This window comes from Typha latifolia, chromosome 14, assembly GCF_019914945.1.
Source record: "Typha latifolia isolate L0001 chromosome 14, TyphaL0001v2, whole genome shotgun sequence".
Lineage (NCBI taxonomy): Eukaryota > Viridiplantae > Streptophyta > Magnoliopsida > Poales > Typhaceae > Typha > Typha latifolia.
In genome coordinates, this window is record NC_133099.1 from 5,755,692 (window position 1) to 5,819,312 (window position 63,621).

The 63,621-nt window shown below is 36.5% G+C and overlaps 2 protein-coding genes across 5 annotated transcripts; both read right to left on the bottom strand.

Moving 5' to 3' along the window:
* Positions 1-3,526: 3,526 nt before the first annotated feature.
* LOC140801476 (auxin response factor 11) lies at positions 3,527-18,156 on the bottom strand. The gene is made up of 14 exons (XM_073156631.1): positions 16,958-18,156; positions 16,733-16,845; positions 15,921-16,019; positions 15,774-15,830; positions 12,032-12,184; positions 11,862-11,946; positions 11,577-11,667; positions 10,556-10,720; positions 10,365-10,484; positions 8,919-8,994; positions 8,683-8,818; positions 5,416-7,010; positions 5,124-5,314; positions 3,527-3,933 (listed from the first exon to the last, which is right to left on the bottom strand). Exons 1-14 carry the CDS (start codon positions 17,046-17,048, stop codon positions 3,822-3,824), a joined length of 3,084 nt encoding a protein of 1,027 aa, XP_073012732.1. The 5' UTR covers positions 17,049-18,156; the 3' UTR covers positions 3,527-3,821.
* A 12,144-nt stretch (positions 18,157-30,300) lies between these two features.
* Positions 30,301-43,224, bottom strand: LOC140801241 (tetratricopeptide repeat domain-containing protein PYG7, chloroplastic). 4 transcript variants are annotated; one of them, XM_073156253.1, is made up of 6 exons: positions 42,876-43,224; positions 42,719-42,784; positions 39,841-39,892; positions 38,545-38,834; positions 37,692-37,838; positions 30,301-30,750 (listed from the first exon to the last, which is right to left on the bottom strand). In XM_073156253.1, the coding sequence occupies exons 1-6, from the start codon at positions 43,005-43,007 to the stop codon at positions 30,469-30,471; spliced, it is 969 nt and encodes a 322-aa protein (XP_073012354.1). In that variant the 5' UTR covers positions 43,008-43,224; the 3' UTR covers positions 30,301-30,468. The 4 variants fall into 4 exon arrangements, with proteins under 4 accessions (XP_073012354.1, XP_073012355.1, XP_073012356.1 ...); XM_073156254.1 differs by having other exon boundaries at positions 38,545-38,827; positions 39,841-39,896; positions 42,876-43,200; XM_073156255.1 differs by having other exon boundaries at positions 39,841-39,896; positions 42,876-43,200.
* Positions 43,225-63,621: the final 20,397 nt, after the last annotated feature.

A 63,621-nucleotide genomic window follows, 5' to 3' on the forward strand; every position in this document is an offset into this window, starting at 1 on the left:
TTTGAAGACTCATTATTTCTCCACCAATTTTTAGAATCAGATCCATCTGTGGCCTTGTCAAACTTCTTTGATGGAGAGGTTCAGTTGCCTTGAAACTTATCATCAGAATCCCTCTTCCTTTTTTATAAAAGGGTCTAACTTGATTGAATTTCCTTCGGTTCATGCTTTTTGTCTTCACCACGATTAGTAGAATTTCTCTTCTTGGTATTTGTTATAAGATTAATTCAAATTATCTGCGCATATCATACGAACATAAGATTTCAAACAACCAACAGGATTATAAGTATACGACACACAAAATATACATCTCATTTGGTAATTAAAATGCAAATAACAAATACAAATATTGTCAGTAAACTACGAAACCAAAATAATAATTTACAAGTTTGACAATAAGCTGCAAAACCAAAATAATAAGGATGAATTTTATCAATAAAACTACGAAATTAAAATTATAACTAGCATTTTGGTAATTTAATTATGAAAGTAACATTACAACTATTCATATCTTTTCACATTTACTAATAATCCCTAAATGCAAATATAACTGTACAAACTAGTGGTCCTAGTATTATTAACTGAAAACAAAATGAAAACCTAACTAAATTGTCCCACAAAATCTTCTAAATAAATGGTCCCACAAAATCAAGAGGGCTTTCTCAATAAATGGTCTCACAAAATCAAGAGGGCTTTCTCAATAAATAGTCTCAGAAAATAAAAAGGGCTTTCTTAATACCTTATAAATTGGAAAATTCTTCATTGCAGAATACGGATAAAATCAACGAACTCTGACAAAAATCTAAGAAGAAAAAAAATTAAATAATAACCTCAAAACATTGTAAAATAACTTAACAATGCTACTAAATGTCAACATTAACAACCATATATATACATTGGTAATGCTAAATAATAAAATAATATCGAGAAAACGAAGTGCAAGATCTCGCTTGCTTACCGGTGATGAAGAACAGCTTTTGATAAAACTTTAGACAAAATTTCAAGGAAGGAAATGATCGATGAACTGAAAACCGTAGCGTATAGAAAAACATTAGCTATGATGGATATTTCCAAACAAAACCCTATTCTATTTTTCAAATATGAAGGAACAAAATAAACAAATGACTGTTTTATTTAAAGTCATTAATTAAGGTCTCTTCAATTGGGTAGCCATACTTAAGTGAATTTTTGGTGCAAAAAACTCAGAAAAAAAAAAGAATTTATTTCAAAGCTTTATTTGCAACTTGGGCCGCTTTGTTTATCATTTTGGCAATATACAAGCTAACGTTTGTAAAATATAGTTTATCAGTTTTATATTACCTGATGTTGGCAATGTCCAATCTTGGTCAATGTTTGCTATTGATGCTAATTTACCGTATGCTGGAAAATGTACAAACTTGCCCAATACTGGTATTGATGCTGTAGTTAATAAATAAGCTGTAAATTGCTACAGTCCAATAACAATGATGCCTTATATGCCTTATATAACATAACTACATTGTACTAACATTGCAACAACCCTAATTCAATAGACCGTGTAACTATCTAAAAAAATGCAGTGTAGCAACATTGCTCTAAGCAACATTCCTCTGCATAACTCTAAAAAATGCAATATTGCTATTAACGTTGCAACACAACATAAACAACATAAATGTCTCAAAGTTACACATTGAAAAAAATAAATTAAACCCTAGGCACAATTTACAAAATATTTACTTAAGTAGATAAAAATACGAAATAATTAGAGGATTAAGCAAAGATGAATACTAAGATTTTTATGTAAAGAAAACTCAAATAAGTAAAAAAAAATTACGAATCTAAACTCGAATCAAACCATTGAGATTGATCTTTAGTCTTGTTGACCCTTAAGATGAATACTTTCATATGATGAAGATGATCAAAACCTCCATTGGCAGAAATCAATATTTCTTCAATAAAATCTCTTCAAAGTAATGACCAATGGCCTTTAGGGTTAAGACATACTAACCCTTAAGTACATATTCAAGATAAGTCCAAATACTAGTCAGATCAGATCTCACAGACTCCCAGATTTTGCAAAAATTTTGCAACTCTGTTCGAACGCAAGTATGCCCAGTTTGAATGCTTGACTTGAAGTTTTTGTATCTTCGAATGCTTTCCAAGGTTTCGAACATCCAAATATACTCCTATGTATCTTTCCTTGAACGGATGTCAGGGCACGTTCCAACGACCAAAAGTATGCATATGTATCTTTGAACGACTATCAGGGTGCAGTGGGTTAGAACGCCCTTCAAACAACATGACTTATTTTCTTTAAAATTTAAAATCTTCAAACTAAAAATCTTAACAGCATTTGTGTATATGCTCATTTACATAGATAACACACCACATTCTAAGACCAGGTGAAGAACATTCGTGGTTACAAATATTTGGTGGTGATGAAGGTGTTGAAGAAGATGAAGTCCTTAGTCTCTTCAAAGTTGTTTCCTTTCAGGCATGCTTGAATGTGAAAGAAAACTTTTATAAAAAACATCAATCTAAAGCCCATGATAACCTAAAAGAAAACTTATGGCTCAATTAGATAATGATAAGATAGTTAAAGGGGCTCATATTATATGAATTATCATTAGTTCAAATCCCAGCGGTTACTCATAGCACAACTAGAACCATTTAAAATGGGGCAAAAGTTACGAACATCACCCTACATTTTGATTATATTATAAATAAAGCTCTATCTTTTTAAAGTCATACCCACTCATTTGATAGATATATATAATTATAGAACTAAATAGAGCCTTCAAGATTACTTAAGAGAAACTAAACTTCCAATGCCCCAAAATTTTCAATTAGGATGAAAAAGAAAAGAAGAGAAAGGGAGCTTGAGACTTACTGGAAGACGCTTGCCTGCACTCCTGTATCGGTTACATCTTCTCTAGTGCATCAGAACAAGTTCACACCCCGAGATATATATATATATATATATATATATGAAAGCTCACTTGAAACTCCTCCTCAAAGAGTCTTTGATATGTATATATATTTATATATATGAACGCTCACTTTTCAAATGGACAGGGTGGACCAAGAAATTTTGATTTGATTCGGGGCTCATGTTATAAATACTTATAAAACCTTCTGAATTTCTTTTTAGAGACTTTTACCTTAACTTTAATAATCTACTTTGTTAACAAAGGTTGTACATAAGTAATAAAGTGTACTTTGGAATACGATAAAGTGGATGGAGATATTATATTTCGATTGAATCAATAAAATTTGTATGTATTATTCTCAAATAAATTGTTGGATAAGATAGCATTTTATCTTTCGTATAAAGTACTAGACTGCTATATCCTAACCTTCCATATTATCTATGAAAAATGCCACTAGCTCAATCACCAAAATAACCTTGTTCAGCTAAACGTTATTAAAACGCCTTTGGTGCAAAGTGACAATTTCATCTCCAAAGGGACCAAGGATTGATATGTCCTGCCGTGGGTGTTATCATAGCATTTTGATACGTGTGAGAAGGGACTCATAGATGCATTACAAATTTGAAGAAATTAACAACCAAAATGCTCTATTTACTTGCGAACTATGGGATTAGTATCATATAAAAGATAACGAGATTATAACAAGATACAATCCTAACATATTGAAACGTGCCTCTTGACTACAAACGCTGTTGCTATTAATACATTGATCAAAGAATGGAAAAGTTCAACCGCGAGACCTATAAACATGCTGATTCACTTTCTACACAGCAAATCGACAGCTTTACACAGTGCTCCAACTTTCTTGGATTCTCTTCATGATGCATGGAGATCCAAGCTTCAGTAGATGAGATCTTATTGAACTGGTTGAACCAAACTATCCATGAGCTGCACTCCCTCTTGGCTCATATGTTGTACTTCAGAAGGTGATAAAATTCTAATGCATTTGACACAATTGATGAACTCCCTACAAGCACAAAGATAATTCATTTGTGAGTGAAACTTCAGGATGCTGGTAATTCAGGGCAAAGTTGGGTAGATGAAATGAACACATGAACTAGAAGCACCATCATATAAAAGGAGAAGATGTTCGATGCAATCCACCTAGGTCTCTAGATTTTGCCTACAGATTTTGCCTATAAGATTATCTACAAGTTTGATTAATAAAGAATTGCAATTGAATGCTAAAAGTTGTTCTATAAAGTCTTGTTTGCATTGAGTTTAGAAACCCTCTCTGAACTGGTTCAGGGACTCCTAAACTTGTTCAATAACCAAATACTTTTTATTCTTTTCATATCTAATTAAATAAACTTTTCAAAAAATCAAAATTAAGAAATAAGATCAACTGATCAAGTTAGGAGCTTAGCTTCAAGCCAAACAAAGCCTAAGAGTACCACCATAAAAGTTGGCATTCAATAACTCATCACGGTTCTCATAGAAAAAAAAATATTTAATTCTCTTTTCAGTGCATTAATCGATAAGATTTGTGATCCAGTTCACTCAACAAAATAATTAGCCAAAGCTGCATGATACCATGCGCACTCCATAGCCTGTGTAGGTTAGGAAATTAAACTTCTTGCTGGAATGGCAGGATTCAGATTGAACCAATCAAAACAATTACTATGTCATACTAAATCATAATACATTTTGCTTCATGAAAATATGTTTTATGATATACTTAATAATAGGTTCAAATATGAGCAGTTGTGATTGAATAAAGGGTAAACTGTGTCACACCATCTTTTTTCTTCTCACTCTTCCTGTCTCTATTTCTAACAATTTGCTTATTTGTTTTTCTTTTTTCGGTGCCAAATATACCTTTACGCTGATGAGTGTTATGAACTTTAAAGAAGTAAACTAAGGGGTCCCTTTCTCAACTGTATCGCTTTGTGAGTTTCTAGCACACAACCTAGTGGTTTACATCTATGCAACACAGATTATTGGGGAAAGAAAAATTAAAAGAATATCAGAAATTTATACAGAGAAACTGTAAGATGATTAAAATATTCAAAATCCAAGTCTAATTTCTAGCAGCAAGTAATCATGCAAATGATTTGAGGATGCAAAGAAGCAAGGATGCACCACATGACTAAACTAGATATGATGCTAATGTATGCATGTCTATGCAAGACAAAGGGAAGAAAAGGTGGGACTTACTCCCATGGATCATCTCCAACAAGAAGAACATCATTTTCATAATCCACATAAACAAGTTTCCATTCTGAACTGCTAGGATCATCCAGCTTCCCCTCTAGTCCAAACATGCAAGCAATCCCAGATTTCAGTTCCTGATAGTCTCTGTAGCGTGTAACATCTACAGATCTTCCAACGGATCCTAGCTTTTGAACCTATTTACCATAGACAAAGTCAGGTACAGTAAAAGTTTCAGAACTGATCTACTGTTGGTAGTTCAGAACAAAGTTGCACTAATATGAAAATAGGAGCACACCTTGGTGTATGTCCGCAAAGGATGTTGGCACACTTGTTTCCTAGGACCTCTGCTTAAACTATATTCAGTCACATCCATACTGCCGGATGATGTACCCCTAGAGCCGTCAGGAATCTCTTGCAGAGAGAAGACTTGAGAGTCTGCGAAGCTTGTTGAGGTAACCTGAGACTGCAAGTCCTGTGAAAAGAAGCTGCCAATAGTACTTTGTGAAGGAACATGAAACTTGGAAATTCCTGCAGTATCAAAGCCCTCCATAATTGTAGGAGGAACGAATGGACCAACTAATGTGCTTCCATTGTTACCCTCAAAGTGGAGATCACTGAAATTCTCGCTATTGTTGTCGCTTTCCTCAGATAAGACCTTTCTTTCACATGATATAGGAAAGCTTTGCAAGACAGCCTCTTCTTGCTGAACTTCTAAATTTGGCACCTCAGATGATAGGAAGCTTAGTGGATTTAGATCTGGGCTACCAAAGAATTCCTGAGCAGAATTAGGGAGACACTGTGGAGCTTGTGAAATTGAATGAGAGGAAGACTGAAAATTCTCTATAGGATAAGTTTGCGGATGTACAATGGAAGATAAATCTGCAGAGGAACTGCTAGCATTCTCTGATGCGGAGAGAAATAGGGCATCTGGCCTACCATCAGTTACAAACTGGGGTATGCTATTAGAAGATTGATAATATGAAGGCTGGAGCATCCAGTCAAAATTATCCAGGAACTGAGAAAAGCACCCCTGATTTGGCAGTGAGTTGATAGAGCTACAAATATCTGGTGACTGAGTTGACTCTAGCTTTGGTGATAGCATACGAATCGGCTCAAAGTGCTGCTCAATAAGCTGGGGATCATTATTCCCCTTATGTTGCATCTCTCGGGTTTCAATAATTTGAGTAAGAAGGTTCACATGGTTAAGTGAGACAGATGAATATTCACCATCTTTATGTCCTAAATCTTCTGTTGGAGACTGATCAGATGGTACTGTCTTTATATCATGATACTGTTCATCCTGATTTTCCAAGGAAATAGGAGCTAATTCCAACTTCTCACAAGCTCTTTTATTTGATAATGCACTTTTGCTTCCTGAAAGGGTGGCTCTGTGCTCATCAATTTCATATAGACAAGTTTGATTTGGATGAGATACTTCGCTATATGGCTCCAGTTTTTTTGCATGCATCCCTGATGAACAAACTAAATCAACACCCTGGGTCGCTAGGCAACGCTGTGGATCCCAATTTTCTAATTGAGCATCTTGCTGAGGTAGCATCTGCTGCTGCACCAGATCTTGTTGATGTTTCTGCTGCATCACTGCTTTCATAAGCACACCTGCCTGTTCTACTGGGTGTATAGTTGTACCAAATGATGGCAGAGTAGGGTAAGACCTAGGGATATAAGTACTCTTAATGTTTTGGAAAATATTAGCATATACTGATTGAGGATAGCCAAGCTGACCACAGGAGTTAGAATTACGAGGCTGATTTAGAAACCTCATAACTAGTTCTGACCCAACACCAGGGCTAAAGCGATGAAATTCACTGTTCCCATTTTCTTGAATGTTTGATGATTTAATATTTGCAAATCCGATTTCGACACCTGGCACTGCACCATGAATTTAGTCAAGTTGTGGTCTCACAAACCAATGCTATTAAGAAGATTTTACTTGATGTTTGTTATGGCCATACAAGAGTAAGGCAGTAAATTGCTTTAAAGCTTAAACATGTGAAGTTGTGTACTTAATTGGGAAATCACAAACTGATGAAGCAATGAACTTACTACAGTAAAATAACAAGAAAATATAGAGTAAGACCTAATAAAATAAATATATTATAACTATTGATATAGGTCGTCCATCGTAAGACGGCAATACCTATGCTACCAAGCAGGTGAATATTCCTATCCTCCCAGATATCGAATGTAATTTGTTTCAACACATAATGAATGATAAACTTAGATAATATCAACTAAGGATTTATGTGTCATTGGCAGGGGTTGGGTGGTGGCCTTCCATCACGAGACGTGCCGAGCGATGGGGCTTAGTGCCGCCTGGCACACTTGTAATGTTGTGAGGAGGGAGGAGAGACGCATAGGAGGCAACTAAGGACAGAAGAGGAGAAAGAGGTTGCAGAAGGGAGGAGAGGAAGAAGAGGTTTTGGAGGTGGCGAAGGTAGAGAGAGGATGGTAGAGAGGAGGAGAAAGAGAAGGATAAATGTGACAGCTAGGGTTAGCCATCGCATAGAGATCAGAGGAAGAAGATGATAAGTAGATCGGGTCAGTTACATCTGCCGACCTGATCCAGATGCAAAAACCCTATAAATTTAAAGATAATCCCAATGAGGTTGGTTGTTCAAGTGCATTAATTAGTTGTACTGGCTAGTGCAGATTGAGCAACACAGCCATCAATTTTCATCATTCTCTAGATCATCTCTGACTTGGTCTGACCTTAGATTCGTGGTTCAATGATAGAATCTGGTAATCACAGTTTACAATATATATTTACTAATTCTTATAAACAAAGGCTACGACCTATTGAACAACAATACATCTGATCAGCAAACTCATGTTTATCATTTCTTCTCAGGTTATATTGCATAGTCAAAGTAACATTGCCTACCAAACTAAGTTGCATTGCATGGCCACATAAACTAAAACCTGTGTATTTATTAGTAGCAACGTCTGATAACAGTTAACAGTTTCATACCTCCATTGCAGTATTGTCATTTAAGAAGGCATCCGATGTATCCATTTGTATAATTCAGCTGAATGACGCTTGGAATTAATCAATGAAGTCAATAGTGTTTAAATTTGGAATCAACTAGTTTAATCAGAATACAAGAATACATGAGCCACAGAGTCTAATAAGAATTCCATGAAAGATTAGGACTGTAGTATATATCAATTAGTAGTAATTTGGTTTCAAAATGATTATTGCTAGTGGATCCAAATGCTAGCTGTCCTTGTAATCTTAGGCATATAAGATAAGATATCTAGAGCTTTTGTGTGGCTATTCAAACTTCCTTCAATTCAAACTAGTACATGAAGATTTCAAACCCCAAACATGAGAATCTCCAAATAACACATCAGCATTTGGCAAGACTGAGAATCTACAATTAACACATCAGCAGTTGATAAGATAATCTACAATTACAATCTGTCTTGTATTTTGGTAGTTCAACAAATTATATAGTTTACTAAGTAAATATTAACAGAAAATGATGCATGTCTAATGAAACATCAAACTAACCGAAAGATAAAATAGTAAGGGAAAAAGTACCCTCATATCCTGGGAGGCATTGCCGCTTTGAGCTCGAAGATTGAGTAGGAAAAACAAAAATACTTTCTGGAGTTTCAATCTCCCACAGGCTCACCCTTTCTGGTCTTTCTCCATAACCAGGTTCATCCCATTCTACCTAATTATGAGATCGAGTACATAAATTGAGTAGCACAATTACCTTTCTAGTTATTAATGGAGGATGAGGTTGGAGGATGAGGTTATTATTCTACGCTTACTTGTAAATTACGCCACTTTGAATTTGGCCATCTTAAGGGATCATAGTCACTAATCCCCACAATTGTGCCCATGTATCTGTAAAACACACTAAACAAAGTTATACAATACTCCAAAAGAAATGCCAGACAATGAACTTTACAAATAGAAAAATCATGATCATTTGCGTCACCCAAGCTTATTCCTAACAATATAAATCAGCCATAACACAATTCAAAGATAAGAAGAATCAAAAGGATAGAGAATATTCTACTATTACCTGTCAACCTAACATGTACCCTCAAGAAATTGGTGCAGTGGCCATAGCACCATACAAGTGAAGACCTTTTGTGAACTCTACAAGGACAGTTAATCTGTAAAGTTAAATTTATTTTATTTTTTTCCCCTCCAGAGATCCAAGAAGATCATCAAAGAAATTGAAGTCTCTCTCTCTCTCTCGTGCTAGGGCACCTGATGGGGGTGCGAGCTCGGGTGACAGCGAAAGTGAGTAGTCCCTTACCTTTTTCTCTCCCTCTCTTACGGCACGGCCGGTAGTCAACACAGTCCGTGCTTGTGACACGGCCATCATTGATTTGACAACGTTCGGTTGGCTAATAGGTTGGGTTCTAGTTATGAAGTCATGACAAGAAAGCTGGTGTGATAAGGATTGGATCAGTTTAAGTCCATCTTGGGCCCTTGATAGTGCACAGGTGACCCACAGTACCCAAAAAAATCCAGTTTATCTAAATCAGAAAATGAAGAGGCTAACTTTGATCCACAACTCGTTAACCAACCTAACTCGAATCGAAAAATTCAAGGCAAAGCCTAACCTGTGGTGATGCTATAATCTAGAAGATAGAATATATGATTATTGTCGTTCCAGTGCTTATAGTGTTGTCAGTTGCATATTGAGTTTTTTGTATTTAGTGTGTAAAATTTGAATTTAATGTGTTTCAGTTATTTCTAGTCATTTGTATGTTTCAAATCCAGCATAACTGCTGGGTTAGTAAGGTATATGTGGGTGTGAAGTGGGAAAAAAAACTAGATTATCTCTTGATTAATGAACCCCCAGATGAGTGGTTTATTGTTTAAAATTTCTATCTTTCAATCTACATGGATATAAGCACGGCTATACAGATAATGGTAGTAAGCACATGTTGAACAAGAGACCTTAAACAATACAGGCAATACAGGCAAAAAGGATCATATATATAGCAAGGAAATTGTTGTGCAAATCAAACTGTGAAGAAATATATAAAAGCAGCATCAGAGAGAATATTTTTGTTCCCCAGTGGGGAAACTTGCAGTCTGTTGATAATAAAATTTAATGCATCAGAAATCTAATCTAGTAATATCATAAAGTCAATTTAGAAGAAATTGAGACAAAAGTTGTAACAAGTTTAAACAAACATAAATAACTATTATCAATAAATAAATTATTGTGCAGCTGGTAGTAGTAGAAGAAGAACCTGCGCTTGTTTGACTCCTCTGTCTCAAACATCATCCCAAATCTCATCCCGATTGATACTTGTGTATATGCAGCTTTATGGTACTTTCCTAAAGGTATTACAAACTCTGAAGGGCATGCCCTACACAGATAAGGGATGAAATATAAATCATCAATGAAGCTTAACTAACAGTAAATAAGAAATTAATATACCTTGGATTATAGTAAACAGTAAATGGGCTCCGGCTAGCTGCAGCATGAGCTGCTGCAGCACGGACACCAATGTGCATGCTATCAGTTGATAGAACAGATGATGGCAATGAAGTCTGCTGACGATTTGCCCTTCTCACCCCCAAGAGTAGCTGAGAGTTTTCATCCCTGTATAGACAATTAGACAATAGTGGTCATCAATGTTGTAAAAGTGCCGCAAAATACCATAATATCTGCAAATAGAGTTCTTGGCTTCTGCTTGAAAGTTGGTGAAGTTAGCAAGTACTTAGAGGAAAGGTTTCATTGAGATCAATGAACAAAACAACCTGGCATTTTCTTTATTTAAACTGAACTGCAAATGTTATTACACCTCAAATCTAAGTACCATCTACCATGACAACCAAAGAAATTCATTCACAGACAAGGTTGTAAGTAGTTAGTGAGACGACTTCTGCAATAGCTTCCGCAGTGCATTCTCTCCTAATATGTTACTGGCAATATATTACATTTACAAAGTATTCACTGTTGTTAATGATTAACTATATTGTCTGGAACAATAAGTCACCATATCGTAAACTTTTCATGCGTCTTCCATGTTTTATCCCAAGTTTCAGTAAATAAAGTAGTACTTAAAAGAATGTTTGAATGATGCTTGCTATAGGGTGTCCGAGTGCATGACGCTCCCGCCAATTTGAGCTCATCATTCGAAATGTCTGTCATTCACACTATAATACCCTATATCCTAGTCATGTCTAATCACGTACTAGAACTATACAAGAACATAATTTCAGTAAAAATGCTATAAAGGACAAAATATATCAGAAGAGTGCTTTCCATTAAACTAAAATTCAAGGTTCAGAATAGTAAATCACACATTATTAGTTAAGTACTAAAGAAAAAGTACTTCACAAATTGGTTGGACTGTACCAGTAACTGCAAGTATACAGAGAAGCTCTCTATGCTGTCAGATCTAAATGAACCCTATTAGTCCTAATTTGATATTACATCACAGATATAGGTGCACCTGATAAATAAGACAGAATCCCCAGCTTTAAGCCGCTTTGCACCAACAAAAAGGCTCCATCCAGTTGTCAAAAGGTGTCGCTTTGGCTGGCCTGCAAAGAACAGAAAAATAGTCTTTCTTACAACAAGGCATTCAATAGGCAAGTACAGCTAAAAGTGTGGCAGAAAGCACAAACTCTCTAGTAAGCAAATAGGTATATGACATAAGTTAGAAAAAAGTAAACAGTTTGGCTCTTAGAATGGTGAAGTGCATATGAGAAAACTTAAGTATGATGCATCCTCCTACCTCGATAAATGTGACGAAATGTCCACAAGTTTTCATGCATATCTCGGACAATGAGCTCCTGACTTGGAGGTTGCATTGAATAATCCTAGAATTAAAAGAAAACATTTGTTAAACAGTATGCACCCAATGAGCTGATAAAGGTATTAACTTCTACTGACATAACCCCTTACCAATTGGGGAAACAACTTTTCTGCAGCCCTCCGAGGCACTGAGAAGCCACCATGTGTACTTGTATCACTTGCAGTTAGATTCTTGCAGAAGAACTCAGTTGGATGCTTACTTTTGGTATGGCCAAGATCTGGAATAGGAAAGACATCACTTTCCTGAAAATGGAAAAGGATAGAAAAAAGCTGTAAGCAGAAGTAACAGTCCTGGATGCCTGTTATTAAAAAAGAACACTCAAGGTAATACTAATTAAAATCAATTACTTATACTTCAGAAAATGAAAGTTGATCAATTGATGAGATAGTATGTTGAGTCCATTCGTTTAGTCATTAGATCATTTTAAAATGCAGTTTCAGGATCAATCAAAATGGGTTAAACCTGTTCACATAATTGGAAACCGAGAGTTGCTGCTAAGTATCCAAATAAAAAATTTCAGCATACAACGAATCAACAAAGAACTGAAGGCATTTAAAATATTAAAAAAATTACGTTGTAGAGTTATCAAATATTAAAGAGATATTAGTAGCTATTTTGAGTATCAGGTCCAACTTTTTCTCACAAATGAATGCAACATTTATCTTCTAACGGGAGATACATTTTCAACTTAATAATTAGAAATGCAATGATTAAATTCAGCTAATAATATAATACCTTTTCTCATGTTAAATGAAGCCACGAATAATGCGATACTGATTTGCAGCCATAATATGAATTTGGAAGTTCCAAATATTTTGATATGGAAGATGACCATTGACGGAGATCTAACATTTGGTATCGGTATCAATCATGTAGAACATAGTCAACATACACCGAGTTATACCACTTACTTTGGAAACTACATGGAATTCATATGGCAACCAAAACATACAATTTTGCTAAGGCATGATATACATCCAAAGGTCGGGTTCAACTTCAAACCTCGTCAACCCACTTTTATTTGGTAGATTTGCTATTTGGTGCGGTGAAAATAGACCGGATCAAATGGTCCAGGCCGCCCGTGTCCGAGCCCGAACTACCAATAGGCGGCACGAGCCAGCCCTTTGCCCGCCCGGCCCGGCCCAGAAGCCCGCCCATTCGGCCTGCCCGTTCACCATCTTCGTTCATCATTTTTTTTTTTTGCTCCTCCTTCAACTAGCTTAAGGAGGAGGGAGGTGAAGGAGGCCCTACATTGAGGGTGGTTCTACTAGGGGAGCACAGAGAAGGGCTTCCGTTTAGGGAGGGAGGTGATAGAGGGCAGTTCTATTAGGGGAGGATGGAGGGTTTAGCCATTTAGGGAGGAGGGAGGTGAAGGGGATCATAGTGGTGTTTGCATGGCTGTGGAACGAGGAGAGGCATCTGCGATCGTACATACTGGTCCCTCGGATGGCGATGTCTCATCTGCCATGCCGATTTCCTTAACCTGTAAGGGGCACACCACCAGGCCAGGAGAGTTGACCTAGAACACCAATGACCCATCCACGTGACCGCGGTAGGGCCCGTTGCTCGCAAGGGCTAAGATTTCTTGGAGCTTCAATAAAGGGCAAAGGGATTCAATTAGGAATTGGGCGTTTAGGCCAAGCTTTTAGCACCCCTTGGGAAGCTTGACGTGGTACCAAGTGAAGGACTTTCCATTTCCTTCGGTTAAATCATAATCCCTAGAGAAGAATTTTTCGACGCCATCAAAGGAGTAGGCCAGAAGCTTGGCAGTGCCACCGGGAAGGTGGGTTCTTAAGAGGAGGGGGAGCTCTTCAAGCGAGAGTCATCGGGGACGGCGTCCTCGAGGTCTGTCTCATCAGATCCTAAGGCTACCATGTCGTCACTAAGGAAGTCCATGAGAGAGGAAGAAGTTGGGATAAACACAGTAAGAATAAAGGGAGGGAATAAGAGATTAAGAGGGAAACAGAATAGAGAGGACTATTTTATATATCCGGGCTAAGTATGGCCCATACTGAGGCGAAGCCTGACCAAACTAACCCGATCTCTCATGGGCCAACGAGCGGCAACGAGTTTGACTATTCTAGCCCGACCCACTTGCGAGCAGGCTAGCGAACCCAATGGCCAGCCCGATTGGCCCGGCCAACCCGGCCCGCCTGATGATCACATCTAGGTGTGAAGAGGAGAAGATATGCATCTTATTATCTATCATCTATCTACTTAGATGTGTAGGGGACCACATATGAGAAAGGCATGATCTATATTGTTGGTCTGCTACTAACAGCTTGAGCTTCTAGATCAGTCGATAATCAAACAAAGTTCATCAAGCTACAAATATACTCTCTAAATTGTGGATTTCCATCAGGATCATCAAAGAAAAGAAAGGGACCTCCCAATGCCTACTCTAGATAATGCCTAGAAGTTAAGATAGCTTAAAAAGCTGCAAAAGGAAATGTTTTCAGAAATAAATATGTTAAAAAGCAAGATTCAAAATATTGGGATCAGAATTAGGATTGGCCACTCGAAAAAATGATACATATCGACCGTATCGGTCATTTCAGCTGTTAGTATCAAATTTCGGTATCGAACTATTTTTTTAATTGCAAAAGTTCTAATAATTATTTTAAGATACAGAAAAAATCCTAAAATTTAGAAATTAATAATAGATAAATATAGATTACTTCAATGTAATATCTAGAAATAAAGAAAAAAATAACTCTCTCCATCTTTCCCACTCACTCTCTCTCTTCCTCTCTCTCCCACTCTCCTCCCCATCTAACATGTCTCCCTCTTTTCTCTCTCTCTCTCTAGTGCATGCGCACACAAGTGCTCGCTCTCTCACGCGCACTTGCTAGCGCTCACTCTCCTCTAGCTCACTCTTTGTTGCTACAGTAGAGAGGGAGAGAGAACACAAGTGCTCGCTCTCTCACGCGCACTTGCTAGCGCTCACTCTCCTCTAGCTCACTCTTTGTTGCTACAGTAGAGAGGGAGAGAGAGAGAAACATTGAGAGAAAGAGAGGTCAATGGAGAGAGGAGAAAAGGAAAAAAAACACAAAAAATAGTCGAAAAGAAAGAACGAATAGTTACCTCAGGAATTTAGCATTCAACTTGAATCAACTCTTCCAACTTCTGAGCATATAATCAATTCTTAATTGTCTCAAATATCAATTTAAACCCACAACTACAATCATTTGAGAGAACATCTTTACACAACTTCCAACTGGATACGGTATTTCAGTTCACTTATCTTTTATAGTGTCCAATCAAAAACTTTTCCATTTTCTTTTTTCTTTTTTCTTTTTTCTTTTTTCTTTTTTCTTTTTTCTTTTTTCTTTTTTCTTTTTTCTTTTTTCTTTTCTTTCTCTCTCACATTCCCTCTACACCTCCCTCCAGACCTCCCTTGGTGCTATATGGGGCGTAAACCATGAAGAGTTACATAGAAAAAATGGATTATTAATATCCCACTACATGTAGCATAATTAGGGGAATTTCTAATTTATGTATTCCTAGAGTAAAGGATCCATTCCAAAGCACTCAATGACATACTATTTAAAAACCTGACAGGATAGTTTATTGAACAGAGAACAGGAAGGACCTCCAAAATTCTTGGCTAAAAAGCCAGTTACAGAAAACAGAAATTCATGCATACAAGAAAATTATGCCTAGTTTTCTGAAACTTAATTACCTGGAAACAAAGGATATTGCTTAATAAAGATGAATGACATGAGAGAATATTATAGACCTTAGCTGTGTATGATGCGCCACAAAAGTGTTATACAGTAATGACAGCATGCAGAAAATAAAAGGTCCAATTTTTTAATATCATTTGCTTACAGAGTTCACAGGCTGAAGGGTCATCTGTGCATAAATCTCATCTGTATCCTTGTCAGCCTGGGTAGTAATAAAGCAAAGAACAAGTATTAGAAATACTCTACAAAGAACACTTAAATCTACAAATATTACTACCAAAAGTTCACTTACATGCAATGTGACATTGTGGACCTGGCACATCATCTGAGATGGGAGATTTGGATAGTTAGGAATGTGAGAATTTGCTGTTTTTCTAGTTGTAGCTGTCACCTGTTGAAAAAGAAGAGATACTATTGTCAATCAAAGGGAAGCATCAAGAAGATACAGGCATTAGATTAGAAAAATTAGGACTTTGTTTTTGTTAATCTAGATACTAAAAAAACTGAAGGACTGAATAATAGTTAAGGTTATTCCCTTCCTCTCGTACAGTCGCTTACATTTAATAAACATAACGGGGCCTCGCTCACTTTTTCTTTAAAAATTTGATAAGTGTATTATATGGATCTCTACATCCATGGGTAAACACATGGTCATATGTGACAAGATCCTCCAACACTTCCAAAATTAGTTAGAGAGAAACAGCATTGAGCATTGAAATACAACTACAAAGTACTGCCTGAATGTAGTTGGTTTTTATACATGATTAACACCATGCTGAAGAAACAAACAGAAATGTGAATGCTTCATCACACTCAGTGATCAAACCTACATACGAGACAACTAGTGCAAATGATCACTCATGAATAAGTAGAAAGTGTTGCAAATAGTTAGCAAGTAATGAGAATGAAGTTTATGCAGTGAATTCAACCGCATATCTAAGAATGATTCAACATAAGCATAAGCCAAGATGCTACACACTTAAGCTTGATCCATGTTATTTTCTAACAAAAGCGCTGCTATCCATGTTATTTGCTAGCTAAGATGCCCCATACACTAGAGAGTTCCCAAAATGCAAATCGAAATAAGGTTAAGATAATTCGAACCTGTTCACTGTGCCCCTGTGGGAAATAGTATACAAGGCTGCCAGGCTGAGGCAGGGATACAAGAGGCCCGGCACAGGCATGCCAAAGCTCAGAATTTATTACCTTCTTTGAGCCTAAACAAACAGTTGTAGAGAGATCTAAGTATCCTAAATTAAAGTTGACAAATAAGGAAGGACATTAAATTATAGGAGCCTATTCGACAGGAAAGACTATAACTTGTCTTACCCTGTTGTTCTGCCAAGAACTTCATTTCATCTAGAAGTGCTGCTGCATTACTTAAACCGACAGTTTTCCCCTGGTCTTTAGTAGAAGACATCTTCGTCAAGCAAGTTAGCTAACAACTCATCTCCACATATGAACTCATCTTTACCTCGTCTATAGAGAAATAGCTCACGCCACACTTAGGTAGCAGAACAAACACCACAACTCAGAGGAAATCCATGGAAAGTCCCCTCAGAAGCAAAACTAGAACCATTGAGTAGCATCAGAAGCCCACCCATTAGCAGAAAAACCTCGTCTTTCCCATAGGAGAGTGGGTCGCCATGAAAAACAACAACATAGAATCCAAATACTAGCGAAATTTTAATGTTCCTCAAGAACCCACATGTCAAAACACTTCCAGAATCATCAGGTGCTGGGAAAATTCCATTTTTACCTCTGCCTCTCTCTCTCTTTCTATTAGACTACACTACGTGACAGTCAACAGAGGAGACACTGTTGATGCTCCCGCAGAAGACAAAACGGATCACAACCACCAACAAAGACCTGCACCGGCTTCAGAGAGACCCCTTTGTAAGCAGCAAAGCCAACCCAACTCGGAAGCAAAAGCTGCGGCGATCGAAGTGGGCCTGGGAGGACCAGCTACTGGATAAAGGCGCAAATTTTGGCACCCGAAGCACGCGAAGGAGAGGGGAAAAGAACGTCATGATATGAGTGGTCTAATTCTGGGCTCCCCTTTTGCTCCTCTTTTTGCCTCTCTCCTCCCTTAAAGATGCCGACCTTTCAATGGAAGACGCCATGATTCCGACTCAATGCTCTTTTCCGCTTTTTCCCGTTACCAACTGGAAAAATTAAGAAATACCCATTACCCAAAGAGCTTTTAACTCCTCCCTCTCTCTCTCTCTCTCTCTCTCTCTCTCTCTCTCTCTCTCTATTGTTGGGTTTGCTTCATGGAATCCTCCCACTACTCTCTCACCATTTTGCTTCTGGGAAGGTGGCAGCTTTAGAGCAGGGAAAGATGAGCATCACACGAAAAGCAGGACTATGGCAGAGCAGCAGCAGCAGAGAGAGAGAGAGAGAGAGAGAGAGAGAGAGAGACGAGGGGAGAGCTCGAAAAAGCGGAAAAGAGAGAAAACTCATTCCCTCCATGACGTTATTCGAGCTCTCTTTTATATGCGGCTGATGGACTCGAGATTTATTATTCTCTGAGACGATGGTCATCGGAACGACGGAACCCATTTGCCGAGTTGGGAACACCAAGAACGAAAGAAAAATTAGCGATTTTATGCCAAAAAAATTAAAGCTTTTGCAACATAATAATTACTAAAAACGTCGGATAATTTGCACCAAAAACTAAAACTGGTTATGATTTTATTTTTTTCAGCGTCGCCTAATTTTTTTTCTCACTCTGAATAATTACTCAAATCTTTTGTACTATCTTCATAATCCATAAATAACCAATAAAGTAAATTATAAACTATAGTGCTATTTTTTCAGTTAAAACCCTATGTCACTTTGCCTCTTCTAAAAGTAGAAACCATTTTAGTAACAGGCGTGATATATAATTAGAATTAGTTATCCCGCAAAGTAAATTAAAAGTGGGTGATCCTACAAAATAGAAACCATTTTTTTGCGAGCAGCACAAAACTCTTGTTCAAATATCATAATTATCACTATAATTTAAACATATAATAATTGTTTAATTGAACTCTGTTAGCCATACTGATGGATGATTGTTAAAATTAACAAATACAACATATAACTAAAATATTCCTCTTTCTTGAATTTTTTTAGTGTTGAATATGCATCTCTAATGGATAATTAGACTTTTCTTACTATGATATTTGACTACATTAGATAGATTTCAAGCTGTTTTAGTTATATATAACATGTAAATGATGTTAATGAGTTTAGTGATTTTTATAAATTCAGTAAAACTATGCTATTTTAAAAAATTTGGTGAAATTATATTAAAGAACAAAATTTAAATGTAAAACAGTATATTCATATTTAAGTTCAATTTTATCTGTGTTTAGTAAGATTTAACTAATAAAATGGCTTTCTTAAAAGAGCTCAATAATTTCAATAGCAATTTTATTATTTTAAATAATATAATCATAATTAATTACTCCTTCCCTTCAAAAGGGACAAGATGCGAGATGTACAAGTCGACGGTGATAGTTGAGATGGTTGCTGTCAAAAATGCTTCTATCTACTTAAAAGAAGAAAGAAGTCAAAATATTTGGATATAATCTCCTTCTCCTTCACTCCTCTTGGCCAATTACTTTTAGAGGCAAAAAATCAAGTTTCTTAGATTATCGACTATGTTACTAACGTACCAACCAACTCTAGTAAAGTTGGTAGGTATCTTACTCATGACCAAGGAGGCAAGGAGGTCATGAGTTCAACTCCAACTCCAAACAATATTGTGAAGAAATTGTTTGGTGGTTGGTAGTTGGTGGCTTGACTCGATTCGGTTGATGGCTCGGCAGTGCGGTTAGCTTGGAAGAACAGCTTGACAACGCAACGGCTTGGAGCAGGTCTTGGTGGCGTTTGATTCGAAGCAATTGTTCGGCGACGCATATGGCCTCTATTACTAACGTTATGATCACTCTTGCTAATAATTTCAAAATTTGTAAAGTTACATACTAAAATTTATTAAATTTAATTTAAATCAATATTAAACTAATGAAAGATATATGTAAATAATAAAAAAAATAATTAAAGAGATAAATTTTAATTAAACTTTCATCAAGTTAATTATAAAAAGACAACAATACCCTTATTCATATATATATATATACATTAATATGATATATATGCCTTTTACTTGATAAATTATTTAGATAATGTATTTAAAAAATAATAATTGACTATTGAACCGATAATATCTTTGAAATTTTTAGCATTCCTATTAGACCGTTGAGATTACAGAGATGGGATTGTGATGAGTTTTAACTCTTTTCTTTAATATATATAAATATAAATAAGAGGTAAAAAAATTAAAGAAAATCCAAACATATGAAATCCATTTATATTTCAGAGAGGTGGTGGTCAGAGTGCCACCTTCAGCAGTGCTACATGTCAAACACTACCGGTTGCTTACTTCATCCAAAACCACTAGAATTTTCAACTCTTTCCACCAATCTAAGACAGCAGAAGTTGGATGGGAGACATAGATCAGCAAGCATTGTTGTACATGGCAGCATCCGTCAACATTGAAGCTCTCTAACTCTATTTAATGATGTGCAGATAGACGTTTCTTTATCTTGTCATATATACACATCTACCTATACATATATATATTATATTTATATTTATATGAGAGAGAGAGAGAGAGAGAGAGAGAGAGAGAGAGAGTCAAAGACAGTGCTGCAACCTGATATCTCTGTTGGTCATCAGCTCTGCGCAAGAAGAGATCATCTCCTAACCCCCTGCCACATACAAGCATATGCTATATAAACGTCATCCTCTGTCTGAGATGCAGGAATTGAGGCCGAACTACTCTTACCACACTGCTCATCGTCCTCGCGGCAAGGATTCAATGCCGGTTAATCCATACCACTTTGGCAGGAAACTCACAGATTTAGAATTAGAGCCCACGCAATACAATAGAGATTGCTAGATATACATAATTACTGCGTTGGCAGTATTGCTCGGAATAATTTATATAAAATTAGCTTACACGATTAAAAATTAGATATTTAGAAAAATTAAATAGGTATTGGGACAATTAGATTTTTAGAAGAAAGTCTTTCTTCTTTTCTCTCCTTTATTTTGTAGTATCTTTTTATCACTAATTTTTCTTTCTCTAATATTTTAATTTTATTTTGTTAGATAGCTTAGCCTTTGCTCAATTAAAACAAGGCAAGCTTGATCAATTGAATTAGAGTTTAAAATTAAACTCAAACGGAGCTTAAGCACACCAGCTCGATTAAGCTCGACTTGATAAGACTTAATTTATATTTATTAATAATAAATAATAAATAAAATTTAAGTTAGTCATATATTGATTTGATTTTACAAAGCGTAGACTATTTAAAATTCAATCCAAGTTTGATTAAGCTTAAGCTGGATTTGAGCTTAACTCAAGCCAACGTTGAATTGGGCTTGATTTGAAATAGGGTTAAAGAGTCGAGCGTTCAAGCTTAATACTTTAGATTAGGCTCGATTAAACCCTACCATAATAACATCCTTCGAACAATTATTAGGAAGTATGACAAATATAACTTTAAAATATGTATTCCTTGAAATATGTTATTGACAAATATAAGTTTAAAAAGTAAAGGAAAAAAAAGAAGAAAACACCAACGGAAAGGTGTTGGAATTAGAGCAGCGTAGTCTAAAAAATTATGATATGTTCTCATGAATAGCCTCGAAAAAGGAAAGGAAAGGAAAAACTTTTGAGAGCATAAAATGGGACAAAAAGTACTAACGAATTGGTTATCCAGAGCTCCTTTATCCTTTGAAAGAATAGATCTTTGACCAAAGTCAACCGGCTTCTTTTATGCCCCTCCCTTTTTAGGTCATCAAATCCAATCGGATTCGGGTTGGTCAAATCGGATAAGGGTTAATTTAAGTCAACACAAATTTGACTCGTTTAATAAACAGCTTCACTCCTAAATAAAAGTTTTTCTTTGAAAAGTTCATCGATAAAAGACGGTCCCTGCTCTAACAGTCTTATGTGCCGAAAGGAGGAATCCAGTGAACATCTCCTCTTTAGGTGGCATAGATTTGTCAAGTTTTAGGGACGCTAATTTGATAGTTGATTAGTTGTCATCTAGATAAGTTCTGAGTTTCTCTGCAATATAGATTGACTCAGTCCCTGCTCTTTTTTTAGATTTACTGCATAGAAAAATACCGGGGGTTACCTTAAACAACCTAATATAATTTTTGCTTATTTTTATGGTTATATAATTACTTGTTTACCAAAACTAAAATAAACATTTCAAAATATTAAATACTAATATAATTTGTCTATTAAATGTGTTATAGAAGTGATTCATGTAATATATTTAATAGAATTAAAGAGTTCAACGAGGGATAGACGGATTATAATAAAATGGTTATGGATTAAACAATTAACACTGATAGATCATTCGTTGACTGAAATGAATTGAGAGGGGCTGGTTTTATAGTCCGACAGGCTAATAGTAGTCTTATTCTCGCAAGTTTTAGATGTAGGTCTTATAAATCAGTTGTCATTACTTAAACGGTGACAATCTGGGAGGCACTCACCAAGACGACTTTTTCAATGTGTGGCTCGCAATTGATTTTATCATTCTCGTCAATATTTTAAAGTGCGGACAAAAACTTCCTTAGTTCATTGACTTTGTTATAGATGACATTAAAAATCTAACTAGCAATTTTAATAATTACAAAATAACTCATTGGCAAGCCGATCAAGCTAATGATTGGCTTGCTAACAAGGATATAAGATTAGGTTTCAAGTGTACTTAAGATGTGAGTTTTTTTTTCTATTCTTTGTGCAAATTTTGGTCTCCCATTTTAGCAAAGATTTTTATAATCACCAATAATCTAATTTGAGCGGAGCTCAAGAGCCAAAGTCAGCTCAAGCTTGGCTCATTTAGTTAACGAGCTTAAAACCTGATTTCAAGCTCTAAAAGTCAGCTCTGGTCATAGGCCAGTGAGCTTTACACTCTTATTGCCCACCTCTAAAATTCTGATTTAAATAGTGAGATGAGTTTTTTTTTTTATTGTATTCTTGTAAGTTACTCACTTGGTAATTAAGAAGGATGCACAGTATTTTCTGAAAAAATACAAAACAAAAATATGAATAAGGTAAGTATAAAGTAATTAATAAGGCAATAGGTGAAATCAAGTTGCCTTCTGAAAACTTTGGTAAACTTTCCTAGGGAAGTAATGAATTTATGGTTTAGTCTCATATAGCTTGGGATTAAACAGAGGTAGTCCTTTCTCTATGTGAAGGAGAGATGTTTTAGGGATGGTAATTGAGTCGGGTTAATATAATGCAAACATAAATACAACCCGCTGATTAAATGGGCTAAAATTTTTAAATGCAAACACGATATGTTTATTAAATGGGTTATCGGGTGATACAAATTATTTAAGTTTATATAACTTATTTGGGTTATAAACAAGTTTATTCGTGTTATAAATAATAATTTTATATTATAAATAATTTTTTTTTGTATTATAAATAAGTTATTTGGATGATAAATGTGTTACTCGGATAATCATATTATCGTGTCATAAATAGTTTATCATATCATAAATAGATTATATGAGTTTGACATAATAAATACGAAGGCGATCAATCTATTTAATAATTGAGTTAAGCGAGTTAAGTCATTTATAACCTGAACTCGATTATATTAAACTCAAATTCATTTAAAACCTTCGAGTTCATATCGAGGGAGTTCGAATGGGTCTTCAGATGTTCGAGTCGAGGCCAAACCAAGACTAAACATTGGAAAGTGTTCGAGCTTATTGGGGCAATTGAATAGATACTATAATTTTAGTTCTAATCTGTTCAACAATGGAACTAATTGGCCGAAAGGGTGTTATTTCATAATAGGATGCAGATGCTTATCTCTAAGGAATACATTTCTACGATTCTTTAAATCTTGGGGTAGAGATCACATTCTATTAAAATAACAATCTTTAATCTTTGTTCTTGATCATTAAATTGGTAATTGGTTCTAAAGTTTCTCGAAAGTGCAGTATTTAGAAAATTGATAGTGAAACATTATATCTTAGATATAGAATTTTTGAAAGTCTATCTGCACGATAAATATAAAAATTATTATCTTAAAAGAAGCTACAAGCAACCTACCCTTCCAACCTAAAAATTTTGATTCCTCTCTATTTTGTAGATCTCTCTAACATAAGATATTGTTATGAACTAGATTTGGACCGATTCGGACGTAATAAAATTATAAAAATTTAGGTGGAGGTAGCCTCATGAGTTAGGGTTCTAATAACTCTAGTTTCACCTAAATCGGATTCGGGATAAAAAGTTTAAAATAAAAAAAATAAAAATGTGTTAGAGAGGGCAAAACGGTAAATATCCGACGTTGCCGCGGTCGTCGAAGGGTGGCAGACGACTAATGGTGGTGGTGGATGGCCATATTGTAAGGTGGCTATTAGAGGATCTACGACTATGATCTACCCATAGAAAGGTAAAGATGATCTAACGACTATGATAAAATGATAAATACGGTAATAAGAAAATAACTAAACTCAATTAATTCTCAATGTTTGGATGCTTGGATTCTTCGACCAATAACAAAGAAGCCATGCCCCTCTATATATAGAGGTGGGGTACAATGAATCCTACTCGGACTTAGTCCTAAAGGCTAACACGGCTCAAATTAGGATTTACCTTAAAGATTTACATGACTTAATTGGACTTGCCTTAAAGACTTAGAGCATCTCCAACGGTGGCTCTAATGTATTTTAATATTTAATATTTACAATGGGAATAATTTTGAGTAATTATATTTTAGGACACATAATTTATTAGACTCATTTTTATAAATAATAAAAAATTTAAAATTTAAAATTTAAATTAACTCAAAAATAATTTAATATTAGAATCATTTTAAAGGTCTCGATGAGACCTTTTTAATGGTATTATTTTTGTTAAAAATCAATTAGTAAAATTAATTATATATTCAGTTTAACTAACTAAATTATTTAATAAATGATACAAATGAAATTAAAATTATTGAATGTAATAACTATTGCTAGCTCCAAATTTGGAGCTAGCTTTAGAGCTCCATTGGAGCTCAACCGGGCTCCAAATTTAGATTTTGGAGCCCGATTGGAGTTGCTCTTACATGACTTAATTAGACTTGCTTTAAAGGCTGTTGTGACTTATTTAGACTTGCCTTAGCTAGACTTGCCTTAAGGACTGTCATGACTTATTTTGACTTGCATTAATGGCTCATATGACTAAACTAGACTCGACTTAAACTATGTGGTCGGATCGTAACAAATATCCATAAATATCCTATATAACATATGCAAGAATATAATATATAGCAAAGAAGGTGCAATACATGAAACATTGGTAGCTATTATTTAAACTAAATAATTACTTATAAATTTGCCACATATAACATCCTACACGTAGATAGCATTTACAAGCATTTTCTTTTTAATTTGCATTTTATATTTAGATAATTTCGTGCATATTAATAACTTGTGAGAATTGTGAAATAATGAAAAAACGAAACTTAGGGGGGCATTTGCACCAAAATCACTTTTGCATTTTTTTAATATAATATTTACCACTCGTACTGTAGATTTGGGTGATATCACATTTCTTATTATTTTGAAAATCAAATAAGAATAATTTGATATTCAATCTGTATTTATCCATATTAATAGTACTTTCACAATTTGCATCGGTATATGTATAAGAAGTGTATACAATTTGTATCATCGTATGAGTTATGATTTATACCTTATATTTTTACTATTTACAAATCAAACTTTATAATTTAGTAAATATATGCAAAAAAATACAATGTTACATCTGTTAGTTAAACTTGACAGAATTATATACAAAAAGTTATTTAAAAAAATTAAATATATGCAAAAAATTATGAAAATATCATCGAACAAATCATAAGCATTTTAGTTATTTTAGAAATAATTTTTTTTACTTGATGGAATATTTTCACGGTGTTATTTCAAACCTAACTTAGAATATTTTCTGTACATATTCACTAAATTATATAACTTAATTTATAAATTATAAAAATATAAGGTGTAAATCATAATATCATTAAAAAGCATGATGTTATATATAAATTTTCCAAAAAATTTAAAAAATTAAAAAAATTACAGATATCATAAATCTTTACGATAAAATTGCAGTATACGAAAGCTGCGGCAATGCCATCTTCTTCAAAGTTAAATTTGACCCAAAAAAAAAACCTACGTATGCTTATTATTTTTTAAATGTCCACTTCAACAACTCTAGCTCTGTATAATATTTTGTTTGTTTACATTTTTTTTGTTCTTCTTTTCCTGTTTGTTTATTTGTTTTGTTTGTGTTTTTTTCTGGGTCCATTGTGTTTCCCCGCAGCATGCAAGAAAGCAGCTGTGACGCAATCAACGTCGACGGGTCCACCAACGGTCAGGAAAATCCGGGAAATGTGGGGACGCCCCGGAACTGAAATCTGACGTCATACTCATCTCATAAACCCCCCTCCCAGGTTTTACAAGAAAAGGACAACCCGGACCCTATTTTAGTATTTTTTATATATTCTATTCTAGCACATGGTTTGAGTTCAGTAATTCTTTACCCGATTCTTTAACCAAACATATTTTTTCTTTTTTCTATATAACACTCTACCTTATAATTTAATTATGGTTTACGTCCTATATTTTTACTATTTACAAATCGAGCTTTATAATTTAGCATGTGCAAAAAATACTCTATAATAGATTTAAACTAATAGTGTTAGAATATTTCGTTAAGTAGAGATATTTTATTTCTAAAATAACTAAAATACTCTTTGACTTAGTTAAGGATATTTTTCATAATTTTTTAATATAGTTAATTTAACTTAGATATTTAATTAAGTTTAACTAAATGAATAACAATAAAATATTTTCTGCACACATTCGCTAAATTATAGGGCACGATTTATAAATAGTTAAAAACTTCAGCTTCAACCACACCAATTTTCGATATTCCTTTTTATTTCTCATTAAACGAATTTTTTATTTCTCATCAAACGAATGGCATCTTCTATAAACCACAATTTCATTAAAAACAGTGTTATATATAATTTTTTTAATATTTAATCAACTTTGCTCTCTAAAAAAGTAAGACCCGAATACTGTGAAGCATCATCCTCCTCCTAAATGATGAAGAATAGTTTAAGAAATTTTTATACAATTACTAGGTAAATTTAGACCTGGACTAATATGAACTATAGTTTATTTTTATATAAACTCTCTTATTATTTATTTATTTATTTTATAACTTTCTCAGCTATAGTTTTTAGGTAATCTTTTTTTTCCTTTCTATAAGGGGAAAATAGTCTATAAAGAATCTAAAATTATTCACATGACAAATAATTTTTTTTAACTAAATAAAATCAAATGGATAACTAAGAAAGGGTTATTTTTAGAGATTTTACATAATTTAAAATATATCACAACTGTTATTTATTATCAAATTTGTTTGCATAAAGAATAACCAAAATATCCTTCTTCTTAAAGTATAAATGTAAATGTAAAATATTTGTCCCTAATTTTTCTGTATGAAAAGAAGACTTAGTTATTTAAATAATTTATATAAGGATAAAATAGCATCTTCTTAATCAAAGTTCAGCTTAATTTACTTTTAAAAATTATAATAACAATAATGATGTTTAAAAAGATTTTAATGGCAATTATAAAAAAATCTAATAATAATTACGATATATAAGAAATTTCTAGTGGTAAGATTAAGTCGACAAAACTCCATCCAATTGCCAATTATTTCTATTATTTCTTTTGGCGTTCATATTTTTGGAACCAACTAATTAATTCTATTCGTATACTTTGGCCTTTGTGTAGTCCGAGAAACGGAAAGGCGAAGCTGAAAAAAGTTTGGAGTTCGGAAGACGGAGAGAAAAAAAAAAAAATAAAACAAAATAAAATAAGAATTTTTAAAAAATATCCCGAAACTTTTTGACTGTCTTCCGTTCTTTTTGAGATGCGCTCATGGCGTCACATGCATGCCTCGTTTTTCGTGACGATGATGATGGTAATCGACTGGACGGCGGTGATCTCGGCGCAGTGATCAAGGTTCACGCGTGCTTCGGGGGTACCACGAAACGAAACGAAGCGACGTGGCTTCGAATTGAATTTTGTATTTTTTATTAATGATTGTAATAATTACTAAAGTTGAGAAGATTAAATAGCGTCGGATAGTTGACTAAATTGCTGACATGATATTTGAAGATTTTCTCATGGGGGAAAACAAGAAGCTTTCCACCAACGGTCTCTAAGTTAAATTTGTACCGTTGGGTTGTTCAAGGTTCTCAAAGCTTCCCATCCAAGGGTTAAATGATACCCATTGAATATCGAAATTCATATTTTTAGTTATTCATATTCCGATATAGATATTGGATGGATAATAAAATTTGAAACAAACGGATACAAATAATTTTTAAATAGAGAATTAAATCTTAAATGTATGTTGATAAAATTTTAAATAAATTATAATATTTTATTTAGATATAATTAACACAAAAATATTTAGAGTTTCACAAAAAATAAATTATTTGTATGTCAAATACATATAAAATTAGAGAAATTAATCTCTACAAATAATATATAGCACATCACTAGTAACAATATCAATATTCATTATTTAAATAAGCAAACTAAAAACTATAAATTAATAAAAATATGCGGATAAACAGATATCCGATGTTCACATCCAAATCCGAAAATTATATCTCCGACTTGTATCCGAATATGTATTCAAATTTTTTTTTTAAATTCTATCCATATCTGAATCGGATAAGAATTTTTTTTATCTAAATTCAATCCAAATCGAGTCGGATAGTGGGTCAGGTTGGAGTTAAATTTGACTCATTTTCACCCCTATTCTCATCCCTCTCCTCCATCTTTCAGTAATAGTTTAGACCAAATTCATAGAGTGGTGGCTCGGCTCTACTGCAATATACCACCCCGTTATTTGGGCTAAGTTGGTCCCAATCGTCCGAGCCTTCCTCCGGTGCTAGGGACTCATACTAACTATTATACCTCTTATTGATCGTTAATTTTGCTGCCTTTCTCTATCATATGCAACTCGACACAGACCCCTCTCCCACTCTAATAGCATGTTTCGGGTTTCGACAGCTCATCCTTCGCCCCTGATCTGTCGACCTCTACTGTCTTATGCCATTTATGCACAACATACAACCCTCTTACATCTCCCTGACGCTACGAATAGAGCCATCAGGGTGTTTTTGTATTGCTGTTTTGTTGACGTGGGTGTAGATTATTGTAGTGATGTTTTGTTATGTGTCATAATTGTTACTTTGTTACTTATTATCTATTGTTGTTGTTTTTGTTTGTTATGTTGTTTGTTTTCATTTACTAGTAGGTTGTAATGTTAGGTTATTTGCGGCTTAATAAAGTTATAGGATGATGTTCCACTAAGCCTTTGCATTCTTTATGCTTCTCTATTGTGCTGCATATGTTGGCCAAGAGGGAGGCTTGTTTCTAGGGCCGTCACCCCTCTTCCTTTGTTTTTGTTTTTTTAGTATGAGTGCTTGTATTGTCATGTTCTTAATACTAGTTTTCTGTCATTTGTATCTTAGCTAAATATGGGGATTGTTCTAGGGTTGTTACCGGTTCTCCCATTTTCTTTGGATATCAAATTGTAAGATTGAATAAATTATCAATCAACTGATATATATATATATATATATAATATTGAACTTAATATTGCTTGCACTATTTTTCTTCAAAATCTTCAACCGCAAGAGCATATCTAGAGGTGAAAATAAGATCAAGTTGGCAAAACAATTTATTAAGATATGAATTTATTGTAGAAATTAGTCCGCGCAACTGTGGGAAAATATTCGTCAAATATTCTTCTATAGTCAGAAAATTATGAAACTAAGTGGATTAGATTTTTAACTTCATGATCTACAACTTTTGTATTTATTCCCTTTGCAGATTCGAACTACAACTGAGACAAAAATACGGAATAACCTGGGTGATGGTGGTGGTGACGGGTGGAGTGGATGTTAAGGTTATGGATGGGTATGGATGGAGGTGGATGGTGGATGTGATTTAAGGGATATAGACGAAGGGAACGAAGTGGTCGAGATCCCAAAGAAGAGAGGTGGCTCGATAGTCGAGGGAGATTAGAAGTTAAGAGAAACCTTGTCAACTATAGAGATGGAAGGATAGTGAAGAGGGAGAAGGAAGATTAGAGTAGATAGATGATAGAGATGCAAAAAATCAATATTCCAATAGCATTCTGAATTTGGTTGCCATCTTCACATTTGAGTACCCAATTAATCTCAAATTCCATGTATCCATTAATGTCTCAACCTTCTGAAGCTCCCAATGGGTCTACAGGTTACCAGAAAATGACCTCCATTTTTTTTTTCTATTTCAAGTGTCCATTGCAATTTATCATATTATTTAGAGATGATTCAGTCTTTTCAAACCCCACTCACTGGTCATATGAAAAATGCAAGTAGAATAGTCTCAATTTTTTTTTCCTCCCCAAAATTGTTTTAATGTCTTCAAATCCATAGAGGCCTAAGAACGAGCACAAGCGATTGAGACTTTACCTTACATAGTATTAGGCATAGAAGATTGAATACTAATTTTGGTTTTGATCAAAAAGATGGATGACCCTCTTCTATCAGGGTCCAGTTCTTTTACGATTCATTCCTATCACAAGTTGCATCTTACAACGGCAACCGTTTAATAGTATTCCTCAAGACCATTAGCAAATGAAGTAAAAAATTAGATTACATTGGTAGCAAAAAGATTCAGGACTATGGCTCCTCAGACTTAATTGAGACTCCCTTGTACATCTGGACACGCTCTCTCAAGGCATCTCGACGTGGCCTAGCTACCTTATTGTTTGGATCAAAAAGAAGAACCTCCTCAAATGCCTTTAGGGCAGCCCTCAAATCTTTTTTCTTTTCATATGCATCTCCAAGATTGTTCCAAGCCGTTACATAGCCTGGTTGAAGCTTCACTGCTTGCTCGAATTTTGTTATACCCTTCTCGAGCTTGTTGTCGCGGACATAGCTGACTCCTAGAGCATTGTACACCTGTTCAAGGGAAGCAATCTGTAACATCTCCATAAGAATGTAAATATTCATGCATATGGAAAGTTTATGTCATGGAAATGTGATAAGAACCTTACTGAAGTTGGTTATAACTTTCGTTCTCTTGATCGATTTCTCTACTAACCAAAGTTTAAAAAATTAGGATCGGGATTGGCCTTTCGAAAAAATGATATGTATTGGCTGGATTGGTCATATTGGCCATATTGATTGCTTCGATCGAATTTTTTAATTATATAAAATTTTAAATATTATTTAAAAATATAGGAAAACTTATAAAAACTAAAAAAAAACTATAAAAAAATAAGAAAATAAAGAAGAAAAAAAACTACGGTGCAGTGAAAGTTGAAAAGAAGAAGAAATTAGAAAGAGAACAAATAGAAGAAAATCAAACAAAAGAAAGAAAAACCGTGGTGTAGTGAAAAAAAGAAGAAATGAGAAGAAAAAGAGAGCAGACAAAAAAAAAAAACTAGGAGAAAAATAAAGAAATAAAATTAAAAAATTATATATCAAAGTTTGTTAAAATTCGTCGGAGTTCACTAGTACTAAATCTCTCAGTAAGAGAAACAATGGCTATATAGTAAGGAGAGAAAAAGAGAAAAAGAATGAAAGAGAGAGAGAAAGAGAAAGAGTTAGAAGAGCGAGAGTTCGGATCGGGCTTGAGTCAGGATCGGTCAATCCGGCGAACCATGCTACTAACCAGTTACAACTATTCTTTTATTGCTGAATTGGCTCACACCTCCTCTCATGAATTGTGGTGCCAGTGGCATGCCAACCCTGGCTTGGTACAAAATGTACCATACCAAATTTCTACACGCCATAGCATGCCACTAGAACAAAATTATTGAAATTTGAAATAAGAACAATACCAAAATATAGATCTACTTGAACAATAGAACAATAAAAGCCTAGCTTTGATACTTTTCTCCAATGGTTTGATCATTATTATTTTTTTTAAATTAGCAACAAATTAGGGAAAGCCCTAATTTTGTATCTATGTATGACGTTTCAACAACTAAATTACAATTATAAATGAAACAGCCCATATGAGTATATCTACTTGGATTATACACCAATTAGACTCCAATCTGATGATTTACCCACTTCACACTGGAATTTAGGGTAGAAAATTTAGGAGAAACCCAAATGTTGCATCTGTTGGTGAAATTGCAATCTATAATTGCAATTAGGTAGCAACCATATGTAGTATATCTATTTAACTCTCAACAACTAAGATTTATGATTTTTTTCTTTAATTTTGTTAATGAAGTTCGATACTTTATTTACATGCATACGCCTGTCCCAGTACCATACAAGCCATTGCCCCACCAATTCAGATGATTCCTCTCTATACATCAATATGAAATGCTTCTCTAAATCTTGTCAAAGGGTTAGAGATTTTACTGAACAAAATCCTACGAGTCTCCTCAATGTCACATACTAAGGCCAATCCTCTCAAATTCGTAGCCTAGATAACATATATACGTCGAGCATCCTCCTAAAGCTCCTCTCTAATTTGGTTAACCATTTCTCATCAAGATCCCCTACAACCACTCTGTGGGTGGCCACAAATGATCACTGACTCCAATGCCAAGCATCCATCTCCCAAGGTTAGAATAACTCTAGAAAAGCTCACCATGAGAATATACTTCAATTGGGCACCCTAATGCCTCATAAGCACAACCACATCGAGCCAAATTAGAGAAGCAAACTCCCAAATCTTCACCTAGTGTGCCATCCTTTAGGCTTTCCATAAGCCATTGCAGATTCCTTGATAGTCTGGTTGGGGAAATTTAGTATGAAATTGTAAAGAAAAGAAATAGGTAAATATAGAAAACCAAATATTAATAGTTGATTGGGTAAGATGCTAAAAGCATCTTTTAAGAGAGTGATTTCCCCACTATAGGTGCATCTTGACTCGTGGAAATCCTATCTCTATGTTACAGATCCCAATATATTCAAGTTCTCTAAGAGTTGCACTCCCGAAGGAACTTGGGAATGAACTCTCTTAACCCATAAAAGAATTCAAATTAAACAAAACAATTTCAACTATCAAGAAAGTATTCACTTCTTATTCATTTATGGCACTCCTTTTTATAGATGATGAAGGGTCAGTCAAGCACCTCTTAGGATGAGGATGCATCTCTTCATATGCACCTTTTCATTAAAAGCATCCATCCATTTGAAATGAAAGACCATGACACTCTTTCATAATTACCATAACATTACATCCTTCATAATTATCATACTCTTTATTATATTAGAAGTATCTGACAGTGCCCTCCACTTCTCAAAACAGTCGACTTCTGCCTTGTCTAAAACCCGACCTCAAAAACATCACTCATGGTTCCATCTGATAAACCTTCAAAGCACCATTCCATATTTTTAAAAGCTAGGACAAATTGATAACCATGAATAAATCTTTGGCTCCTGCATGGTGTCAATGCTATGCACAGAGCTAAAGCGTGACCCATGCCCTCACAAAATTGATGCCCTTCAATGGACATCCAACTGCTCTTCAAAATGCTTCAAACTTTTCAAGCATCTCTAGCTTACTAGACCAACTTGCATTGCACTCTACTAACTACTTAGTCAAGTAAGCCTCCCTAATAGACCATTGTACCTAGTCTTCCAAGAAACTCGATCCATCATGAACAACATGATTATGTTCCTCAAATTAGACGCATTTGTAGCCTTGGTGTCTTCATAAACCACATTGACCCTCTAGTAGAACAAGAATCTACAGATTCAACTAATCCAGCCTTCACATTTGTAATTCTCAATATGGAACTCTCATCTAGGGCAATGCTAGGATAAGCAGGCTTGGGTCTGAGCTATGCCCGAGGATGCTCTGGAATTCAGTGTCTTGGAAAAAGAAACAAATATACAACCCTTCTCTCACTACTGTCATTCTTCTTTGCCTATCTGCAATGTTGTTAACTGCTGCAACCCTTGTACCATAGATGGAGTGGAGAGAGTCTAGAGACGACCTGGGGGAGTAGAGGAAGGGAAATACTTGGATTTGGTTTAGGGTTTGCAGAAGAGGTGGGCAAGGCTAGGCTAGGAAAGAGAGGAGAAAGAACAAAAGGAGAAGACTCGACTGGAAAGGGGAAGAAGAGATGCAAACTTGACCTCAGGCTTAGGCTCCGAGCTTCCAAGCTTGGCGTTCAAGCTGGGCCAGCCAACCAAACACCAAGAGCACCCCCTCCCCATCCAAAGCTCACTCAAATTAGGTGCCATTCTAGGACAGGCGAGCTCGACTTCACAATTTTTTATTGACAATGCCACAAAATCAAGCCAATTGGGCTTAAGTTAGGGTCTTGTATACTTAAATTTCTCATATACCTAAGTAACAACCCTCTTAGGACTTATATTTTCATCTACCACATTGACCTTCCTTTGGCTTGAGCATTAGGATGAAATCTTGTAATGGCAAATTCACAGACATAAAACACTAAATATTTATCATGCATAATCTAGAAATTATGTATGATCAAGACAGATTACTTGTGGAAGAGTGAACGTGTGAAGAAATCAAACAACGGAATCAATTCGAGTCAAAAAGGTCCTATTCAGCATTTGCTACAGTCTCAGCTGAGTAGTGTCCACCTGCTACCCAAACAACGTGCATACGCTAGACGGTACCCAAACAATGTGCATATGCTGGCTCAGAATTAATGTTTTAAAATTAAAGTTGCGTCCGGACAAGACTTATGGCGTCTGGACAACATTAGTGGCATGCAGACAATACCACACGAGAATGTGGATGACATTGACAGTGGAGAAACCAAAAATCAGAAACTGTTTAGATTAGGAGTTCCTTTTGGTGGTTTCTCCTAGTATGAAGTATATACATTTCTCACTTCTATATAAGTGATTTAGAGGCTTAGAGGAAGGCATCCAACTCAGGGGAATTAAGGTAAATCATCTACGAGTTCTAAGATCATTCATAAAGCATAATTCTTATCAATTTTGAGGAGAGACATTATTATATGTCTAAAGCAAGAACTACACTTGCTAATCATCAACAGTACCAGAGGAGTTGAACCGTCCGTCTACATTGAGGAGTTGAGCCATAGCTCAAGTGCTTATTAAAGGGAGATAATCTTTTTCATAAGAATAGTAAATCAGGCGGTTTCTATTCAAAATGTCACTTAAATACTACGACATTAGAGTCCTAGAAGGAGTTATAACTAAGTCTAATATTTATTGCTTAGTGAAATAACTAAATAAGATTGATTGGCTTTGGGCAGGTCTGTAGTTTTTTCCTCTCCATACAAAATCAACCTAACCCAAACAACGCTCAGGTCTACTCATCAAACTGTTGTACCGGTCTTCAATTCCTCTTTTCACTTACCATAGTAATGCCATCGTATGTTCAAATTGCTACATAGAACTTTAGTATACTGAACTTTTAGACAATCTTGCCTTGAAGTTTGATCAAAAAGCAAAAAAAATAAAAATAAAAATAATGATAGTGCATCTGTTATAACTTAGGACACCTGTTTTTTTCACAAGATATGACCAAAATGGCTTATAGTGCGAATACAATCATGATCTCTCATATAGCCAACCAAGATTTCCTTGCTGTTGACGCGATGCGCATCATGCCGATGCCAAAAAATGTCAAAAAAAAGAGAGGGCGGAGAGATATAAAGAGAGAGGGAGACATACAAGGCATACCGCACCATTTGATCAGTGTCATCGAGATTATCCACCAACCACTTCTTCTCTAGTCTCTCCTAGTCATGCCTTGTATTGAATCTAACTTAAATACATATCCTCTATAAGCAGATATAACTTAATAAATGAAAAAAAAAAAAATCACAGATCGTGTTCCTCAGTTGTACAAACTCCTCAAAACCTCCTAACGCAACCACTTGCCTTCGCCACTCATGATACTATCTTGTCTACCTCCCAATCGGCCCAAATAGATTACCCTGCCTCTTCGCCACCCGCAAATAACCTCGTGGTAGAGATCAATACTAGGAGGTGGACAAGAAAATGCGGTAGACACCCTCCGTGCCACATGCCAACAATGACCCAGCATAGTATGCGCCGGGCCGACTGACACATAGATTGCCATGCTGATCAACAGGGCAACACCATGTAGCCAACTATGAGCACAACCAAGATAAACAAGCCATCCACTGTCCTTGCATAATAAGAAGGAAGTCCTACCAAATTAGGCTATATCTTGACTATTCATTGCTTTACCTAAGACACAAGTGCTACCATATTGGAATATTTTCCACACAAACTCCCTTTAATGAGTTCAAGCCGGCAAACATTTTCATTGAGGGAAGCCACACAATGTGTTGCCTCACTCCAAGTTGTCAACATATTGAACTGATCAACCAAAATAGAATCTACAACTGTTAGCATCTACAACTGGCAAGTCATGAAAACCACAAACTAGTAAAACTCTCCAGGTTGATGCATTTGTTGTCTACTGCACAAATGATGTAAATGTCTTCACTCACAAACAAATCAATAATTACAAATATACCCAATTGAGTTCTACTAGCAAGCCATTTTGCTTATAAGCCACTAAAGTACACCACCGACTCTGCTCCAACCATCCCAGAGTGATGTAGGACAAGTCAATGTGTCCTAAAATGCAATGTTGTGCCAAGCTAGGGCTGGCACTCATACCACTTGTATGGAAATCCTAATTTAGTTTCTCATAATGAGATCCAATAGAAATGACTATTGTCCTTTTGATGACTACTTCAACCGAAACTAAGGTTCAAAAAATCGGGATCGAGATTAGGATCGGCCTTCCAGAAAAACGATACGTATCGACCGGATTGGCTGTATCGGTCATCCGGATTGGATTGGACTTTTTAATTACATAATATTATAAATATTATTTAAAAATATAGAAAAATTTCTAAAAATTTAGAAAAATTAAAAAAAAGAAAATAATAATTATTCACATATGAGCCCTAAAAATTAAACAAAAGTACTTACTCAAAAGTTAAAACTCCGATGAATACCGAGCTGGCTCTCGTAAATCTCTGTGGTTGTCATCATCATAATCATTATAAATTTGAAAATAATGATGTCTAGGATTTGGTGCTTCAAAGAGTGATTACATCATACTATTCATATCAAATGGATCTTGTTGTCTCTGAGGAGGATAATAATCAATATGTGGATCTTGTGCCTAAGGATACTAAGAACATTAAGAAGGATAATAATCAACATATGGATATTATGATGATTCCAAATAATAAATACTTGATGAACCATAGTTCGTTGGAGTGAGATTTGCGTTGTCGGAGTTCTTTGGAACTAGATCTCTCCATTATAAAGTGAGAGAGAGAAGAAAAGAAAAAAGGAGTGAAAGCGAGAGAGAGTGAGAAGAAAATAGTAAAGAGAGAGAGAAAGAGCTTGGGGACATCAATAATTGATGTCCTTGGGTCAGAATCAGGCCAAATCCATACTGGATCTAGCCCGATTTAATCAAACCGGCCGATCCTGATCTGACGAACCTGACAAAATATGATAACATTTTTTTGCAATCTAATGACTACAACATATGTGTAGAAATATGTTGAATGTATCTTTCAAGAAGATAAATCAATTAGGTGCCATTTATTAGCAATATACTCTTAAAGTAATTATGATAGAAGCAATGGAAACACCAAACTATACTAAAATGGGAATTCAAGTGCATGAGCTTCCTGCCAATGTGAGCTATAGGGAGGGCAAAATATGTATATCCTCAACCCTGAGGCTTTCTATGGCTCAAACCATGGCCATTTAGATACAAGGAAATGAGTTTCATTGTCATGCTAAGTGAATGCCCTCAAGATGGAAACCATACTATGATGAAAAGTTGTGCAAATATTTTATTGTATACAGTCTATTATTAAGTGCATCTCAAAAATCACAAGAATTAGACAAGTAGGTTATCTTACCTGTGCCAGATCCTGGTCATCTCGATCCCATTTCTCAATTGCTTGTTGTAAATATTTTATAGCCGCTGGATAAAATTTTCTTCTCAGCATGACTGCACCAAGCTCAAAATACTCTGTGGCACTAGCATCACCACTTCGTACTTGCTCCTGAAGACTCAAATTAGCATTATAGAATAGTCAGCATATGGTGCCATTTTCAATTGATTTGCAAGAAGCTTGCAATTAAAGGACAGTTAAAAATTACGAAGAAAAAAACAAGTTTTTATTTAATGGTGTGAAAGAAAATCGACCAAGTCAAGAACAACCAACTTTTTGACTAGTAAATCCAAATTTTCTCATTTGCACGATGTTTTCTTTATAAGTGTAGAATGTGGACTAGGTTATATTCATACTAATTCTAGTGCTAACATTATAGAATGTGGACTGCTTCTCACTGGTACTTTAAACTTTAAAGACAATTTTAATGAGTAAGCAACTTATGCTTAAAGTTTGTCAAATCATTCAATTGGAGACTTGTCTTACTTCACCATCTGCAAACTAAGAAATAAGAAAAGTTTCAAGGCAATTGCCCTCAACTAATGGATAAATAAATGAACACAAACTAAGCAGAAGAAAATGACATGGACCATAGGAAAATGGAACAAGGCCAAATATCTATATTCCATGTGGAAGTACAATTATGACCTCAACCTAATTTTTCAGCTTTTTCTCCATAATCCACATTAAATCATTCTCATTCCATTTCAAATTCATTATGGCTTGATTTTCTGTAGCTTCCATCTTGAGAATGTTCATGTTATAATGTATTTTATATACTAAGCAACCTGTTGTAACAGAAGGTCCATCTGTTTACCTGCAACTCTTTGGCAGAAAGGTCAAGTTCTCTTCGGAGAAGAACCTGCCGAATGACATAGAAGCTTCCAACTCCGAGCAGACCTAATAAGATGAGCAAATAAGACAGTTGAATTCCCAGCTCAAACAACTCTCCTATCTCATAAACCATGTCTGCCTTTATGCCGTTGCTTGCTTGTGCTACTTGCGGAAGACTCAACCATGATGTCATGCCACATGGAAGTATATATAATCTCCAGAATAGACTAGTCTGGTCCTTCATATCCTTGTTAAAAGGTGGGAACCTGAAAACTTGACAGAACAAGAAAATGGAAGTTAACATCCTCATATGCATTAGAAAATAAGCTTTCCTGTAGAAATTAAGATAATTGTCAATGGAAACTAAATTTTGAACAACTAAGTCATTCAAATAAGTGAGATTTTGAGGACTTATAGTCCAATGTGTTTCAGATATAGATGGAGAACTTAATCAGAAAAATAAGTAAATAGCAGGAGTTCATAAAAAAAAAGAAAGACAGGATGTCAGCAAAGTGATTCTTAATCTTCTTGAAGTGCAAAATGTTCTACAGAAATAAGAGAGATGCTTAGATCAGCAGGATGACAGCATAGTGCTTTGATATTAATATATCTGAAGCTGGGTATACCCTGAAATAATAAGGTATAGGGAACTTCATTCAAATAAGTGAGATTTTGAGGACTTATAGTCCATTGTTTTCAGATATAGATGGAGAACTTAATCAGAAAAATAAGTAAATAGCAGGAGTTCATAAAAAAAAGAAAGACAGGATGTCAGCATAGTGATTCTTAATCTTCTTGAAGTGCAAAATGTTCTACAGAAATAAGAGAGATGCTTAGATCAGCAGGATGACAGCATAGTGCTTTGATATTAATATATCTGAAGCTGGGTATACCGTGAAATAATAAGGTATAGGGAACTTCAGTTCAAATAGGATTTGGAAGTTAAGCAGTTCTCACAGGAGTAGTCTCAAGCTTCTTTCTTAATCCATATGTAATAATTCTGGAATGGAATAAATGTGCTACCCAAAGTAAGCCAGTGGTAACCAATTTGAGTTCCTATATTATCTTGATTTCCAGTGATATGTCTTCTTGATAAATTTTCAATATATTCAGCATATATGCCAATCATTAAAAGTGAAATAACTGGACAGCATCAACTAGAAACTCCAGTATATATTAGTATGGAAATAATATACAGTTATAAAGTAAGGAAAGTGCTGATCGGTCTAATGAAAATAGAGCATATGAAGCATGTATCTTATGACAGATGAGAACATACCTCGCTGATATTTTGAGATTAGAGTCCTCTTTTCTATTTCTCCATTGATAATCTGCCTTCCTCAACAAGTAAAAGACAAGGACCAAATAAGAAATTTGTCTGAAATCAAGATACTTCACGTTCAAGGGACACAACTATTTCTTGTACAATTAGGAGAATCATAACTACGACAAATTACTTCGGTCCAGGAGGAAGGATAGTCAGTGGAAATCTACAAAAGTGCAGAGTTCAATTTGTTTTCAGCAGATACCGTTTGTTAGTTTGGCTCAGTAGGAATTTCTTGCCCCATACAAAACAAAACATCATTTTGAAAACAGTTAATTACCATTCCCCTCTGCCTGGAGTTCTAAACTAACAAGATCCTATCTACAACTTGGCAGATTGAGATATGATCTGTAAAAGTCCACAATTCTCTAATTACTGACTTTAGGACATAAATACTAAAGTCATGCAAGCCATGGAACTTAAAAGGTAACACATAGATACCAAGGCTACCTAGTTGCTGAGGCTCTAGTTCTTTGTAATTCTAGTACAAACCATCTAATTGTTTGAGGCTCTTACGATCATTTTATAGACATAAGTTGTGCTATCTAATTTATTAAGGATCTTTAAATCATTTTACACATATGTGTTGTCATGTGAAGTTGCAAAAGTGCCTATTAGCACTTACTATAGCATCGTCTGATGAGATACTTGCAATTAACTTGTCCAAATTGAGGTCTTAAATTATTGATAGGTGTTTTTATATAATAAACACATTAGAACAAGAGTGGTATGACAATTTACATAATCCTATGTGGGGTGATTTTCTAACATGTATGTGCATAGATGTTTCTACGAAGATCTTAAATGAATTTGTTTAGGTTTCCTTAGTGTATTGAAATGTGGTTGTGGATTGCGAGCGGTCACTGATAGCCTAGCGTCTAGGCGGAAGGCGGGCGCCAAGGCAGTCTAACATTTTTAATACATAAAAATAAATATATACGATATCTAATATATACTAATATAACATATATAAAGTTTTTAATAATGTATCACAACTCTAAAACCAAAAGATCACAATTCACAATATATATATATATATATATATATTTCACGAGGAAGAAGGGTGTTCATGCAACAAGATTAAAAGAGGTGCCGATTTATTTAAAAAAAGATAAGAAAAAAAAGCTACAGGGATGGGAGATTAATCTCTGTAGCTTTATCCTATCCAGCACCTATGTAACTTCCTCTCATCTCTTCTTTCCTTTCCCTATAGGCTGCAAACCTCCATCACCTTCGTAACTATCTTTTTCTCTTTTAATAAACTCGCTTTCCCTCTCTTAAGCGGATGCACCTCCATTTTCCCCAAATTGCGCACTTGCAAACCCAGCCCTAGCAGGAAAAGGAACACAATGGGTGAGAGAGAGAGAGAGAGAGAGAGAGAGAGAGAGAGAGAGAGAGAGAGAGAGAGAGGAAACTACTCGACGTCTGCTGTTGAGAAAGGAGAGAGTAGAGAGCCTGAGAGAGAAGGGATTGAAATAGATTAGGGGTCATTCAGGAGAATGTAGGTAGTATTTTTCTTAAAACTTAATTACTATTGTGCCTGCCCGACCCGTTCTCTCCACTCAATCTGCAAAGTCCGCCAAGTGACAAATTGGTTCGCCAAAAAAGATAGTGCAGTTTAAACACCAAGCTAAGAGCACATAGCAAAGTAGTGGGGGCGCACAACGTCGCCCCACCATGGTGAACGCTAAACCAATTTTTAAAACACTAGATTTCATACTCATATCTATATACCCTAACCAAATAGAACCACACAAAGTCGAGATTGATCTATCTTGCTAAGTCGAGATTGATCTATCTTGCTAACATTGCAAGCTGACCTTGAACTTGAGCTCGCTGAGCTCGTCCCAAGCTCAAGTCAAGGTGATCTTAGCTAGCTCGAGCTTGGCTCTTTTACACATGTACTCTTTGACAATGACAACTAAGCAAAGCTGCAATGCTAGAGGGCCCAAAGTTGCAATGCACGTTCCAATGTCTTGCTAAGCTCACTGACCTCAACCCAAGCTCAACTCGAGCTCAAGCTTAACTAGCTTGTGCTCGGCTCTTCTACATGTCTACTATTTGTAATCCAGCATGCATAGCCACCACCATTTGTAGTTTATTTAGTTGAAAGTCCACGAATCCAAGTTTCCTTATTCCCCACTTTCATGTGATATAGTCATCTACGCATATAGATTTTATAGCTAGATATCCAGTGTATTACATGATATGTCAATTTTCTTTTCTGGACTTCTTCCTATATTTACATTAAGAATCTACAATGTTTATTTTATGAAATTCACACCAATGCTTGCCTATACAGTATCTACAATTCATAAAACAATCACTACCACCACCAACAGGCAACAACAACTAGTAGAAGATGAAAGACCATAAAGTAAGAAAAGCATTGACTAAACGGATAGCTACATGAATTATTTTCTGCCATTCAGTTCAATTTCATGCAAATTTCTCCCTTAACCTAGCTGACATAGAGAAACAAATTCTGCACAGCAAACCTCAATACTTTTCCTTTTCTAAAATTCCATACCCTAGATACTAACAACATCCACATACATATATCCACCTATGATGAATTCCCAGATAAAATCCAAATTATCTGCATCAAGTAACCTCCAATCCCTTTAAATCATAATCCGTGAACGAGGTTTTACTTTACGAAATATCACAGGTCTTGCTTATAATACCAGCTCTTTGACAATCAATCAGGATATTATTTCGATCATCTTCCTTTTACCTTTAGATATATCCTGGAATGCAAATCCCAAGGGGTTATTTCAGACCATCTACTTACTAACATTGATAAGCATGGATACCACGTAAATGTGCATACCTCCCTAGCAGCATCGGCTTCAGCCTCAAGAAGAGGCGCGGCATATGAAACAATTCTCAGCTTCCTCTGAAAAGAAAAAAAGAAAAGAAAAGAAAAGGAGTAAGCCTCATAAGATGAATTAGACACCAAGATTCCAAAAGATTTTAACTTTTCTCACAGGATTCAAGAAGATGGAACTGACGAACGGGGAGGGCAGGCTTGGAGAGCGGGGTTGAAGACCGCTCCTGGAATTGGGGTGAAGGAAGCTCTTTGGAAAGAGAGGCCTGGAAGGGAGAGCTAGAGAGGCCATAGGGAGTCGAGGGGTTGCGGAGGGGAAGAACTATAGAGTGAGAAGAGCATGGAAGCGGCAGTAGATTGTCGAAACCATCGCTGAGTGAACTCTCTTTCTCCCTCGCTATTTCTCGCTATTTCTCTGTGGCTCACTCGCTTTCTCGCCGTGTGGATAAGCTGAATGCCAGAGGTGCGCAACTAACTGGTTCAACGAACGATGTGTTTTAACTGTAGTTGGATTTTTCATTTTTGTACTGATAGGTCATTTTCATAGAGATTTTGACCATACTAGCCCTCTTCTATATTTTATTTACCTAAATAGATTACACCTCAAACTTAATATTATAATGAGTTTATGAAACTATAGCTAGAGATAAAACCGAGTCGATTTTTATATTTTATTTACCTAAATAGATTATACCCCAAACTTAATATCAATATGAGTCTATGAAACTATAGCTAGGGTTAAAAATGAGTTGTTTAAGACCAACTCGACCCATTACTCGATCCAAATCGGATATGGATGAAAAAAGCTTATTCGATTCAGATCTGTAGATGGATAGGTATAGGTAGACATGATCATTAAGCTCGACCCGCCCAAACCCAGCCCGAACCCTCCCGATTTTAACCGGGCTAAGCCCAACCCGAGCCCGATTTAGGCCTGGCCCGACCTGAGCCCGATATGGTAGTGGGCGGTATGGGCTAAGCCTTTGCCCGCCCGGCCCGACCCGAAAGCCCAATTCACTACTCTCATCAATAACCCAACCCATAATGTATACATATTTATATAATTATTTTAGTCCCACATTGGATATTTAATAAACTATATATTAATATATATGTATGTTTCCATGAAAGATAACTAAAATATCTTCATATAAGCCTATTAAACTTGGCACAATAAAATATAATAATTTTTATATTTAATGCATTATGTTAGAGCCATAATATCCAACCCAAGCCCAATATGTAATGGGCTAGTGGGCGGTAACGGGCTAGAATATTCTAGTTCGGCCCAAACCTGGCCCGGCCCAAGTGATTGGTGGGTTGGGCCGTGAACAAATATTTAAGCCTTGTTGGCTCGAAAAGCCTGGCCCGAACCCGGCCCGGCCCGCCCGATGATCACGTCTAGGGATAGGCTTTTAATTAAATATTTGGATTTGGATCCGGATAGTATATTTACAAAAAATTAGATCCAAATACTTATATGTGTATAACTAATGTATTCGGATTCAGATCTAGATAACGAATATCTAGTTAATCACTAATATAAATACCCATAACCCGTTACCCGACCCTCAACTCACCAATTCTAACCTAACTCTCTCCATCACTTTCCTAAATCGATAGCCGCCTCCACTGAAATCCTTCGTCACCATCACCTGATCGGCCGGTCACCATCTTTAACTCCTCTGTCGCCATCATCGTATTCAACTCCTCCTTCGTCAGCATCACTGTCTTCAACTCCTCCTTCGTCGGCATTACCGTCATCAACTCCTCCGTCGACATCACCGTCTTCAACTCCTCCGTCGCCATCACTTCTCCGGATCACCACATGATTACTTCCAACTTAATGCAATTTACAATTATAGCTTGATTGCTAAGTCAATAGCTTGATTCTAGTCTAGCACTAGTTTCGAAGGAATAAGCATATCTTCATATCCCCTAGCATTGCCATCTCTACTCCTTTGCCTTGTTGTGATCTTACTTTAAATTTTTAATCCATAAATTTTTACACAATGCCTTCATAGCTGTTAATATCCAGGTTGGCAAGTATAGATGCCTCATAGTTCATGCTCATTAGAGAGACACAAGAAAGCCATAGCATATCACCGTGCTTTTTTTTTTTTGTATGTATATTTTGCTTAATTTTTAGTTATTTGGATATGGTTATTATGGGTAAATTTGGGTCAAGGTTGACAATGAGTGCTACTTTAGTGTTCTTAATTACAATATGAAAAGCTAATTGATTTTGTGCAATACTTTAAATCGAGCTTTTCTGATCTTACTAAATGAATCTTTATTGGTTCAAAAATGATAATCGTTAGTACACTTGATTACTCTCGAACAAATTTATTTTTTACACAGGGAATGGAATGGATGTGGATTGCAAATTTGTTTTTATCATGCCTATGTTGATCTGAATTTATTTTTGCTTAGTCTATCATTTGATATCACCTGGTAGTATTGCTACATCCATTATATATTGTTAGTTTATTGATTGTTCTTTAATCTATTTTCCTTAGTAGTGTCTTTCAAGGATAGTTCCTATCATTAGTAAGATTCTTTCTTAGTAGTTGTCTTTCAAGAATGAATATGACATGAAAACATATATGAGATATGTCTAAGTTGTGTTGATAGCTCTTTAATCTTTTTTCCATAGTAGTGTCTTTCAAGGATAGTTCCTATCATCAGTAAGATTCTTTCTTAGTAATTGTCTTTCAAGAATGAATATAACATGAAAACATATATGAAATATGTCTAAGTTGGAAAGCCATAATCCATTTAAGATCCTATCTATATATGAAGACTATTTGATCCATATCCGAAAATTACCCGTATCTATTTTCTTATGATATGGTTTTAATTTTTGATATATGTCAAATATCCGTATCCAAATAAAAAATATGGATTCGAATATGGGTTGAGCACTATCTGATCCGTTTTCACTCCTAACTGTAGCCCTAGGTAAAACATTGATAAGTTCAACATTTTACTTTTAGATGGAAATGTCGAAAAGTTCATTTTATAAAATGCTAAAATGCTGAAGCAATTCAAAATAAAATTTAGAAGAGCTACGGTCTTTTTTTTGTATGATTATGAGCGCAATTGGCTTTGGAGACTAATTATGTTATTCCAACTTATAGAACTCTTTTATATCTTCATAACAACATGTTTTACTACTAAAGTGGATAACCGAGCACAAAGTTATCACATTACGAACTTTTATTTATATTTTTACCTAAATCTTTCTCGTTTATTGCAAAATCACTCAATTTTGTTATTTTCTAACTAATTTACCTTTGCCTTACTATTTAAAAAGCTCTGACAACCAGAGATATGAGACAATGAAATGATTATATTATTCTAATTCACAAGGCGTTTCTTTATAAAAATTATATAGAAGAAGCATTTGTCTAAAAATATGTATTTTTCAGTCCTATTTGACATGTAATAATAAAAGTTTTGCTTTAATGAACAGAAATGAGAGATAACACAACGTATCACATGAGATATGCGATGAATCACATCCATTCTTCAATTCCTCGATAGCTTAATCACGGCCCTTTCCGTTGGCCCCACCAACCGGGCCAGACTAGCTGCATGCAGTGTCGACGCCCCCATTGACTTCTCAATCTCAATCTCTATCTCTCTCTCTCTCCCTCTCCCTCTCTTTCTCCCTCTCTCTCTCACTCTTTCTCTTCCACCTCATCCTCAAATCTCTCACGGATTGTTGACACCGACCACCTTGAACTACTGCTATTGCTTATAGCATCGTGCTACATTTTCCAATTCCAAAATATTCGTCAAATATTCTCCTATAGTCAGAAAATTACGAAAATTACGAAACTAAGTTGATTAGATTCATAATTCCTGATCTACAAATTTTATATTTACACTCTTCGCAGATTCGAACTACAATTGGGACGAAAACACAGAATAACGTAGGTGATGGTGGTGGTGACAGTTGGGTGGATGTTAGGGTTATGGATGTGTATGGAGATGGAGGTAGATGGTGGATGTGATTAAGGGATATAAACGAAGGGAACAAAGTGGTCGAGATTCCAAAGAAGAGGGGTGGCTCGACAGTCGAGGGAGATTAGAAGTTAGGAGAAACCTTGCCAACGATAGAGGTGGAAGGATGGTGAAGAGTGAGGAGGGAGATTATGGTAGATAGATGATAAAGAGGCAAAAAATCAATATTCCAATAGCATAATGAATTTGGTTGTCATCCATATATTTATAGAGGCTAGCCAACAAGTCCTAAAACAATAAGTAACCCTAATTCTAGAAGATTCCCGCCGATCGCATTCGAACGTACAAAAATCGTACTCTGTATGTACGAACGCGATGGAGGCATTTGAACGCAGCGTGCAAACTCGCCCGACCGCGTTTGAATGCGCATTACACGTTCTCTGTATTTGCGAATTTGATGCAGCCGTTCGCAAGGGCATTCGAACGCGACCCCTCCTACGTTCGAATGTGACCCCTCCTGTGTTCGAACGCGACCTACATGGATTTTATTTTAATAAAAATAAATAACTAATACAGTAAGAAAAGTTTCTAACTAAATGTATCAGCCCACCACGCTTCCCCCACCTTGCCCTCAAGGTGAAAAGTCAGGGAAACACTCTAAGATATCAATCTCCAACTCCCATGTCGCCTCATTGGATGACTTGCCAAGCCACTCGACTAGAATCTCTATCTCTAATCTGGTACCATGTCATCGTCGGCGCCTAGCAAGTACTCGAACTGGCTATGATCTTTGTCTGCTCCAATTGCTCCGGTATAGCTAATCCAATGACCTCATGATCACCAATCTGCTCCCTCAGTAATGAAATATGGAAAACATAGTGCACTCTCGACCCCTTCAAGAGCTTCAAACGATATGCAACCATACCAATACGCTCTAACACCCGAAACGAACCAAAGTAGCGATATGCTAACTTTTTGTTACACATCGAAAGCAAGGTCACCTATCGATACAGTTGTACTCTCACGAACACCCAATTGCTGATGTCGAACTATTACTTCCGATGACTATAATCATAAACTTATTTCATGTGGTTCTGAGCAAGTTTAAGATGGGCACGCAACCTCCTCAATGTGGCATCTCTATTCATCATAAACTTGTTTCATGCATATGCCATTAGATCATAAGCGCATAATGTCAGAGTCGTGCATCCATACACCGTCTCAAATGGAGTCATGTCAATGCTGCTATGGTAAGCAGTGTTGTAGGACCACTCCGTCTATGGTAAAAACTCCAACCATCGTCTCAACATCTCTCCAACAAAGCACTTCAAGTACTACTCAATGCCTCGATTGACCACCTTGATTTGGCCATCCGTTTGGGGATGGTAGGCCAAACTGAAGTTCAATCGAGTCCCTTTTAATCTAAAAAACTTAGTCCAAAAGTCGCTCATAAACATGATCACGATAAGAGACAATCGTGCGTGGCATGCCATATAACTGAGCAACATCTCTAATAAAAATTTCGGCCACCGACTTGGCTAAAAATGGATGTGACAATGCCAAAAAGTGCGCATACTTGCTCAATCTGTTAACCACCACAAAGATAATAGAATAATCATGTACTAGCAGAAGACCCTCTATGAAATCCATAGAAATTTCTTCCCAAACACGGTCCGGTATAGGTAAAGGCTGAATTAATCCGGCCGGTTTCAATGTGGTTGCCTTAGCCCTTTGATAGACTTCGCAAGCACGGACAAAACTCCTCACATCCCGCCTCATTCCTGGCCACGTGCAACTCTGAGAACCTTCCTATAAGTCCTCAAGACACCCTCATGACCAACCTCTGGAGTGTGGTAGAAGTGCTCCAACAATTTCTGCCGCAATCCATCATTTGTGGGCACCCGAATGCATCCGCGGTCCAGCAGCAAACCACCTCGATTCTCTAAGTTTGGATGGCGCTCCGGATCATCCATCACCTCCTACAATAATCTCAAAATATCTGGGTCAAATGGACATGCATACCTTAGCTTGTCAAGGAGAAAATGTAGGAAAAGAATAGGCTGAAAGCTCGGTGGTATCGGGTTGGCGCGATAATGAATTCGCCACTCTATTTTCCGTTCCCTTCTTTTATTATATTTCATAATCATACCCCAATAATTTTGTGACCCATTTCTGCTGTGCCAGAGTGTGTATGCGTTGTCCTATAAAGTATGGAAGACTACTTTGATCGGTACGTATAATGAATCGTCTATCGATCAAATAAGGCCTTAACTTTGTCACTGCATGCATAATTATCAACATCTCTCTCTCATAAGTCGATAATTGCTGAGATTTTTATGATAAACCCTTGCTAAGATAGGCAATAGGACATCCTCCTTGCATTAGTACTGTAATGCCCTCGCTCGCCATGGGCACGTGCACGCCCATGCGCCCACACGACACGGCAGCGCACGCGACAAGTCGAGCGGGGCCCGTCACACACAGATACTCTCCTTTACACATATAATCATGATATCATCAAATAAAACCTGCTAACCTATCCATGATCACATAAACCATCACCAAATAAATCATACTATTAACCAAATAAACCGGTTAACATATAAATATCCCAGTCCACAATAATATATATTAAACCATTACATAATCTAACAGGACCCACACAGGCCACAACAAACCATCAAGATACAACTAAAATAACTAATACAAGAGTACACTATGATTCGACCTGTAATATCCAAATCATCGTCTATTACAAAAGAATACAAATATCAAATACTGGTACAACTCAATATCTGGTTAAACTATCATCTATACCGTCTCGCATCTATAGCTCACCTCATCATCGTTCTAAAATATCTTCTCAAGATATCTCAACTCGCTATCACGTACCATATATCTGAGAGGGTTAGAAAAAAAATAAAGAGAGTCATGAGCAAAAGGCTCAGTGAATAGATCTTACCCCGAATCAGTGATGCCAAACAGAGAGTAAATCATGTACTGGATAATATGAATCAGAAAATAGCATAATACCATGTATGAACATGGTATATATGTATCCTCAATGACATATATATGAATGAAATCAATTCTCATGAATGAGCATATTATATCCTCAACCAAAAATATATCACATGATAAAATTACCATATAACATCACCGAATATAACGACATATCATGTATAACAATTATGATCCAATGAAACTAGTTACATCAATGATGATGTATGATACATGCCTGCCAACCACTAGATAATCGTATATGTCAGAGCCAGATATAATCCACATATCTCTCATTATCACAATCAACTATCTCAACTCTGAATATCATTCACCATGCTGGACTACGGTACCCGACCCCAAACTCGATACACATCATGTCACAAGCTCAGAGCATATACTGTCATACGCTAAGGGTATCTCAGAAGAAAGTAATCATACCTTGCCATACGCTAAGGGTATATTAATGATAGTTGTACCCTGTCATACGCTAAGAGTACAACCATCAGTCATCACCATACTCTGCCATACACTAAGAGTATATCTATTACCAGTCCGGACTAGATACTGTTTCAGCAATCACATCATATCACATCACATCACATCACATACACATGCACTTTTATGATTTCCTATACATGATAAATTATATGCATATATCCAGTATGACAACAGATTATGCAACTCAAGAATTTATGTGGTAAAGAAGCCGAGAGAAAAATAATGCAATGCCGACTCTAACCATGTATCTAACACATGTATATTTTTGCTAGTCTATCACATGCATACTTATGATAGAGATCATCCCGACATAAAACCATAACCGTATAATCATTTCTATATATCACCAATGTACTCATATCTCAAATCAGCCTAATTAAATGCATGATAAAATATGCTTGACTGAAATCATCAATAGATAAAGTCATATAATCATGCTGGAGGCCAAAACATGCATGTATATAATATATAATATATCATAATTTGAGAAAGGCATCTAAGGGATAAAACTACTCAAAATCTGATAAGAAGACACAAACCACGCATCTATCACGTCCGTCAGATAATCGAGTGACACTCATCGCTAACAAGGTCCACGGGATCTCAAATAAGGGGATTCGGGATCTGAAAATATTCAAGTAATATTAATTAGTCGTTTATCCTATTAAAATTAGTTCAAGTAGAATATAAAGGTTTATTTGGTTTAAAATCACTTCTTTTACTTTGCACATAATTAGATTCACATTATAGGTACGATTCAAATATTATGACATAATTAATTATGACTTAATTATGCAAAATAATTAAGTAATTAATAAGACTAGTATCTTATTCTACACACAATAGTATATAATAAATTGTTAAGATTACTTAAATTGCATATATTATGAATATCAGTACATAAATCTAATAATTATAATTTACAACACTATCTATTAATCTAATAGAAATATTAATACATAGTTAAATCAAAATAAGTATTATCTATATTTATGCATAATATTTTATAACCTAGTTAATCATTAATTATACTAATTATAATTAATAATCATCATGTTAAAGAATATATATTATTATTAAAATAATTAATGTCTAAATAATTTATCTACATTAATCATCATGTTGGTTGCGATAGCGGTAGCGGGCGCGTGGCGCCCCCACCACGCAAGTTGCATGCGCAGCTTGCATGGGCACGAGGCCGGCCACAGTGTGGCCAGCCACGTCGTGCCCAAAATTAATTTTTTTTGGGTTTGGGTTGTTATAAGTACAGCTCCTATGCTAACTCTTGACATATCACATTCCACAATGAACTCTTTGGTAAAGTCCGATAGCGCTAAAATAGGTGTCGTCATTGCTATTTTTATTTTTCAAATGGCGATATACAAACAGCGATGAAACGACGATGGTAGTAGTAAGAATAGGCCAAGCGGTCATGCATGCAACCTTTTGAGGATCCGTCGCTACACCTGCCACTGAGATGATGTGGCGTAAATACTCCACTTGTGATACTCCACTTGTGGTACTCCCCATAGGCATTTCGACTTCTTGATTTTCAATTGATTTTGCTTTAACAAATTCATTATATTCTCCAAATGCCGCCAATGCTCCAATTCAATCCTGCTATACACCAAAATGTCATCAAAAAATACTAAGATATACCTTCGCAAGAGAGGCCGAAATATATCATTCATGAGGCTTTGAAAGGTAGCTGGAGCATTGGTGAGACCAAAAGGCATCACTTGGAACTCGTAATGTCCGTCTGGAGTCCAAAATACAGTTTTGTGCACATTCGCCGAGTGAACTCTAATTTGATGATACTCGGCCCTCAAGTCAAGCTTGCTGAATATGGTTGCCCCTGCAAGCTCGTCAACAGCTCCTCTATAACAGGAATAGGTGATACGATTCGGACTTCACCGACGTCGTCTCGAGCATTGATTCACTTTAGGAGAGTTTTATTTCATGTTTTAGTGTTTAATTTCCATTAAAATAAGTTTTCTGTAAGTCGCGTTCGAACGCGGGTGGAGTGAGTTCGAACGCGGTTTGTGAACGGGGTTGTGAACGTGGTGAAGAGAATATACTATGCGTTCGAACGCGGTGCGTTTGAACGCACTGTGAACGCCTACATCGCGTTTGCAAATACCGACAAGCGCGTTCAATTGCGCGTTCGAACGCCTGCATCGCGTTCGCAAATCCAGAAGAGCGAACTCAGTGCGTTCGAACGCGGTCGACGAAAATTATGTTTTTAGGGTTAATTTGAGTTGTTGGTTAGCCTATAAAAGGATGTGGTAGGCAACCAAATTGATTATTAATTATTGAGATTGAGTTTTGCCTTGCCTCCTTCGTCTTCTTCGCTCCCGTTCTCTCAATCCCCGGCGACGCCGCTTCTAACCTCCCTCGTCCGGCTAATGACCCTAGTCCCTTAGGGGTGGCCCTCTTCTCCCCCTTCGTCCAATCTATCCCACAGTTGCCCTAATCCTTCCATCAACCACAACCCTTCCACTATCACTTTTCACCGGTGCCACCACATTAACGCCGGTCCTCCACCAACCATCATTACCTAGGATCTCGTGCCTCCATCCACGAATCCAAAACAGAGCATCCTAATGTTCGTCCACTAAATGGATGGTATCTCGAGATCCACAACTCTGATTCGCCTGAAACTTAATTTTTTGGAAAGCTATTTTCTAGGGCGACAACATATCAAAATTTCACATCGATCCAACGGCGGAATATTTCAGGATCTTATTTCAAAGTTCCATGCCAGATCTAGTCCAGATCAAGAATTGGAAGAGATCGACCCTTTACCAAAAAGGCGTGATCGTACCAAGCTGGTATCAGAGCTCTATAGCCAGAGGCGTGATCGTATCAATAGGATACCAATCCTTGACGGTAATAGCATCTAGTGCCTAATAGTCGACACAAAAATGCCACGTCCCATCCTTTTTTCGCACCAATAGCACAGGGGATAAGTATAGCTATGACTTGGTTGTATGAGGCCCTGCTCCAACATCTCGGCTACCATCTTAGAAATAATTTTTTTGCACATGTGGATACTGATAGGGCCTCACGTTTGCCGGTGCAGCCCCGGGTACAATCTCTATGTGATGGTTCGCCGTTCACCTCGGTGGCAACTCCTATGGCTCCTCAAACAGTCCCTAAAAGTTATCTAATAAATTAGACCATTCAATGATAGTACCTGAACTCGTTTGAGGCTCATCTCCTACTGGTCCTAACTGAAGAAGATATGCCAAATCATACGCACAAGGCAGCCCCACCATAGGTTGCATCGCAGGAATCGGCGAAGACCGAACGCCATCAAGACGCACATCTTTATTTTCTTGTTTAAATTTCATCCACATGCTTCGAAAATTAAATGTGATGGGTCCCAAACTCTGTAACCACTGAGTGCCAAGGACAATGTCCGCTCCTCGCAGCACCAACGGATACAAGTCCACAATGATATCATGTCCTTGCACTCATATACCGACCCGGCGACACAAGCTCTTCGCCTTAAGCTTCGTGCCATCTCCAATCGCAACGTCAAATCCCGTGGTCGGTTTGGCATCCAAACCCAATCTCCTCACTAATCTCTCATCTAGAAAGTTGTGTGTACTCCTCGAATTGATGAGGATGTGCACACAATGCTTTCTAAAGAGTCCGTCTACCCGTAACATCCTCGACGCGGAAGTACTCGAATATGCATGCATAGATATTTCAGCTTGGATATCTTCCTCCACGCCTTCCTCAACGACCTCCTCATGGACCTCCTTTGGACACTCCCCATCATCAACAACCTCATCATTCTCCTCGAGATCGTCGATGAGCATCACACTCCTGATCGGTTTGGAACATCTTTGGCCGGGGGTGAAACGTTCATCGCATCGAAAGGAAAAGCCCTTCGCTCTTGGCTCCTCCACCTGGGCAGGTGTGAGAGTTCAAACGGGGTGACTTGTGCCTCCTCTAACATCATAAAAAGGTCTCAAAGGTGGTCGTGGTCTAGTGCTCGCAGCCGTTATTTTTGAACCTACAGAATTTTCAGCTGGCGTTCTAGGTGCAAATCGCTCATCTCGGTTGCCCCAACTTGTTTTTGCTGCCATATTGAGAGCCTTATATTTTTGCTCCATCCTCACGGCCTTCTCAAAGGCCTCCTCAAGAGTAGTAGGACATAGAGCACAAACATCCGCCTATATCTCCTCTCGCAGCCTTGAAATAAATGTGCTCATCAATGTCGGTTCAGGCCAAGGTGGCTCACAATGACTACTAACTCTTTCATATTATGCTTGGTACTCCAATATGGTCATCTTTTGAACCATCTTGCTTAATGTGGAAGCAAAATCTTCATATGCCACTGTCCCAAATTTACTATAATCCTCCTACAAAAATTAGCCCAACCGATAAATCCTCCACCATAAATAACTGATCTATATTAATGCAATGCTATTCCTTGGAGGTGAAAACTTGCCATATGGACTTTTGTGTCCTCCGCTGTCTCTTGACAATCAAAATATTGTCTAAACCTTTGTGCATGTTGATCTTCTTCTCTAAATCCTCGAGCACATCCATCACCATCTCCGAAGGGATCAACCTCATCCTCAAAGTGCCAATTCTCCTCATCGATGAAGCGCACCGGTGCCGCACGCCTCTCGGGTTCCACCACTACCGGTCTTGGGTTTTGTATCGGAGGTGGAGGATGATATGTAGGCATAGGTAAGAGGGGATCATTGACACTAACATGTCGCACTTGGACCTGTGGGGTATCAGATTAGTGTGGTTCCACCGCTGGTCCTTCTTGAGGTACCGATCTTCGTCGAAGAGATGACGAAGCCAATCGGCTCATGACATATTCCTTTAGATCATTGTGATCATTTTGTATTGCATCAACTCTATGCAGCAATGTTTGGAACATGCCCCTAAGTTCATCCGCCAAGCCCATGTTCACACCCATGGACGTTGGTTGACTCGGTCCTGCTGTGGTCGCTCCAAAGGAATTAACCTCACTGTTAGGGTTCTCGTGGATTGAGTCTTCCCTTGTCGGTGTGCTCTCCATTGGTCTCCTTATTGATACCATCTTCCTTGTTTCAACCATTAATAGAGGTCTGAGGTTCGCTTGGCTTTGATACCAGATTGATGGGTTCTTGAACCAAAATGTTAGCTACAGAATAATTCCTTTAAGATATGTATTTATTACGGAAAGCAGTCCACATAATCATGGTAAAATATTTGTCAAATATTCTCCTATATTTAGAAAATTATTAAACTAAGTGGATTAGATTAGTAACTTCATAATCTAAAACTTTCATATTTACGCCCTTTGTAGATTCGAACTGCAACTAGGACGAAAACACGGAATAACGTAGGTGATGGTGGTGGTGACATGTGGGTGGATGTTAGGGTTATGGATGGATATGGAGATGGAGGTGGATGATGGATGTGATTAAAGGACATAGACGAAGGCAAACAAAGTGGTCGAGATCCCAAAGAAGAGGGGTGGCTCGAGAGTCAAGGGAGAATAAAAGTGAGGAGAAACCTTGCCAACGGTAGAGGTGGAAGGATGGTGAAGAGGGAGGAGGGAGATTAGGGTAGATAAATGATATAGAGGCAAAAAATCAATATTCCAATAGCATAAGAAATTTGGCTGCCATCCACATATTTATAGAGGCTAGCCAACAAGTCCTAAAATAATAAGTAACCCTAATTCTAGAGGATTCCCGCTGATCGCAATCGAATGCGCTCGATCACGTTCGAATGCACAAAAAGCGTACTCCGTATGTGCGAACGTGATGCAGGCCTTCGAACGCGGTGTGTGAACTCGCTCGATCACGTTTGAATGTGCATTACACATTCTCTATATTTTTCAAACTGATGCAGGCATTCGCAAGGGCGTTCGAACGCGACCCCTCCTACGTTCGAATGCAACCTACAGGAATTTTATTTTAATAAAAATAAACAACTAATGCAGTAAGAAAAGTTCCTAACTAAATGTATCATATATATATATGTTAGGTTTTTAATTGTTGGCAATTGTACACAAAATATTCTAAGTGTATTTTTACATGTATATGAGCTTTATACAAGTCTAGAATATCTCTGGTTTGAAGAATTGCAAGATTTTTGGAGAAAAGCTGTTGAGTTCACATCGCGTTCACAAACGCGTTCGAACGCGGTGCGTTCACATGGGGATACCCGAGTAAGTGCTAGAATAAAGTTTGTTTGATGAGATGATTATTGTCGTTGATATGCGATATCTCATGGTCAACGTCCGAGTTTAGTTGAATCTAATGCACACAGACAATCGAACACATATTATTCAGTAGGGCATACGTGACGAGTTATCATCATATGATTTCTATCAGTTGATGGGTAGCCAATCTTGATGTATGTTGATATACAATTAGTGTATGGTAAGGATTTCATTATGACTGAGATACTAGTAGCGTATAATAAAGCATACCATAAGCCTTCGAGTAGGATTGTGAAACTTGGTACTGAGTGTAGGCCATACATGGTGATTTAGTATGATTGTGTCAATCAGAGTTGAAATTGATAATTGAGATATTGAAAGATACATTAAATTTTTTCATATTTGATATTCATGATTATCAAATGATTGTCATGCATCTTATGTGATTATATTTGGAATTATCATAGCATGGTAAATGTCTATTATATGTTTAGTCAGGATCTTTTCTTACTGCATTAGTTGTTTATTTTCATTAAAATAAAATTCCTATAAGTCGCGTTCGAACACAGGTGGGGTAGCATTTGAATGCCCTTGCGAATGCCTGCATCAGGTTTGCAAATACAGAGAACGCATATTGTGCGTTCGAACACGGTTGAGTGAGTTCAAACGCCCACGTTCGAACGCCTGCATCGCGTTCGCACATACGGAGAATGCCTTTTGTATGTTCAAATGTGATCGGGCGCGTTTGAACGCGATCGGCGGGAATCCTTTAGAATTAGGGTTACTTATTATTTTAGGACTTGTTGGCTAGCCTCTATATATATGTGGATGATAGTCAAATTCATCATGCTATTGGATTATTGATTTCTTGCCTCCCTATCATCTATCTATCCTAATCTCTCTCCTCCCTCTTCACCATCCTTCCACCTCTACCATTGGCAAGGTTTCTCATAACTTCTAATCTCTCTCGACTCTCGAGCCACCCCTCTTCTTTGGGATCTCGACCACTTCATTCCCTTCGTCTATATCCCTTAATCACATCCACTATCCACCGTCACCTCCATACCCATCCGTAACCCTAACATCCACTCCACCCGTCACCACCACCATCACACACGTTATTCTGTGTTTGCATCCCAATTTCTACTCGAATCTGTGAAGGGCGTAAATACGAAAGTTGTAGATCAGGAAGTTAAGAATCGAATCCACTTAGTTTTGTAATTTTTTTGACAATTGGAGAATATTTGACGAATATTTTCTCACAGTTGCGCGAACTGATTCCTATACTACATCCTAATCTAGAATGAATCGTTCCTTAGCCGATCTTTGGTTTGAGAACTTATCGGTCTACAAGTATCATATGTTATATGTTTTAGAAAGTTATAATATGATTGTATCACTATATATATATTATATCGTTGATGATATATGTATATACTCATCTATGACATAAGACTAATTATAATATATATTATTAAGGATGTATTTATATACTTATTAATGACGTGATGCTCTTTTTTGATTCATGTTATTCATTACATGATTTACTCACTATTTAATATCACTGATTCGAGGTAAAGTGTATTCACTAAGTCTATAGCCCATGACTTTCTTTATTTCTTTTATATACCTCGTATATGTGATATTTGATAATGATTTGAAATATCGTAAATAAATATTTTAGAGTAAATATAAGTTGAGCTAGATGTGAGATGGTGTTGTAGATAGCTTATGTAGAAAACGAGTTGTATAGATGTGGTATGTATTTATACTCTATTATATTAGATGGTAATTTGTAACATATAGGTTGGATTATATATATTTTTTTATTATGTATTAGTCGTAATTTGATGGTTTATTGTGGCTTGTGTATGTCGTACTAGATTATATAGTAGTCAAGTTACTTATTTATATGCTAATATATTATGTGGATTGTAGTATAAATTCTAGGATAAATTATCTTAATTACATATTTATCTTTATGCAATAGACCCGTCTATTATGTCACGGGTGCACTGCGCGTGCGGTATAGGCACGTGGGCAAGCACGTAATTGCTAGGCTAGACATAACGTTTAAGGAAAATTTACATATGGCCCTGTCTTTTAACAAAATTATAGTTTACACCCTATATTTTTTTAATTTACAAATCCAACCCTATAATTTAGTGAATATGTGTAGAAAACACCATTCTATTAGATTTGTTAGTTAAACTTAACCAAACCTCTAGGTTAAGTTAATTATACTAAAAAATTATGAAAATATCCTAAACTAAGTCATTTTAGAAATAAAGGTATTTTAGCCATTTTAGAAAAGATATTTTACAAATTACACCCTATATTTTTCTATTTTATGATTTACACCCCGTCTTTAACGATTTTATAATTCGACCCCTCCTTTTTCTCTATAATTCTCGTTTAACACCTTGATATTATTTTAACTAAGTAATATTGACTAAATTACTAAAATACCGTCACCACTATTTTTCCTCCTCTCTGCCCTTCCTCTAAAGAAGATACGGATAATTTAGGTATTTATAAATTGATACGATCTCCCATAGATTAGGTTTGATCTATCTCGTTATTAAATCTAGGTAGGACCTTGCATGAAACTTTAAAAGGAGATTCCTGAAGATATAGCTGTCGGATCAACGTGAAATTTTGATAGGTCAGCTCTAGAAAAGGGCTTTCCAATGAATCTAATTTTAGGTGAATCAAACTGCGAAATCCAGAGATATCTTCAGATAAGTGGGCAAACGTAAGGGAGTTTGATCTGCAAGATTCAGACTAGAACGTGATTTTGGATCCATGGATGGAGGCATAGAATACGAGGTGGAATATGGAGGTGGTAGGCCCGAAGTAATGGGTGGCATCGACAAGGAAGGTGATGGGAGAAGGATTATGGATGGTGGAAATGGTTAGGGCGAAGGTAGAGAGATTTGAAGAAGGGGGAGGAGTGGGCCGACTAGGGTGAGTGGCCGGTCGAGGGAGGCTAGAGGCGGCAGAACCGTGGGATGAGGGAATGAGAGAGAGAAGGAGAGGAAGAAGATTAGGGCAAAAACTCAATTCATTGATCATCCCCTTTTTGGTTGCTATCCACACCTTAAGAGGCTAACCGAACAAGTCAAAAATGACAATTATTAACCCTAGAAATAGTGGATTTCCATTGACCGCATTTGAACGAGGTCGAACACGTTCGAACACACAAATTGTGTTCTCTGTCGATGCGAACATATGCAGGCGTTCGCACACATGCATTTGAATGGAGTCGAGCGCGTTCGAATGCATAATTTCCATTCTCTGTATTTGTGAACGCTAGTAGGCGTTCGCAAACACGTTTGAACGCACCCACCACTGTTCAAACGCAACTGACAGAAATCTTATTTTTCTTTGAATAAAATATTAAGATAATAAGAAAAGACATATGTAAGGTGTATCCATGCTCGAGACGACATCGGTGAAGTCCTACACTTCATATATTATGATGAAATTTTCTTTTTCTAGTGCCGTTTAAATTAATAGAGGGTGTTAAATGAGAATTATAAGAAAAAAAAGTAGGGGTTGGGTTACAAAAACCTCAAATATGGGTGTGAATCACAAAATAGATAAAATATACGGTGTAATTTGAAAAGTTTTCTTTCAGAAATATGGGTATTTTAGTCATTTTAGAAATAAGGATATTTTAGTCATTTAAAAATAAAATATCTCTACTTATCAAAATATTCTCATGGTGTTAGTTTAAATCTAACCTAGGGTGTTTTCTACACATATACGCTAAATCATAGGGTTCGAGTTATAACTAGTAAAAATATAGGGTGTAAACTATAATTTCTTTAAAAAAATAGGATGTTACATGCAAATTTCTCTACATATAAAGTGGTATCAAACCTTATGTTTAAGGATAATCTGGTAAATAATAAAAAATACATGTTATCGATTTATTCTAGGATTACGCTAGCAGTTAATCTTTATGAGTCAAATATTGATAGAAATCTTGAGTATTATTTTGAGATTTTTATGTTTTGGTACTTGGTGATGTTGATAGAATAATTTGAGATACTTGTGTATTGAGAATTTATGAGCTACTAATAACTAGTAATAAGTATTACTCAATCATGCATTTTTGTATTATAGATGTATTGATATATTATAATTCTTAGAGCATAATGTTAGAGATATATACATGTTCATATGATTTGATAAAGTATAAAAATTTTAAATATGTTGAGATATTTATTTTATGCAAAAGAATGTTATCGACATAGAATCTTAACAGGTTTGATGTTATTATAAAAAGATATAGCATATCTTGGGTTTTTTTTATTTTTTAAGGAATGTACTTAAGATTAGCAGAAGATTATGTGATAATATGTGAAGAGAGATTGTTGTGATTCTTTATGTTGATTATAATTATGGATTGTTGTTAGATGAATTACATATATTCTAAATACGAATAATATCTATGATGATTTTATATGATGAAAAAAATGCGAGGTGATGTGCTAGATAATTGTGGATTATAAACAAAAAATTAAATTCTTGTGGCGTTTTATGTGTGTGGCAAAAAAATAGAAAATGCATCACAAAAAGTATTTGCAATGACTTAAAAAGTCGTCACAGGATTTATGATAGTATAATACTAAGCCGATGCAATTAAGTAATTATTTGTGACACTAATTGCCATCACAAATATTTGGGAATGTCGACTCGATTAATATGTTATTGGTGGGCCCGCACCATTAGACTACGCCGAACTTGCATGCAACCCGAGTGCGACATGAGCCGAACCCGTGGGTCTATGACCCACATGACCAGCCTCGACCACGAGGTCACTTGACCCATGATGACAGGCCACATTTCGGGATCCAAGCTCGGACCGTCAAGCTTGATTTCCCAAAATTCTATAGAGGAGACCCGCTAGACTAGACCTATCTAACGAGCAATTTTTAACGTACCATGGCATGCCCAATCACTAGAAGGTCTAGCTAGCCTTATTCCAATTGGAGGGCATGTCGATTAGGTGGTACTAGTCGGCTGAGCGGATTCGACCATTTGAGTCTTGGTAGGACTTTGGGGATGCGATTTGTGCTCGGTTCAGTTTGACCCAATACAAGGACTTTCAGGCCATGTTGACTAAGCTGACTCAGTCAGCAACAGTTTGAGCTTACTAGGAGGAGTTCGAGTGGATATGCAATCGAGTCACTAACTAGTTTGACTCCGCCCTGAAGAGTACCTTCATTAGTGGGCTCATAACATTCATGCTAAGGTCAAGGCTATAAGGCCCACTACTTCGAACGAGGCCTTCTCCTTAGCTGTTTTGATGGAGTCCAAGTTGGATCAGCTAAACCAAATCCACAAGGAGGAGAGAAGAAAGACGACCCAAGGCTCAGCCTGCCTCGACTCAGCCTGCGCCAACGACTTAGCCTAACCGATAGATAATCTCGTGTTGCTTTGTATCCAACGACTTGGAAGAGCGCCGAAGAAAAGGCTTGTATTTTTACTATAATGACTGATTTACCCCCAGTCATAAATACAAGCGCTATCAAGTCCACGTCATGTTCCTCAGCGGACTCGAGAGAGACGAACGCGAATCCACTGATTGGCATGACAAGTTGTATAAGTACAAGGATGTGAGAGACTAGTCACCTCGAGGACAGGTGTAAATTGAGTCAAGTCGAGTTAAGTCAAGTTAGTTAGTTTTATCTTATTGTTTGAATTTCAAATAAATCAGATAATCCGCATGTGGATCCGATCTGCTAGGGATCTTTACTCCTATAAATAGGATTAGCTAAGTTATTAATTTTTGTCCTTATCATTTACCATAGCCATTAGATTGCCTTTATCTTTCTAGGAGTAGATCACAATCGTAGAAGCATCCCATCTTTCAAATCCTAGCCACCACCTACCACCAGCAGCCACCCTACCTTACGACTGTCCACCACCACCCTTGGCCGTCGGCCAGCCTCCGATGACCACTGCAACGTAGGTTAATTATCGTTCTGCTCCATTAGAACCCTAACTTCCGAGATTACTACCCCTCAAAATCTTAGGATCATTTGACGGATGGATCGTTCCAGATCTGGTTCGTAAAATTGGTATCAGAGCGGCCTTTCCTCGGACCACCATGAGATCCATGGCGGCATGGCAACTTGGAGAATATTCATAAGCAACGGAGAAAGCCATGGAGATGGACCACATGGCACCATCAAGATCGCCATCTCCACTGCGTCCGCAAAATTCTATGGAATACCTAGCTGATCACTACCACAAGCCATAGCTTCCAAGGTGCAGGTAATGGCACCAACTCTCGCTGACATAAATTGTTGCGAATGCCTGCATCAGGTTCGCAAATATAGAAAATGCGTAATGCACGTTGGAACGTGGTCGGGCACATTCGAACGCTGCCTGCATCGTGTTCGCACATATAGAAAATGCCTTTCGTTCGTTCGAATGCGATCGGGCGCGTTCGAATGCGATCGGGCCCATTCAAACGTGATCGGTAGGAATCCTCTAGAATTAGGGTTACTTATTATTTTAGGACTTGTTGGCTAGCCTCTATAAATATGTGGATGGCAGCCAAATTCAGAATGCTATTGGAATATTAATTTCTTGCCTCTCTATCATCTATCTACCCTAATCTCCCTTCTCCCTCTTCACGATCCTTCCACCTCTACTGTTGGCAAAGTTTCTCCTAACTTCTAATCTCCCTCATCTATCAAGCCATCCTCTTCTCCTGGGATCTCGATCACTTCGTTCCCTTCGTCTATATCCCTTAATCACACCCACCATCCACCTTCATCTCCATACTCATCCATAACCCTAACATCCACTTCACCCGTCACCACCTCCATCTCCATACCCATCCATAACCCTAACATCTACTTCACCCGTCACCACCACCATCATCCACGTTATTCCGTATTTTTGTTCCTATTTCAGTTCGAATCTACGAAGGGCATAAATTGTAGATCAAGAAGTTACGAATCTAATCTACTTGGTTTCGTAATTTTCTAACTACAGGAGAATATTTAACGAATATTTTTCCACGATTGTGCGGACTGCTTTCTATAATAAATTCAGATCTTAAAGGAATTGTTTTGTAGCCGACCTTTTGGTACAAGAACCCATCCATTTAGTATTAGAGCCTATCATCTATCATTGGTATCAGAGCCTATCTTTTGGTACCGTAACCCATCAATTTGGTATCAGAGCCCATCAATCTGATATCAGAGCAGGCGAATCTCAGACCTCCATTAAT

What these genes read in the sequence shown, in the direction of transcription:
- LOC140801476 (XM_073156631.1), bottom strand. Translation starts at nt 17,048, where the DNA reads ATGTCTTCTACTAAAGACCAGGGGAAAACTGTCGGTTTAAGTAATGCA. An exon ending in GTTCTTGGCAGAACAACAGG is followed by an intron (nt 16,846 to 16,957) that starts GTAAGACAAGTT and finishes CTGTTTGTTTAG; the next exon opens with GCTCAAAGAAGGTAATAAAT. An exon ending in GAGGAGTCAAACAAGCGCAG is followed by an intron (nt 8,995 to 10,364) that starts GTTCTTCTTCTA and finishes TGTGTTTTACAG; the next exon opens with ATACATGGGCACAATTGTGG.
- LOC140801241 (XM_073156253.1), bottom strand. Translation starts at nt 43,007, where the DNA reads ATGGCCTCTCTAGCTCTCCCTTCCAGGCCTCTCTTTCCAAAGAGCTTC. An exon ending in AAGCCGATGCTGCTAGGGAG is followed by an intron (nt 39,893 to 42,718) that starts GTATGCACATTT and finishes TGAGGAAGGCAG; the next exon opens with ATTATCAATGGAGAAATAGA. An exon ending in ATGACCAGGATCTGGCACAG is followed by an intron (nt 30,751 to 37,691) that starts GTAAGATAACCT and finishes TCCCTTGAACAG; the next exon opens with GTGTACAATGCTCTAGGAGT.